This window comes from Cydia amplana, chromosome 1, assembly GCF_948474715.1.
Source record: "Cydia amplana chromosome 1, ilCydAmpl1.1, whole genome shotgun sequence".
In the NCBI taxonomy this organism is placed as follows: domain Eukaryota; kingdom Metazoa; phylum Arthropoda; class Insecta; order Lepidoptera; family Tortricidae; genus Cydia; species Cydia amplana.
The window spans coordinates 27,614,336-27,674,950 of NC_086069.1; the positions used below are offsets into that span (position 1 = coordinate 27,614,336).

At 39.1% G+C, this 60,615-nt stretch overlaps 5 protein-coding genes across 5 annotated transcripts; 2 read left to right on the plus strand and 3 right to left on the minus strand.

The window, feature by feature from the left end:
* Positions 1-8,007: 8,007 nt before the first annotated feature.
* LOC134651971 (uncharacterized) lies at positions 8,008-12,496 on the minus strand. Its single transcript, XM_063507120.1, has 2 exons — positions 12,301-12,496; positions 8,008-8,852 (listed from the first exon to the last, which is right to left on the minus strand). Exons 1-2 carry the CDS (start codon positions 12,426-12,428, stop codon positions 8,117-8,119), a joined length of 864 nt encoding a protein of 287 aa, XP_063363190.1. The 5' UTR covers positions 12,429-12,496; the 3' UTR covers positions 8,008-8,116.
* Positions 12,497-12,903: 407 nt separating this feature from the next.
* Positions 12,904-32,629, plus strand: LOC134651980 (ethanolaminephosphotransferase 1). Its single transcript, XM_063507133.1, has 9 exons — positions 12,904-13,154; positions 13,283-13,351; positions 14,927-15,113; positions 18,974-19,100; positions 19,938-20,067; positions 27,132-27,289; positions 28,279-28,459; positions 31,593-31,775; positions 32,426-32,629. The coding sequence occupies exons 1-9, from the start codon at positions 13,104-13,106 to the stop codon at positions 32,486-32,488; spliced, it is 1,149 nt and encodes a 382-aa protein (XP_063363203.1). The 5' UTR covers positions 12,904-13,103; the 3' UTR covers positions 32,489-32,629.
* Positions 32,630-35,505: 2,876 nt separating this feature from the next.
* On the minus strand, positions 35,506-38,344 carry LOC134654426 (RNA polymerase II transcriptional coactivator). The gene is made up of 2 exons (XM_063509869.1): positions 38,192-38,344; positions 35,506-35,828 (listed from the first exon to the last, which is right to left on the minus strand). Exons 1-2 carry the CDS (start codon positions 38,249-38,251, stop codon positions 35,574-35,576), a joined length of 315 nt encoding a protein of 104 aa, XP_063365939.1. The 5' UTR covers positions 38,252-38,344; the 3' UTR covers positions 35,506-35,573.
* Positions 38,345-38,636: 292 nt separating this feature from the next.
* LOC134652295 (uncharacterized) lies at positions 38,637-40,049 on the plus strand. The gene is made up of 2 exons (XM_063507471.1): positions 38,637-38,751; positions 38,834-40,049. Exons 1-2 carry the CDS (start codon positions 38,679-38,681, stop codon positions 40,030-40,032), a joined length of 1,272 nt encoding a protein of 423 aa, XP_063363541.1. The 5' UTR covers positions 38,637-38,678; the 3' UTR covers positions 40,033-40,049.
* Positions 40,050-43,522: 3,473 nt separating this feature from the next.
* Positions 43,523-60,217, minus strand: LOC134651354 (protein cappuccino-like). Its single transcript, XM_063506474.1, has 10 exons — positions 59,259-60,217; positions 57,176-57,334; positions 54,004-54,179; positions 51,999-53,826; positions 51,297-51,685; positions 49,752-49,961; positions 48,545-48,685; positions 46,337-46,508; positions 44,912-45,236; positions 43,523-43,661 (listed from the first exon to the last, which is right to left on the minus strand). Exons 1-10 carry the CDS (start codon positions 59,977-59,979, stop codon positions 43,544-43,546), a joined length of 4,239 nt encoding a protein of 1,412 aa, XP_063362544.1. The 5' UTR covers positions 59,980-60,217; the 3' UTR covers positions 43,523-43,543.
* Positions 60,218-60,615: the final 398 nt, after the last annotated feature.

The window sequence follows — 60,615 nt, forward strand, 5'->3', positions numbered from 1 at the left end:
AACCCGGCCCACGGAAAATGAGTGAGAGATCCGAAGCCAAGTTATGGCCCATGGCCCGTAGGAGTGTGGCCCTCGAGCAAAACAGTTTAAGAGACCTTTGATTTTAAGAGGGGCATTATAACTCGAGCCTGCATTGCTAATAAAACTCGGCAGGCGTTTATTCAGACTGCATTGAAATTCCTTCCTAAAAAGGGTGGATTATTTTAAATGGCATTTATTTTAAGTCGTAATAAACACATAATATGGGAAATAGTCTCAGGTAAAATTCGTATTAAGGCCCCAGTACACAATGGGCCATCGCCGGCCACTCCAAGGGATGCAGCCATGCGGTAGAATGAGACAGCAATATCACTTGCTCCCTCTAACGCATAAATGCGTCCCTTGGAGTGGCCGGCGATGGCCCATTGTGTACTGGGGTTTTAGATAGGTATAGCCGGGCAAACAAGTTTGTCAGTAGCAAAAGGAGCGAAAATCAAATTTTCTACACGACGATGATGTGAATTTCGCGCGTTTTTAAACATGCCGTTTTTAGGGTTCCGTACCCAAAGGGTAAAAAACGGAACCCTATTATTAAGACTAAGACTTCGCTGTCCGTCCGTCTGTCACCAGGCTGTATCTCATGAACCGCGATAACTAGACAGTTGAAATTTTCACAAATGATGTATCTCTGTTGCCGCTATAACAAATATTTAAGGGGGCTCCCATACAACAAACACGATTTTTTTTGCTCTATTTTTTGTTGATGGTGCGGAACCCTCCGTGCGCGAGTCCAATTCGCACTTGGCCGGTTTTTTTTCTACTGACGGAAATGGCTTGACAGACTTTATATTCAATAAGAATGCTAACAAAGAGTAAAGTAAGTATACAGGGCGTCCCACGGCGATGCCACATGGAGGGAAAGTACCTTAAATATCATAGATAGCATATTTTGCTGAAAGAAGACTTCATTTTATTTTTAAAACTTAGTAAAGTTGCATTCATACTTTTTTAATTTTTTTTGAAAAAAAAATGTATGGAAAAAAAATTATCGCGTCATTGGAGGAAAAGTACCTTAATTATTGTAAATGAACATCCAGAGATGTGAAAAATACTTTATAAAAAGTATTTAAATACAAAATACAAATACTTCCTTGGTATACTATTTCAAATGCAAAATACAAAATAGTTTTTGAATTTGTATTTAAAATACAAAATACGAAATAGGTATTTTCAAAATACTTTTTAAAAATACAAATACTTTGCGATAAAAGGTACTTTGAATAGTGAATACCTAGTCTGAATTAAAAAATATTACTCAGAATATCCGAATTGAAAAGACTCTTTATTCTTTGAAAACAGTGTGTCAATCATCCTCTATCTAAAGTGCAAATTTCTAGTTGTTTGCTCATATTAACCGGAAGGATGGATGGATGATGGTTTATAACGGACAATTTTTAAAAGCATTAATTTAGATTTGTAATGTTTTACAGCTAGTATAATGCCTCTCGTTAGTGTGATGAAAACGTCTCGTTGGTGTTTCATCAGGGCAGAAAAGTTTGTTCTCCTCTTGTACCTTGAAACCCTCGCAAAACTTTCCACTTTTTTAACCACTCGCTACGCTTGTGGTCATGTGCGACGTTACTAAACAGATTCAACAGTTCCATGTTAAAAGAATGAGAGAGTTGCCAGGATTGTAACATCAGAAGAGATTGTAACTCTTACCTACATTACCTACTATAAAGTATTTTGTATTTTGAAAATAGAAAATAGGTCCCAAAAACTATTTCAAATAAAATACAAAATAGTTTTCTTCAAAAGGTATTTAAATACAAAATACAAAATAGGTATTTTGCATTTTGTATTTGCATTTTAAATACAAGTATTTCAAATAAGTCACATCTCTGTGAACATCTTACTGAAAGAAGACATTATTTCGATTAAAAAAACAAGTTGAATTGCATTTTAAATAATTTCATGGTTAAACCGGGAATCGAACCCGCTACACGAGAAAAAAAAATACCTTGTAGCTTTGTCATACCGATCGAAAGGCTTCAATGTGAGAATTACTTTTTTGCTAAATAACGAAATAAAAATAAAGGCCATGCATTTTAATATTTTTAATACAAAATTAAATCAATTTATCAAATGCTCAAAATGTTTTCCATCCTGTTCAATACAAAGTCTCACTCTTTTCATTATTTCACTCCCTGTCGATTTTTAGGGTTCCGTAGCCAAATGGCAAAAAACGGAACCCTTATAGATTCGTCATGTCTGTCTGTCTGTCCGTCTGTCCGTCCGTATGTCACAGCCACTTTTCTCCGAAACTATAAGAACTATACTGTTGAAACTTGGTAAGTAGATGTATTCTGTGAACCGCATTAAGATTTTCACACAAAAATAGAAAAAAAACAATAAATTTTTGGGGTTCCCCATACTTCGAACTGAAACTCAAAAATTTTTTTTTCATCAAACCCATACGTGTGGAGTATCTATGGATAGGTCTTCAAAAATGATATTGAGGTTTCTAATATCATTTTTTTCTAAACTGAATAGTTTGCGCGAGAGACACTTCCAAAGTGGTAAAATGTGTGTCCCCCCCCCCTGTAACTTCTAAAATAAGAGAATGATAAAACTAAAAAAAATATATGATGTACATTACCATGTAAACTTCCACCGAAAATTGGTTTGAACGAGATCTAGTAAGTAGTTTTTTTTTTATACGTCATAAATCGCCTAAATACGGAACCCTTCATGGGCGAGTCCGACTCGCACTTGGCCGCTTTTTTAATTATGGTGTGGTGGATATTTAAAATAATACGCCTAAGTTCTGCTTGTAGCTCGTGGACATTTTCATACTGGTTCTTGTAAACTACATTTTATCATGCACTACAATTATAATAAGGAAATGATGCGTACTTCTCAAGTGGGTACTGATTCATTAGTAATAGGTACTTTAAAATGAAAGATTAGTTGCATGCCCATACGGGAATGTCATTATTCTAATCAAAATTTCACATCAAATGAAAAAAATAATGGTCTTCCTTTTGTTTCCAACACTATGTTATTTGGCAAAAAAATAATTCTCACATTGAAGCCTTTCGATCGGTATGACAAAGCTACAAGGTATTTTTTTTTCTCGTGTAGCGGGTTCGATTCCCGGTTTAACCATGAAATTATTTAAAATGCAATTCAAGTTGTTTTTTAAATCGAAATAATGTGTTCTTTCAGTAAGATGTTCATTTACAATAATTAAGGTACTTTTCCTCCAATGACGCGATAAATTTTGTTCCATACATTTTTTTTTCAAAAAAAATTAAAAAAGTATGAATGCAACTTTACTAAGTTTTAAAAATAAAATGAAGTCTTCTTTCAGCAAAATATGCTATCTATGATATTTAAGGTACTTTCCCTCCATGTGGCATCGCCGTGGGACGCCCTGTAGATGGTCAAGCAGATGTTGTCAGTAGAAAAAGGCGGCAAATTTGAAAAATGGAGGCGCGAAGGGATATCGTCCCATAGAAAATTTGAATTTCGCGCCTTTTTCTACTGACAAGATTTGCTTGATCTATATTATATTTCCGGCAATTAAGTGGTATTAGACGTGTGCGCCGATTAAAAAATGATCGGCGGCGGCGTTTGCCAAAAAATCGGCAGCGGCGGCGTGTTTTCGGCGTGAAATCGGCGTGACCTTGACTTTCAGATTTCTTAAGAAAAATTATTAATTTGTTGTTTTTCTTGAAAATTTGATCAATCCAGGTTGCTGGTCAGTGAACTACGTATAGTTTTGAATAGGCAGTGAGTAAAATAGGGTTTGTAAATGAATATAGGATAGGTATAATAACTTGATTTCCCTAGTAACTGGGCTGCAATAAGGGGTTACCTGGTCCCATTGACCTTCGATCGGTAACCCTCCATTTTTTCATGATTTCCATGGTTTTTCGTATTATTTAAAAATGACGTACTTTAACAAAACAGAAATGCCCTTGAAATTTGGATTTGGCATAGTGACACATGACATAGTGGACTGCTATTTTCACTTTAATCGTTTTTTGTCTTACAAGCATCAGGCTCACTGAGACGTATCTTCTTTATCGTTTTTTCATTGCAGAGGATCGCGACTACATGTAATTTGTTTCCATTTCGTGCGGTCATAAGCCGTGTGACTTCACGGTGCAGACTGTCGCAAGCACGATTGCCATTCATTCGGGCTAAATTCATGTTTTTCTCCACATCTTGCGTTAGATAATATGTCCGAAGAATCTAAGGGCTTACCAGCTCACCCATTGCATGTTGTGAAGAGCTGAGTGGCGATATTGTGCTCTCTGAGAATGGAGGGGTTTGTTTTTCTAGCTGTCCTGGTATAAGCAGTAGTCTTCGTTAACACCACATCTAAAAAGCGCCAACCTTTGCCATTTCACACTTTTTGAGGCTCCATGTTTCAGTACCTTACTGGAATATTGAAAAGAGGGAAGCTCGTACCAAGCGCACATTAGTTGCACGTCGAATACCGCTGTTCTTTCAGATCTTATCGAGGTTAGCCATGCCAGTTCTGCGGTGTATTTCGGCGGTGCAACCACTGACACTAGTTAGTTAGTATATCTTGGCTTTATAACTAATGCCAAGATATACAAACTAGCTCACTTTTTCGTAATCGCCGAGTGCGTCGGTAATTACTACAAAACTGTTTGGTTAATTGAAAGCAACGAGTGATAAGAAAATGTTGCTTCATCCATTTACAGCTTGCAGATTTCCGCGGGGCAAGCATTTGCGCTGTTCGCCAGAGAGACAGTGAATCTACAGTGTTGTCACTTTGTCTCTCTCTTTCTATTTCTCGAAATTTTTGGCACACGACTTTTTTAGGAAACTCAGAGTCTTGAAAGTTTTCGCACATCAATGTTCTCAGATTTTTGCTGGACTCCACTACATGGGCACTGTGTTTTCGTTGTCTAGTTAATTGTAAGTCTTTTCATGAGACGAAGCATTCTGCCTTCGTATGTGAGGCAATGTGAATTTACAATTAACAAGATAAATACTACTTCATATTATCGTTTCCTCATCTTTCTTGACGGTGAATACTTAGGATTACTCAGTTACTTTATTAATTGGTGTGTCTAATAGTTTGTGCAACTGAGTATTCTGTTTCATTTAAATAATAATTGTTGTATATTTGTGAACTGTAAAAAATATAATACATAAAAATCCACATTGTAATTCAAATACCATCTTGGAATAGCTAATTAACAACACTCAAGGTCACGCCGATTTCACGCCGATCATTTATCGGCGGCGGCGGCGTGGCAAAAAAACCCGGCGGCGGCGGCGCGCCGGCGCGGCGCACACGTCTAAGTGGTATCCAGACATGACTGATCAAATCAGGCCCCAATTTCACCACGGTGACAGGTGCGACAATTGTAAAACATCACTGTTGCTGACGTCACAGGCATCCATGGGCTACGGTTACCGCTTACCATCGGGCGGGCCGTATTCCTGTTTGCCACCATCATTGTATTATTTAAAAAAACTTTATTATATCGAAAAAAAAAACAGATATTTCTCTTACCAAGTTTCTGACAATTGTCACAAGATTTAAAAGAATTGTCGGCAGTTCTTGACAGGAAATGAGTTCTGTGTCGGAATTATGTGACAATTGTCGTGTTTCTTGTGACAATTGTCAGAGATTCCTATGCGCGCACGAGCAACTTTGTCGCCGCGACTTTGTGTTTTGTCTCTATCGCACTCAAGTGTCGAAGTCAAGTGCGCATTTTATACCTAATGGCTCCTCTACACGATGGGCCAACGCCGGCCAATCCAAGGGACGCAGCCATGCGGTAGAATGAGATAGCAATATCACTTGCTCCCTCTAACGCATAAATGCGTCCCTTGGAGTGGCCGGCGTTGGCCCATCGTGTAGAGGAGCCATCATATTGTTTCTGGGCAACCAATATTCAATACATTAAGGATGTTTATTTTAACTAAGTATTACTAAGTAAGGCCTTCGGGAATAAAGAAGGAATCCGAACCGATCGGGCGCCGCGCCGCCGCCTTTACGCTTGCTTCCACGACTACGCGTCATAGGTAATCATAGTCTAAGAGCTGGCAACTTATTTAAGTTTGTTTATTGGACCGATCGGCGTTTAACTGGGTATTTGTAACGAAATAAAATACAAATAAGTACAAAAATCAAATGTGTTTATTACAAAATTCTCTTATAATTGTTTTACTTTTAAGTATTGTTTAATTGTTTTTTTCCCCAATTTAAAATTTCGATTATTAAATCTCAGAGTCGAAAATATACGAAGTCTCACGAACACTATTAATAAATAGTCCACAGGGAAACACGAACATGGCAATGTAGGTAATTGAATCTCTTGCAGTAATTTAAACAATTCACTTCCAGGATTTCCGTGTAGTGCTTAAAATTGTGTGTAAATGCAATCTCTAATTTTTGAACGTACATTTCCTGAGAAGGCATCTTTAGATTTCCATAAAACGATATACTTTTATTATAAGCTTTGTAGTGAATAAACCTTGTATAGTTCATATCCAGTGAAGAGTCAAGCATTTTGAACATTTCTTGGCAACTCGGGTGTTTTTTTAGAACATTTGAAAAGTAAAAAACTAGCAACGTAGGTCAGAGCATTACCTTTAGGCAAATCTATATGATAATCAATATCACCATTTAAGACTACCCGCGACGTTCTGGCTTGTTCGGGTGGATTAGAACTGTTTTTGTTAATTATGTCCTCAGCTTTAAGTAGCATATCATAAATGTCAGACTCGCAGTTAGTGTTATCACTTTTCAGCATGTTGACATAAAACAATTTTGAAAATGCTCGAGTAAATTGAATAGGTGTTGGCTCAGAACATGAACCACCTTGTTGTCTAATAGACCCGATTTTTTTTTCTTAACTGTCTTGGTTCAGCCGTCTTGTAAATAGGTACTTAAATACCTCTGATTTTAAATCTTCAAACAGTTGTAATACTGACTGAATGGTTATTTGAAAATTATGGAACGTCTTTATCTGATTAGTATTGTCTTTTTGTGTATTACGCTTTTTAGACTTAATAGTGGCAAACATGTGTTGAGCATCTTGTAAAATTAATTTTTGTTCAGGAGTCATTCTAAAAGCTGTCTGATATTTTTTGGCAGATTTTATTTTTGAGGAATTTAGGACGTCAAATAAGTCATCCATTATTTTGATAAATTTTGCTGTTCCTTGAGCCTCCTCGGAGATTTTACCAAATTCGATATACTTACGTCTCAAGCGCAGCGTATACCGTGTTACTAAATATTTGAGCTGCATATTTCACCCTCATCCTTTGAAAGTTGTTCGGTTCTACGTGATCATTCGTTATTTTAGATATCAATCTTAGATTCTTATCTTGTTGGTGTTCATAGAGTGTTTTAATATGATATATAACGTCCTCTTTGTAGTGAAAATTGTTCGATAATAAATTATTACGCACACATTTTAATAAATGTGGCACATCAAAAATATAGAAAATTTTGTGCTCTTCAACAAAAACGTATGGCTTTTCAACGGTCACTTTTTTTATTACTTTCGCATATTTATCAAAATTTGACCCTTGGTCGGATATAATGGCTTTCACTTCTATACCCAATTACCCACACCAAAAAGTTTTGATATTACTTCATTCATCCACGAATCTAAGTCAGCATAATGTTTAGTACTTCCTAGAAGAGCGTAGGCTTTAGGTTGCTTCCAGTTGAAGTATATACCTTGAAGCATTATAACATAGGCATTGCTTGCTATTTCTGTAGATATCGTACCGTTTATATTATGGAATCCGACCACTTCGTCTTTTTTTGTATCATAATACAAGTGTCGTTTGAGTACCATTTCATCTACACTACACAAATAGTGCAATATTTTGCATTTTCTGGTAATGATTTAATTTTTAAAGAGAGACTATTTAGAACACGGTCATCAAGTTTAGGAGGAATTTTCAACTTTAATCTATTTAATGTACCCTTGCTGGGAAGCTTCAGAACAGTTTGGAGGACTAGCGTAATGTAAATTCAAAGCAAATATTTTTAATTCCGCCGCGTAGCGATTGCCTTTGAATTCGTTTTTTATTTTGTTTTGCCACTCAACCAATTTCATAAATCGTTGAGCTACTTCGTCTTCGGGACTGGACAGTATAAAGATGCATTTTTTGTTTCTAACTCTTTTTCAGTTTTTAAAACTTCTTGCTCCAAACGCTTACGTTGGCATTTAACAGTCACGAGTTCCTTTTTCAGTTTTCTTTTACGTGGGGATTTGTCAGATAAGGCTAATGCTGTCTGTGTCATTTTGTTTGATGTTTCAATTAAATCTGTTTGCATTGAAGAACAAGTAAGCTCAGGTTTTTTTATTTTAATTATTTCATTTGATAATATTCGTACTTTTTTGTGAGATTGTAAGGCAGTTTTAGGTTTAGATAGAACTGTTGATTTGGGCTTCGACTCATTAAATGATTTATTATTATTCGGTTGGGCGATCTCAGATTCTATTTCTTTTTGGGTATCGGTTTGTGATTGACTGTGACTATATGTGGAAACCAATATTTTATCTTTCTTTGTGGGTTTGTGTAAGTGAGACAAAATATCTGTGGAGGATTGTGGAAGAGCTTGAATAGATGTATTTTTAGTTGTTATGATTACATCACGAACGTCTGGTGGAATATGTTTCTGTGATTTATCAGGTAATAATTTCGTGGGTGCTGCATCACTTTTCAGCCGCTTCAAAGTTGAAGTTATGATTGCAGAGTCATCGAAATGTGCAGAACAAATAAAGTTTTTTTTGGCCTTCTTCAACTTTTTTTCGTCCAGTAAATCTTCTCTGTCGATTGCTGTTAGCCATTCTTGTCGTCTGCAACATAACGTAACGTTGTTGTTTAACTTCTTGTGCTTATATTGAGACCCGAGCTAGCGAAACCTTGAGCATTGCGAGGGTCTCAAATCAAAGCACGAGAGGTTGAACAAACTTTGCTGTCGAGTGTAATACAGCTTATACAGCAAGTTTCGCAACTCCACCTTGGAAAGGCGCTCTTTATTATTTAATATGGTACAACCACCGTTTTATGTTTCACAAGTATTAACATACACATATACCTACATTTAATGCGATTTTTTTGAATGATAAATATTGAATATATATTTATTATTTAACAAAATAGTCTTTTTATACCAATAATTTTGAATACATTTGCATTATGTATCAACTTGTATTTTACTTCCATTGTTCCAAAAATTTTGTATTGCACTCGGCGGCAAAGTTTGTTCACCCTCTCGTGCTTTGAGGCCCTCGCATGTTCAAAATTCCACTTTTTAAACCACTCGCTACGTTAGAATCTTTCGCTGCCTCGGGTCTCAATACACGCACGAGAAGTTAAACAACAACTTTGTCCCCATGTATAATAAATAACTATTTCACCACACCTGTGCGAGGAAAATACCATCTGTTTTCATTGCAACTATTCTTGTTATACATGTAATGAATATTAATTCTATTTAATTTTTATTATTCAAAATAATCGTTTAAGTATTATTAGTAGTGTAAGGATAAGTGGTGGCATTTTGAACAGAGGGGGAAATAGAGTCGCCTAGGTGCATTTTATGATTAAATGAATAACGATTAAATGATTTTTTGAAAACATATTTCACATGATATACAGTACACGCTATTGTTATCGTTATATACAAGATTATCGTATGCTTCAATCCACTTCAAAATTGTCGATTCTGGTGGGTCATTCATATTGTTTCATTTATATTTCTGCTGTCGTGCTGTTTTAAATTATTAGCCTAGCGTATTACAACAACAAATATAGCAAACAGTTGTCTAAATTGACAACATCAAATTATTTTGTCGTAAGTATCTACAGTTTATAAAGCTTTTGGCCAGTAATTAATTAAGGTTGTTGTATATGGTTAAAAAGTATATTGATTGAATCTGAGAGAGCAAGAGCAATAGATTTTATAAGTAAAGTAAATATCATATAAAATTTGAATTTATTCATTCAATACTCCATTTCCCGCTATATTCAAAATGCCTCCACTTGTCCGTACACTAATTATTAGTCTACCCAGCAAGCTAACGCGTGAAAAACATGTCAAAATTTGCATCAAAATACTTTGGCTCTCCAGAGGATAAAATGTAACTTTACTCACTGTTTTTAAAGGATAAAATCAGCCTTTATGAGCGGGTGAGGTGAAAAATATTTTTTGTTGTGTGAATGTCGAAATTGTTGACAAGAAAGTACCGATTCACGAGAAAGGTCACTAGCTCTTAGACTTTATCAATCGTCAACCGACTTGACGACGACGTACTAATTATAGTGACAGTTAAGGCTTGCAATCCGGATATCCGGATAACCGTTTTATCCGGATATACGTCCAATTTATTATCCGGATTTAGATTAAGTTGATATCCGGATAAAACGAATAATTCGAATACTACAAATTTTAAGAAAACTATCTTAAAAACGTTGAAATTTATAATAGTAATCACGTTGTCGGTTGATTTTAGGTATTTATTTGGATACATTTTTACGTTATATAAACTGTTTATTGAAATATTACTCCTTGATTGCCGACTCTTCGTCGATATTCTATGCAGATCGACCTAGCTACGTAAAGTAACTTTGAGTGTACCACAGGGATCGGAACCGGTTTTTTTGCAAAAACTTAGAAATAGGTAATCATATTTTTATAATTATTTTATACTGGAAATGTAGAACTCAGTTGTGTTTTTAGGTAGGTAACAGTAACGACTTAGTATTATTAGATTGCCCAATTAGAAATGAAATAATTGGCAAAGAACGAAAAAATATCGTTTTCGTTCCCATTCAAAAAATACCGGTATCCGATCCCTGGAGTGTACTTTGTACCATGTTCTTGTCAAACATGATGCGCTCTCATTATTGTTAGCGTCCGAATACCGTTATTAACAAAGGGCGAACAATACGGTTACCATCAGTTTGTCACTGACATAAACACCGTTGAGAACGTAATTTACTTTCTATACATCCCGTTTGCACGAATATGCGAGTGCGAGCGAGATGTATAGAAAGTAAATTACGTTCTCGACGGCGTTTATGTCAGTGACAAACTGATGGTAACCGTACAGAACTAAAATGAGTCCAACGGAGGAGGACTTCGGTTGATATTGAACTGCCGAACGAAATGCAGTAGGGTTTAGCAGATGATGAACTTCTTCGTCATCTGCTAAACCCACATCAAAACCACTATCAAGAAATGAATTTCGCAGCGCAGACTGTATCGCTATAACCTAGTAAATTATTACAAACTAGCGACCCGCCCTAGCTTCGCACGGGTTAATAAATTATACATAAACCTTCCTCTTGAATCACTCTATCTATTTAAAAAAAACCGCATCAAAACCCGTTGTGTAATTTTAAAGAACTACGCATACATACAGACAGACAGCGGGAAGCGACTTTGTTATACATAGTGTGTAGTGATATACATAGTTTGTGTCACCTGTTCGAAAAACCATATCTAATCTAATCAGGCAATTAAAGGTTGTGTATGAAATTCCTTTTTCGTAATGTATGAAATTCATTACGTGGCAAATCAACACAATAATTCGTAGGTACTAACTTAACTAACCTAACCTCACGCGCAGTTACATCAGCTGTATGTTTGCACTTGCACATCAACTTCAAAGCATCGGCGAAAAGGTAGAACGCCAAAAATAGTTTAATACTTGCTGTTACGTAGCCTTGTGTACGTAAAATTGTATTATATTACACTTTTTATTAAATTCACGTGGGTTTTATGAAATAAAAAGTAAGTATTCGAATTATCCGTTTTATCCGGATATCCGGATACTAAAATAATAAATATTCGAAATATCCGGATACGAAAAATGGGCTGATATTGCAAGCCCTAGTGACAGTACATTTTGTGATACATTGTTGTTGATATATGTGTGTACCTATAAGTTATTTATAAGGAGTAATTTAAAGTCTATTTTTTTATTCGGTAGACTGAAATGACAGTTAATAGTATGAAATGACATTTCATGTTCATACTATTAACTGTCATTTCAGTCTACGGAATTAAAAAATAGACTTTAGTAGGTGTTTAATACACCTTACCCAGACTATTGACAAATTCTTAGAAGTAAGTACTTACCTACTCTAAGCTTAGGAATGCATAATTCATTTTAATTTGGTCTAAAGCGCTTTAGTTTTATGCAAACAAAACGAATCAAACAGTTATCGAATTTGATTACTTAATATTTACCTATGTTATGGTTTAATTAAAGTTAAAACTCACCAATAATGACTTACCTTTCAATTTCGTCCGGAATTTTAAAAAATGATAAATCTGCTTCCATATTCTTCCGTTTATTCAGACATCCGTAAACAGAACAATATGTTTTATACGGATTAGATCGAGATTTAGGTTTCGAAGCCATTATGTCCACAGTCTTTTCAATATTGCGCGAGCGCCACGTGACACAACTATCGTGCGAGCCGAGCGGCAGCCCACTGCCATACGCCCGTGACGCCCGTCCGATGGGCGCGCCGGCCAAGCGCCGGCAATGTACATTAACATTAACCTAAACTGTGGAGTGACACCCCCCTTTCCACACTCGCGTTCGCGGCTTCGCCCGCGATTCACGCACATAGTCTGAAGGGGGCTTAATACAAGCAACTCGCGCATAGAGTCTGTGCGGAAAGAGAAGAGTCGTGGAATGTATGGGGCCTAATACATTCCTCGCCTCTTCTCTTTCCGAACAGACTCTATTGTTTGCGCAAACACTTTTTTATCCAGCAGAGCAAGAGCAGCATTATTTTTTACCGATATTGTTACCTGGCCACCCTAAAGTGACAGCTGTCATTGATGTCAAATGTCAACATCTTATTGCGCGATTTGGTAGCGATGCGAGCGTTTTTGTTCTATAATGTTCAATTTTAATCGCCGCGCCGGTGATTGCCGCTCGCCGGCGTTCTGTGCTTGATACTGTTATCATAGTTTCAGTTAACATAAAAAAAATCAATCTCGAGTGTGAATGGTGATTTTTCGGCTTTAATAAGTATAGCCAGTTAGTACATAGAAAGTACTGGGGAAGACTCCCATCGTAGCAAAAATGGGCCGTTTCCTGTCGAAAGAGAACCTAGAGGGTTTCGATAAATATAAGGTAATTTTCATCATTCAAAATAACCAGTTTTATCATTAAAATGGGCTTGAAATGTACCTGTATTATTAGTGACTGAATTATTTTTTGGTGAAGTGCGAGTGTCTAACAGCGAATTATTTCTTTTTCAGTATAATTCTATTGATACGAGTGTTCTGAGCAACTATGTTATGCACCCATTCTGGAATTGGTGTGTTCAAGTGAGTAATTTTATCTCAAAATAATCATATTATCAAATGCTTTTTGCCTACTATTTAATTTTCGAAATTTACTTCTAATGTTAATAAGTAAAATATTTAGATAACTAAATATTGTAAATGAAATCATTTAGCTCTTTTTGTAAAAAAATGTTTAGTATGAATGGCATATTATTTTAATAAAAATCTTGGACAATTAATTTACCCTTGCTGTAAAAGTGCCTTTTTAAAAAGGGAAATTTAAAAATAACAATGTTTTACAAATTATCCTTCATATCATATGTTTTTAGAAAAATAAAATCATGATAAAATTAATTTGTACCTAAAATTAGTATTCCTAAATGTTGGTGTATTTTTGTTGTAGTATTAAATGATTAAAAATAAAAATAAGTTCCAAGTCCTACTAATAATAATTGTAAAAAGCAAGTCACAAATCCACTGATACAAGTAGATAGTCTCCATCTTACAGTGCTAGACTTTCACTATAGTAACAAGCAATGGCAGCACAAACTATGGGTTGCGACCCCATAGTGGGTCGGAAGCAAATATTATATGCATATATGCCAAATAGAAAAAAAAGTCTCAGGTGGGTCGCAACCCAGTAAACTTTGGGGACCCCTGCCATAATTATGTACTCTTTCTCACTTTATTATGATAGTACATAATAAAGAGAGAGAGAATTGGTTATAGTTACAATTTTAGTAGTACTGACAACCTATCACACAGAATAGGCGCAATTTATGATGTTGAAACCTGTGCAAACCAATAACCTGGTCCTTGACTAACCAGAGCACCCAAGCATCGTGCAGCTTTTTAGAGATTTATGGCGTTATTAATAAACGCCTGCTAACTAAATCAGTTGATGATCGTCGTTTGTCCCTGTCTGTCGTTATGTCATAGAGAGGGAGAAACGATGATCATCAGCTTTAGGGTCATCAGGGTTAATTTTGTCTCTTCACGTAAATGATCACTCGTGAATTCCTACACCACTAATATTAACGTTTGTGGCTCGCTCCAATTCCAAATACTGGCGATATCTAATGTAGATGGTTGTAGTTGTACTCAAAATTTGGCCAACCCCTGACCTATACCTCGCATTTAATGATGGATCCTATGACCAGGGATCGGATACCGGTATTTTTTGTATAGGAACGGAAACGGTATTTTTTCGTTCTTTGCTAATTACTTCATTTCTAATTGAGCAATCTAATAATACGAAGTCGTAACCTAAAAACACAACTGAGTCCTACATTTCGAGTATAAAAAAGTTTTTGCAAAAAAGTTTTTGCAAAAAACCGGTTCCGATCCCTGCCTATGACAGTTCATTTTAATATAAAATGTCTATCATGTAAAATGTTTATATACATTTTTTGGAATTGTAGCACATTATATTATTTAGATGTAACATTTAAGTACTAATGTAATAACATTAGGGTAAAAATATTAATTATTTTTCAAATTAAGTACAACTAAAAGAGTCTTGACTTGACAACAAACTGTCATAGGGACCATCACTCGGTGAGAGAGGTATAGTCATGCTCATGTTAACTCAATGCTAACACAATTAACTCGTTCCAGTTCTGCCCAGTGTGGGTGGCGCCCAACCTGCTAACCTTCACCGGTTTCCTATTGACCGTCCTCAATTTCCTTCTCTTCTCCTACTACGACTACGGGTTCTTCGCGTTAACTGAGGCCGGTGGTGACGGGATCCCGAGGTGGCTGTGGGCTGTGTCCGCAGTCAACCTGTTTGTGGCCTATACCCTGGGTGAGCATGTGGTTCGTTATGTATACGTATTTTTTTTTTTATTAATTTATTGATGCAACTACCCCAGGCATTATCACAAAAAGGGATATAGTAAGTATAGATTTTTTCAAAATTTTAGCGGATCAGAATTCATATCACGTACTTATATGAATGTACGGACAATTGCATTCCCAATAATAAAGCCTTAGATTTTTATAGTTTTCTCTTTTATAAATTGGACACATCGAATGTCAAATTATGACCGTCGATGGTTACCTATAGTTGTCACTGGAAAGAATATAGATGAGAGACTTAGGGCCCATGGGTTCCGGTTCATCTCTCACTCTCCCCAACACTATTGACCAGTATTGACGTAGACCATATTATGTGTTGCAATAAGGTTCACGCACTATAAGAACAAATTAAAATAATTATTTGAAAATATTTTAATTTGTGGTATTTCAAGTAGACACACTACTATTTAAACTATAAACCAAAAAAAAAACATACGAAGGAAAAAATTACCAAAGCCTCCAGTGTCCAGAGCTGACATTTATTTCGGTTTATGGTTCACGTAGTGACAGTTAAGTGTGTGGACGACACATTTGAAAAACTCGTGCTCGGCTAGGCCGCAACCTTTGCACCTAACTTATGATTGTTTTGCTAAAACACGCGGTCTCCGCATCTACGTGTACATGATGTATTTACATACATACATATAATCACGCCTATTTGCAGTTCCCATCACCATGATGTTTTGTGCATCTATAATTATACTTAACCGGTTTTTAGAGATGGTAGTAAACTACTAAAGTACAATGCCTATGGAAACTTTCGAAAATTGCGGAACTTCACACATAGACTTCGGAGAATATCTGAGGTTCTTATGGGGAAAGAAATTTCTTCATTCCAAAGTGGAAACGTTGTTTTTATTATTTATGAAATTTTCGAGAAATTGTAATTAAATGTATTTCAGATTTTTTCCATAATATATTAAAAACTTATTATTATAACTCTTAACCTATGTTATAGTGACAATATCTATGTATGTAGGTACTATGTAATCTATGTACCTACTCCTATGTACGTGCTTTAACTATTATAAGCATGTATTAGGCCATTGCAGTACTTCCAGAAAACACTATTTAAGTTTTTGGAAAATTCTGCATAGTTTTTGGACTAACACTTTAAATCCGACTTTATAATACAGTTTAGAATTCAATCAATTTTATTGAAGGAGCCAGCGCGAAACGGCCTTGTCTCAGCTTGGGAAAAATGCTTTCGTATGTATGTCCAACTGTCCGGCTGATCTCCTCTACGGCTCGCATTTCTCGACCAATGCTAATGAAATATTGTAAGCAGTTTCGATGACCATATAGATTTTTGGAAGCCATGGAGATCGCAATAATTTAATATTAGATTAATAAGTAATAAGTGTACATACAATTAGACCCCTTATTCTTAAAAGAACATTGGCATATAAATATACATTCAAATGACCCTAATCGTGCATCGTGTAGTATAGCGGCAGAAATAACTCCCTTCCGCTACTTAGCCATTAGCCGTCTACACGATTCTGACGTCACGGATCACATTGCGTACCTACTTACCTGCAATGAAATTACTAGAACAATAATGGACTAGGTATAACTCAAGTCTTATAAGTGTATGCAAACAGTTATTGATTGTACCTGTTAGATGAGCATTAACTCTGGTCAATGGATTTCTGTTTTTATTTACCTACCCCTGACGCAACAAAAGGGGTATTATATGTTTGACGCCAATGACTGGCTGTCTGTCTGTCTGTTGCGTCGTAGCTTTCAAACGGATGGGCCGAATTCCATGGTTTTTTTTACGTGAAATCGAGTTTTCTTGCGGTGGTTTTTAGCTATGTTTCATAGAAATCAATCTAGCAGTTTAAAGAGTATCAGAACTTTTCCAAAGGATGTGCGTGTGGTGTCAGTAACGGACCGGTTTTAAATTTAGATATTGTTAATATTGTATAGACAATGTAACAATTAACATATCGTTTGCTCCAATCCCGATGCCACGCTTTAGTGACCTCCTTATCTCGCGCAGATAACGGAGAGTCGGACCACATCCTCAAACGATTCTAGACCACAGACATCTTTGTAGACCACGCAAAACTTTTGCTAACTATTAAGTTCTGTGGGGTCCATTTTTGCACATATTGGTGGTCAAATTCGATGAGTTTTACAAGCTTTTATTTAACTTGCAATGTACTATCTATGTATGTTTGTAAGGGTCAAATCTTGCAAGTTAAGTTCGACCCACTTCCAGACTTCTAATGAAGCTGAAAATTTGCATACATATGTAAATTGGGTGACAATGCAATATTCCGTGATCTCCGTGATAAAACAACGAAACCTAATTGTGTTTGGGGTTTTTAGAATTGTCTTGATGGGTGTTAGTTTCCTATGGAAAGAAAACTACAGTCAGCGATAAAAGTTTGTACCAAAAATGATTTTTTTGCCAAAAACTTATTAAGTTTCCGTATCCTAAGTGTCGATCATCCAGCGGACTGTGTCTTATGAACAGTAACATGTAGGTAGTAGACAGTTATTACATTATTTTCGTACTTAGTTCCTACTTAAACGCAAGGTCCGACGTCGAAAATGTACCTACTACATAGGTCGGTCATTCCTAAGATCCCATGTTACGCAGACATGCGGGCGCTTGTTCTAATGCAAATTACGGTACATGTAACGTCTATTGAGATATATCTCTGGACTAGACACAAATAAACAAATATACATTATTTCTCTATGTACATTGTTTTAATACATTGGTTCAATGCATGCAATCGAGATAGTCATGTGTAGACACTAGACAAACATATTGTAGTAATGCCTCATTAATAATGAGTTAGGAATACCTAATCTCTCTATTATCTTTGATAATAAGTTATTATCTATTAATTCTACTCACGTGATACAAGTAGTCAATCGGGCATCGATTCCTAATTATTAATTAAAATTTAACCCTTTACCAGGCTAAGGGATATATATTTCCCACATACGGCACTTCAAACATGTGTTCTATTTTCAATGAGCAAGACTGAGATTCGATTGTACGTTTTTGAAATGTCAGCCTGGTACTTAAAAATAAATAAGACTGGGAAATTCCTAACTTTTTAAATTAGTTTTTTTTAAATTTATATTTAATAATAGATCATTTTCTTCATTATGGAGTAGGTACCTAACAAACAATGCCTCAAGATTTGCTTTTATAAAAATCTTAAAAAAAAGATGAACACCTTAACACAGGTAGTGGAAAACAGAAATCGTACCTACAATAAATATATTGAAATCTATTTCATGCGCCCTTAGCGCCCTCTGTATTGAGCAATAGGCTACATGACTAATTTTTTTTTATGGTATCAATCGATCGGGTTTGTTTTTAGGATCAAATGTCTATATGGGACCCATTGCATTAAAGTAACACAAAAGTCAGAAATTGTAGTCAAAGTCCGACAGTCGCACTTCACTCGCGAAACGCCCTATACAAAACGGCCAGAGGCCGTGACGTCATCGCCCATCTTGTAGTATGGACAAAACAAGAAAATTGCGTTTTTGTCGGTGAAATATTGCGTTTATGTATATAGTTGCTATACAATATTTTTTTGGATGAAATGTAAGGAATCGAATGGTACCTATTATCGTTTTTGGAAGTTAAAAAAAAACTTAAATTTTGAAACTTTCAGGTCCTGTAATTTTGTAATTTTTCAATATTTTATTTTAATGTCCACATTATTGTGATAAATTGCTCGTTTGCTATCTATTTTACTAGATTTTGTTATAAAATTCAACATGTGTCATCATCCCTATTGGCAGTTTAACCTCATTGTGATATTTTTGCAGATGGGATCGACGGCAAGCAAGCGCGGCGCACTGGCACCAGCGGTCCTCTGGGGGAACTCTTCGACCATGGTCTGGACTCCTATTCTGCTGTATTCATTCCCGCCTGCCTCTACAGCATATTCGGAAGGTACGTGACTTACAGGTTTACCATACGCTCAATCATGCAGGTTTAGTAGTGTAACGCTCTTACGGTAGATGTCGCTAGGGTCCCCTAGACTCATAATATGGTGGAAATATTTGCTGGCTATGGATGAGGTCTTGATGGCTCAGATGGCAAAGCACTGGAGTATCGATCCAGAGGCCGTGAGTTCAAGTCTCACCCAAGACAATATTTTTTCCACTTTTAAATTTATTCTTAGCTTAATAGCATCGGTCGCAAACGTTTCTGCTTGTTAAAAATGAAATTAGGTTTTTACCGTAGTACCGTTAACCATAGTTTTTAACCGACTTCAATTCTAAGGGGGTTCTGTATTCGGTTGTGGCAATTTTTTAGGGTTCCGTAGTCCACTAGGAATCCTTATAATTTCGCCATGTCCGTCGGTCTGTCCATCCGCGGCTTCGATCCGTAATCTTTAGTGCTAGAAAGCTGCAATTTGGCATGGATACATAAATCATGCATGGCGACAGAACGCTAAGTGTAAGGCCTGAGTGGACGCTCGAAGCGGAGCGTTCGGCGGGGCGTGCAGCGTGGCGTCGGGGTCCCAAGTGGTTTGAGCAGCGTGTACTAAGGCCGCTCCTATACGTTTGCATTTGTTTAACATGCACGCCGCACGCCCCGCCCCGCTGCACGCCCAACTCGAGCGTCCACTCAGGCCTTACACTAAAAAAAACTACAATAAAATTGTTTTATACGGTACCTCCCATACAAAATCTCTTCTCTCCTTGTATTGTTAGAGTAGTTGCATTTGCCCCATGGTCGCAATTGCCCTGAACCTCACATTGAACGAGCATTGTCTTGTTCTAGGGACGAGCTGAGCCCGCTTCGCATGTTCTTCGTAATCTGGAACATCTTCATCAACTTCTACCTGACCCACTGGGAGAAGTACAACACTGGCGTCATGTTCCTGCCGTGGGGCTACGACTTTACCATGATCGTGAGTCCTGATTCTATTATAGCAGTAGATACGAGCTGTCCTGTGGTACTTCGTGATTTGGAACATCTTCATCAACTTCTACCTGACCCACTGGGAGAAGTACAACACTGGCGTCATGTTCCTGCCGTGGGGCTACGACTTTACCATGATCGTGAGTCCTGGATCTATTATAGTAGTAGATACGAGCTGTCCTGTGAACTCCTATGATACTTCGTGATTTGGAACATCTTCATCAACTTCTACCTGACCCACTGGGAGAAGTAGAACACTGGCGTCATGTTCCTGTCGTGGGGCTACGACTTTACCATGATCGTGAGTCCTGGATCTATTATAGTAGTAGATACGAGCTGTCCTGTGAACTCCTATGATACTTCGTGATTTGGAACATCTTCATCAACTTCTACCTGACCCACTGGGAGAAGTACAACACTGGCGTCATGTTCCTGCCGTGGGGCTACGACTTTACCATGATCGTGAGTCCTGATTCTATTATAGCAGTAGATACGAGCTGTCCTGTGGTACTTCGTGATTTGGAACATCTTCATCAACTTCTACCTGACCCACTGGGAGAAGTACAACACTGGCGTCATGTTCCTGCCGTGGGGCTACGACTTTACCATGATCGTGAGTCCTGGATCTATTATAGTAGTAGATACGAGCTGTCCTGTGAACTCCTATGATACTTCGTGATTTGGAACATCTTCATCAACTTCTACCTGACCCACTGGGAGAAGTAGAACACTGGCGTCATGTTCCTGTCGTGGGGCTACGACTTTACCATGATCGTGAGTCCTGGATCTATTATAGTAGTAGATACGAGCTGTCCTGTGAACTCCTATGATACTTCGTGATTTGGAACATCTTCATCAACTTCTACCTGACCCACTGGGAGAAGTACAACACTGGCGTCATGTTCCTGCCGTGGGGCTACGACTTTACCATGATCGTGAGTCCTGATTCTATTATAGCAGTAGATACGAGCTGTCCTGTGGTACTTCGTGATTTGGAACATCTTCATCAACTTCTACCTGACCCACTGGGAGAAGTACAACACTGGCGTCATGTTCCTGCCGTGGGGCTACGACTTTACCATGATCGTGAGTCCTGGATCTATTATAGTAGTAGATACGAGCTGTCCTGTGAACTCCTATGATACTTCGTGATTTGGAACATCTTCATCAACTTCTACCTGACCCACTGGGAGAAGTACAATACTGGCGTCATGTTCCTGCCGTGGGGCTACGACTTTACCATGATCGTGAGTCCTGATTCTTTTATAGATTAAACTAGCGACCCGCCCCGGCTTCGCACGGGTTACCAAATTATACATAAACCTTCCTCTTGAATCACTCTATCTATTAAAAAAGCGGCCAAGTGCGAGTCGGACTCGCCCATGAAGGGTTCCGTATTTAGGCGATTTATGACGTATAAAAAAAAAACTACTTACTAGATCTCGTTCAAACCAATTTTCGGTGGAAGTTTACATGGTAATGTACATCATATATTTTTTTTTTGTTTTATCATTCTCTTATTTTAGAAGTTACAGGGGGGGAGGGGACACACATTTTACCACTTTGGAAGTGTCTCTCGCGCAAACTATTCAGTTTAGAAAAAAATGATATTAGAAACCTCAATATCATTTTTGAAGACCTATCCATAGATACCCCCATAGAATACCGCCTATAGAAACCTAATATTGGTCATTTTGTTCGCGACGCAACTCACCAAACTGTGAGGTGCGGGAGGGGTACTCACGGCGTTGCGATTGGTCGTTTCAAATATGGCGCGATGTCACGTGTCAGCGTAGGGATGGGACACGTTCATTACGGACAGTGGTACAGTGGTACAGTAATTTATTGTGGTAAAATTGTTATCATTTAGTTTAGGTACTTAAAGTAAACTTATTTAAGAATATTATTGACTAATAATATTTTAGCAATGTAAAAATGTAGGTAAAACCTAAAAATTTTACTTAACATAATGGCATTTATATTTAAAGTTGTTCCCGCATCTTGCATTTTAAACTTTAGATCTTTATATTATTTCCACTTAAAATCGCGATCTCTTTCAATCCTAATACGAGCAAAAATTGTCACCGAAAGTTCATACAATTTACTTTCCGTTTTGTTACGGTCATTATAGAGTGTTCTATTAAAAACATAATGAAATAGGCCAAAAAAATTGGGTGCATTGTTTTTTTCTCAGTAAAAATGGAAATGGTTTGTTATTCTGAGTAGTGTCGCGGGTTCGAAACCCGGCTCGTACCAATGAGTTTTTTGGAACTTAGGTACGAAATATCATTAGATATTTACTAGTCGCTTTTCGGTAAAGGAAACATCGTGAGGAAACCGGACTAATCCCAATAAGGGCTAGTGTACCCTCTGGGTTGGAAGGTCAGATAGCAGAAGCTTTCGTAAAAACTAGAGCCTACGCCAATTCTACCCATGAGCCGTGGCAAAAGCCGAAACAACGCGGGGAAGATGATGACGTATGTCTATCACAAACCAAAACCGAGTTCCCTCGCACTTCTTTGAAGTTCATTATCGGGTCCATCTCGTGACATGAGACCTAACTTCTCTCCTAGAGGATTCTAAAAAACCCACACAACATATGCCTATCACAAACCAACACCGAGTTCCCTCGCGCTTCATTGAAGTTCATCATCAGGCCCATCTCGTGACATGAGACCTAACTGCTCCCCTAGAGGATTCTAAAAAATCCACACAAAATATGCCTATAACAACCCAACACCGAGTTCCCTCGCACTTCTTTGAAGTTCATCATCAGGCCCATCTCGTGACATGAGACCTAGCTGCTCCCCTAGAGGATTCTAAAACACCCACATAACATATACCTATCACAAACCAACACCGAGTTCCCTCGCACTTCTTTGAAGTTCATCATCAGGCCCATCTCGTGACATGAGACCTAACTGCTCCCCTAGAGGATTCTAAAAAACCCACACAACATATGCCTATCACAAACCAACACCTAGTTCCCTCGCACTTCTTTGAAGTTCATCATGAGGCCCATCTGGTGACATCAGACCTAACTGCGCACCTACGCGATTCTAAAAAAACTCACCCATTTCTTATTTTAAAACTAGAACTCTATAATGATTATACTACTAGCAAAAAACGAAAATACGTATACCTACTTAATATTTAAGATAAACTACCATTATATTAAAACTACAGATTAAGTACATTATTATATTCAATTAAAAGTAAAAGAGAATCACAGTTTTGTTTTATATTTCTTAAAATGGTACAATACGGTACGAACGAAGGCACGAAGTTCGCGCAACTGACGAAACCATCATCGTCGCATCCCTAGTCGTAATGTGAAAGGGATAGCACATTGCATTTTCAAGTTGACGAAAAGGGACGGACATACTTCGCCCTGAGCTTATTGACCACTATAAAATGAACCCCGCGGACAAGAAACAATTTTCAACGAAATAATGAATTTGACTTTCCCGTCGAAGGTAATTCCATCTGTTTTGTAAGTAGAAGTCTAAGATGACTTGCCACACCATATTACGCTGCAATATCCCATGATTTCCTCAAGAATTCAATAGTTTACGATTTATTTTCTTAGACTCGTGCACACTGCTAACAGGTCGTAAGCTTGGTCGCTACTGATCGGAGCGGCGCGCGTGCGATATTATATTTGACCTATGCACCATACGGGTGATGACCGCGAATTGTCCTATAAGCTCTGTCTATAGGGGTTGGTCTGTGGATACCCCACACGTATGGGTTTGATGAAAAAAAAATTTTGAGTTTTAGTTCAAAGTATGGGGAACCCCTAAAATTTATTGTTTTCTTTCTATTTTTGTGTGAAAATCTTAATGCGGTTTACAGAATACATCTACTTACCAAGTTTCAACAGTATAGTTCTTATAGTTTCGGAGAAAAGTGGCTGTGACATACGGACGGACAGACAGACGGACAGACGGACAGACAGACAGACATGACGAATCTATAAGGGTTCCGTTTTTTGCCATTTGGCTACGGAACCCTAAAAACCCGCATCCAAATCCGTTGCGTACTTTTAAAGATGTAAGCATACATAGGGACAGACAGACCGCGGGAAGCGAATTTGTTTTATACTATGTAGTGATTTTGTATGGGTTGACTAGTTGAGAATGCCTTTATTTACTTACCCAATTGTTACTAATTAATAGTAGATAGTAGAATATCTGGGTGACCGAGCTTCGCTCGGAAAACATATAAAAACTCGAAAATGCGCGTTTTCCCAGAGATAAGACCTAGCTAGATCGATTTTTCGCCCCCGAAAACCCCCATATAGCAAATTTCATCGAAATCGTTAGAGCCGTTTCCGAGATCCCCCTGAAATATATATATATATATATGTCGGCGACGGATGGTCCTAATGGCGGGTGGGCGCGTGGGGGTAGTACCTAGATGTAGGGGAAACTGGGGAGGGTTGATCACCCCTTTTGTTTTTAGCATACATTTTCTTAACTATTTGTAATATTGAAAAACTTTATAGACCATACGATTCAGAATTTATCTCTTCATTAATAGTTTCAATTAGAACAGATTTGTGCAATAAATTAGACCATTATTTAATGAAAACCCATACTGTTGACTTTTACCATGTGTCCCCTATGTAAGGGAGACTTGTTTACCCCTGGTCGGGAGCCTTGATCCTAGGGGGATCAAGTGACCCTGGTTCTTGGGACACATGGTAAACAGATTTTTACCATGTCTCCCCATACCAGATTCTCATTGATTATATAACTCGGATCGCTATTAGCAATGCATCTATAATTTGTAAAATACACAGCAAACATATATATATTGCATCTTCCATGCTTTGAAGTTGTATTTCCGGTAATCAGATGTCTAAGCCGAAGGGATCAAGTCTTCCAGATTTGGGGACACTTGGTAAAAAGATTTTAAGCGGCAATGTCATATTTCGAGGGTAGTATCTACATTAATTTATTCACTTTATCTACAGAAAATTAATATATGAAGATATCAAACACATATTAATCCATAATCTTATACTTTTAAAAAACAATGTAATCGTATTATCCATAAAACAACATAAAATAGGGAATCAATTTTTGAACCAAAAAAAAATTAAAAAAAAAACAAAAATCTAAGTTATTAACATAAAATTTCTTGTAACAAGCTAAATTTTTTAAAGTTATTATGAAGGTATTTTTAGCGTCAGATACCTACAGCAATTTTAAATTTTTTACCCATCTCTGGTCGTTATTGTTTACTATATAATAAATAAGTTTAGAAACTTACTGCTCACGTTTCGAGGACGGTGTTTGAGCTGCATAATCCTAATATCCTTTCTATGGACCGTCGGTTCTATAGTACATAAGGTCGGAAAGCCATTGAAATAGCATTTCATCCATAAAAACAAATATCGCCGGTTGAAAACCAAATATCGTTGTAAGTGTTGTTTGTCGACCGAGTAACATCCCCTGTGTGTAAAACGTTTAACTTAATAAACAAGACCAAGTGCGGGTAGTTCGTAAAATGTTGATGTCAACTTTAGTTAGTTTTTTCAAAGGCCACGGGGATAATTCCGTTTTCGGAGTTCGGAGTCGGTTGTATAATTAAAAACTGAATTATACGCCATTAAATCCCGTTTTAATAAACAATAATGAGTCAAAAACCTTGAAAGTTTAAATCAGTGTTTCTCTGGTCGTACTTTTGCGGCATGATTTACTAAAGAAAAGAAAATATTTATGATAGCTCTATGAATCATTTTGTAAGTAAATTTATTACAATGTATACTTGGTCGCTTTGGGGGTGACATGATCCCGGAATCATATCTCCCCTGAAGAAAAAGACAAAGTCTCCCCATACATAGTAAGATTATAAAACGTGCCGTACTCGAAACGTGTGTTCGCGTATATCAATGTAATCCAAGTTAATCATCACTTCAATAAACAACAAATAAAATAAGCACACTCACTAACATCATTTCCATCTCATATTATACAATAAATCCAGTTAAAGCTTACCGAAAATTGAATATAGTACGCAGAAAATCTTTCACCGTCCGCCATTTTTGAACCACTGACTTTTCCGATACAGTGACATGACAGAACGTGAAGTTAGGAACGAATAAATGAGTGTTACCAGTGCAAAAAAATGTATCTCGTTTGGTTTGATTAAAAATGAAGTTTACCAAGTGTCCCCTAGGGATCGACCCTCCCCACCCTCACCTATTACTTCACAGCCAAAATAGTAGGTATGCTACCAACGCATGAAATAAACATTCAGACTCGTTACCCATACTAGTGCCTACTATATTTTAGTACTAAATAATCAAAACGACCAATCACTATTTGGATCAAAAAAAATGATTTGATTTAAAAATAAAAAGATCACATGAAATCGTTTAAATCTTTATTTTACAAAAGTAAGCTTCTAATGGCACATAAGAAATCAAAATAACACTTGGAATAAAACACTTAGCTAAACGGTTAAAGAACGTGAGAATCTATAAGCTTTCAGAATAATCCTTCAGGTGTGCTTCAGGAACGTAGCGAATTAGGCACGAGGTATGGCTAACGATAACGTCCGATCTCTAGCGCGGTCCGATCAAGAAGAAGGAAGCCAGTCCCAGCGGCGGAGCCAACCGCTCCCGCCTCCAATTCAAGTTGGTAAACCTGCCTGACCAGTCTACCAACATAACGACAAAAATGCCTGCTCGTGCCTACGTTCACTCAAGATACGCCTCTTGACGTTCCAAAGCCTTCTACCTGTCATTTTCGTTCAACAATACACCAATAGATGGCGTTATACTCTCTGCGCAACTTTATTATTTAGTTACAAGTATTACGTAGCCAAACATTGCTAATCGATTTTATACAGGCGTCTAACTATGAACTGTAATGCTGCAATACGTCTTTCTGGTGTCTCGCTCCGACATATATATATATAAATATATAAATAGACAAGAATTGCTCGTTTAAAGGTATTAGATAGATTAACAGGTCTCAAAGTTATCGCCATTTTTCAAGTGCGTCTACGTTCCAATTGCATCAAAATCACTATTGTTTTTAGGGCTCCTGTTTCCTGCTACTAATAACGTCAGCTATCGGCCCGACGGCGTGGCGCGTGGCGCTGCCCGGCGGCCTAACCCCAGGCGTGGTGTTCGAGCTGGTGCTGTACCTGTCCGCCATGTTGACGTCGCAGACCACCATCTTGTTCAACATATACAAGTAAATACAAAATGGTCGCAGGTTTGAGACAACTTGTAAGCTCCACAGAAGTTGTGTTGAATTGTTTTGTCATGTTTTTGAACCCTCGTGTTTTTTTATTTGCGAAATTATATTTAAGTTTACTTAGTGGATCCATAGGTAGACAGATTATATTTATCCGCCGTTAACTATATTGTTATGGCAAAACATAAAGAAATGAAAAAAAAAACTTGTTTTTTTCTTCTCTTTTTAGTGTATGGTGGTTTTAATAGTACATTATTGTCGAGGTTCGGAAGTAGCTACTTGCAGGCTGAGGATTCGTTTTAAACGGACGACCTTGGGAGTAGCCCCATAGAGTAAAAGAGTTTACAGTACATATGGCCCTATTTTCCCGCACTAGTGCGTAAAATAGCACTTTTGGTGTGTATGTCAAAAGTTTAAAGGTATGTACTGTAAAACGTTGTACGATACACGTGCGAATAGGTAATTCGCAACTCCCTTCGGTGGTGTTTTAATTTATCGCCACTCGTTTCGAATTTACTCTTTTCCGCACTTGTATCGTAAATAGCTATTGTGATTACGAGTTGAAATCTAGAAAAAGCCGGCCAAGTGCGAGTCGGACTCGCGCACGGAGGGTTCCGCACCATCAACAAAAGATAGAGCAAAACAAGCAAAAAAACGGTCACCCATCCAAGTACTGACCCCGCCCGACGTTGCTTAACTTCGGTCAAAAATCACGTTTGTTGTATGGGAGCCCCACTTAAATCTTTATTTTATTCTGTTTTTAGTATTTGTTGTAATAGCGGCAACAGAAATACATCATCTGTGAAAATTTCAACTGTCTAGCTATCACGGTTCGTGAGATACAGCCTGGTGACAGACGGACGGACAGCGGAGTCTTAGTAATAGGGTCCCGTTTTTATCCTTTGGGTACGGAACCCTAAAAACATAAAATGAATAAAATTACGGTTTAAAAAGAATCTGCGCTAAGATTCTTCAATTCCGAACAGGTCGTACCGCGACGGCACGGGCAAGATGCGCTCGCTCAACGAAGCGCTGCGCCCCCTCTACCCCGTCGCCGTGTTCTTCGCCGTCAGCTCGCTGTGGGCGCTGCGCTCGCCGAGCGACATCGTAGACCGCGCCCCGAGACTGTTCTATATATTGACGGGGACCATATTCTCCAATATTAACGTGAGTGTAGCTCTCTCTCTCTCTCTCTCTCTCTCTCTCTCTCTCTCTCTCTCTCTCTCTCTCTCTCTCTCTCTCTCTCTCTCTACCCCGTCGCCGCGTTCTTCGCCGTCAGCCCGCTGTGGGCGCTGCGCTCGCCGAGCGACATCGTAGACCGCGCCCCGAGACTGTTCTATATATTGACGGGGACCATATTCTCCAATATTAACGTGAGTGTAGCTCTCTCTCTCTCTCTCTACCCCGTCGCCGCGTTCTTCGCCGTCAGCTCGCTGTGGGCGCTGCGCTCGCCGAGCGACATCGTAGACCGCGCCCCGAGACTGTTCTATATATTGACGGGGACCATATTCTCCAATATTAACGTGAGTGTAGCTCTCTCTCTCTCTCTCTACCCCGTCGCCGCGTTCTTCGCCGTCAGCTCGCTGTGGGCGCTGCGCTCGCCGAGCGACATCGTAGACCGCGCCCCGAGACTGTTCTATATATTGACGGGGACCATATTCTCCAATATTAACGTGAGTGTAGCTCTCTCTCTCTACCCCGTCGCCGTGTTCTTCGCCGTCAGCTCGCTGTGGGCGCTGCGCTCGCCGAGCGACATCGTAGACCGCGCCCCGAGACTGTTCTATATATTGACGGGGACCATATTCTCCAATATTAACGTGAGTGTAGCTCTCTCTCTCTCTCTCTACCCCGTCGCCGCGTTCTTCGCCGTCAGCTCGCTGTGGGCGCTGCGCTCGCCGAGCGACATCGTAGACCGCGCCCCGAGACTGTTCTATATATTGACGGGGACCATATTCTCCAATATTAACGTGAGTGTAGCTCTCTCTCTCTCTACCCCGTCGCCGTGTTCTTCGCCGTCAGCTCGCTGTGGGCGCTGCGCTCGCCGAGCGACATCGTAGACCGCGCCCCGAGACTGTTCTATATATTGACGGGGACCATATTCTCCAATATTAACGTGAGTGTAGCTCTCTCTCTCTCTCTCTACCCCGTCGCCGCGTTCTTCGCCGTCAGCTCGCTGTGGGCGCTGCGCTCGCCGAGCGACATCGTAGACCGCGCCCCGAGACTGTTCTATATATTGACGGGGACCATATTCTCCAATATTAACGTGAGTGTAGCTCTCTCTCTCTACCCCGTCGCCGTGTTCTTCGCCGTCAGCTCGCTGTGGGCGCTGCGCTCGCCGAGCGACATCGTAGACCGCGCCCCGAGACTGTTCTATATATTGACGGGGACCATATTCTCCAATATTAACGTGAGTGTAGCTCTCTCTCTCTACCCCGTCGCCGTGTTCTTCGCCGTCAGCTCGCTGTGGGCGCTGCGCTCGCCGAGCGACATCGTAGACCGCGCCCCGAGACTGTTCTATATATTGACGGGGACCATATTCTCCAATATTAACGTGAGTGTAGCTCTCTCTCTCTCTCTCTACCCCGTCGCCGCGTTCTTCGCCGTCAGCTCGCTGTGGGCGCTGCGCTCGCCGAGCGACATCGTAGACCGCGCCCCGAGACTGTTCTATATATTGACGGGGACCATATTCTCCAATATTAACGTGAGTGTAGCTCTCTCTCTCTCTCTCTACCCCGTCGCCGCGTTCTTCGCCGTCAGCTCGCTGTGGGCGCTGCGCTCGCCGAGCGACATCGTAGACCGCGCCCCGAGACTGTTCTATATATTGACGGGGACCATATTCTCCAATATTAACGTGAGTGTAGCTCTCTCTCTTCTTTTTATTCCCCGTCTCCATCTTTTTACGAGACTTGACGCTTAAACCACTTCCGAGTCTTAAGTCCCGAGTCAAGTTTATTCTCTTTTTAAGAGCAACTCAAAAGGACTCGAGCATCCGAATGAAGACTCCGTCAGTAATTTTACAGGTATGCTAAATAACAGTAAAGAAATTAGGCGTTATTGTATGATTGGTGTAGGTACCTAAACCACAAATTTTACATAAAGAAAATGCATTTTGAAATTGTTTGTAAATAAGTTTTTGGCAAAAATTTAATTTTTGGTACAAGCTTTTATCGCTGACTGTACTTTTCTTACGACAGACAACATTACTCATCGAGACAATTCTAAAAACCCCTAACACAATTAAGCTTCGTTGTTTCATCACAGAGTTCCTATGGCCACCTGTCTCCATTATCAGCAGGCATCGGAGTTTTTGTCGCATGGTAAGACTAATAGCAAGCTATGGAGTCGACATTTGCCATAAATGTAAACTCTTATTCATACTCATACTCATGATTAATTTTATTTAATATGAGAACAGATTACTAAATAGTTACTACGTATATCAGTTTAATTTATTAAACCTCATTTGTTGCAATAAATGTATATTACATTTGGGTGAGTTGTACTTCACAACTCAAGCACACTATAGCAGATTTTTCATAGTCATATTGTAAATCGTTGTATGGCTCTATCCATGCCAAAATTGCAGCTATTTCTGGGTTAGGCATAATAATTAATTATGGAATATTCCTCAACGTATTTACCACATACAGATATAAATAACTACTACGTTTGCAATCACCAGTGATTGACACATGACAAATACTAATCAATTTTATCAGCGGTTAGTACCTACATGACATTAGGTCTTTCGCAGCGATGTAGTTTGTATAGTTGTATGTTAAAATAGTTGAAGTTATGAATTCATAATGTAATAGAAAAATGTTTTTTTATATAATTCGACTAAGATAATATACACGACCGACCGCTCTAAAGGCATTTTAAGATAAATTAAATAAATGAGTATGAATAAGAGTTTACATTTATGGCAAATGTCGACTCCATAGCTTGCTATTAGTCTTACCATGCGACAAAAACTCCGATGCCTGATTATCAGATCAGCTCGATAGTACCATAATATTGCATTGTCACCCGACTTACATGTGTATGCAAAATTTCAGCTCAATCGGAAACTGGGAAGTGGATCAAATTTAATTTGCAAGATTTGATTACAGACCGACAACGGGACAGGTGAAAGTAAATAATAAAAGCTTGTAAAAATCGAGTTGCTACAAAGGACTCGAGCCTCTAACAAGTGGAGTTTAGTCTCTAAAAAGGCTCAATTATAAGAATCTGAAGCTGAGTAGCAGAGGACTCAAAGGACTCTTAACCAACAATATTACAGATGTTTGTTTGTTCGCAGTGCCGTCTAATCGTCGCCCAGATGAGCGGCACCCGATGCTCAGCCTGGAACGCATTACTACTGCCATACACTGTGTGCTGCGTCGCCTCGCTCACTATCCTATCTCCAGCCGCGGAGCTGTACGTACTGATCGCGCTCACGGCGGCGTGTACTGTGGCGCATGTCTACTACGGCACTAGAGTGGTATGTTATTTAACATACTTAAGATCTTAATCTTAACACATTCAGTGCCGAAACCACGACTATCGGGTATTTTATGATTTCGTTTCCAGGTCGGACGACCCGGGGCCCGTTTCTCAAAAGCTTGTCACTTGTAAGTGGAAGTCCCTTTCTTACAAAAGCTGTCAAAAAGTGACATCCACTTGTATTACAAAGCTTACAAGCTCTTGAGAAACGGGCTAATAAAATACTTCTATTTTATCAATAAAAGTTTGATTGATTGATTGATTGATTGGGCCCCCGATAGTCGGGATCGTGGTACTACAGCTTTATATGATGAAATTGTAGTGGCCTGGTGCGGATGTCTTGTTTGGCTGGGTGGCAATGAATGTGTTATTTAATTTTCGCTCGAATATGCAAGAGTGATAGAGGTTAGATAACAAAATTTCGACTCTCGTTTGCGGTAGACCCTCAGATTGTAATGGACTGTGGCGCCCTCTACGCAGAGTTTCACGTAATATTCCCTATTCGTGAGTGGCACCAATGAACTAGCACCATTCTTAGTGCCCGTAAGGCCCGTCTTTAGATATATGTCAATGACTTTACGCATCTTAGGCTCCTTTATGGGCAAAACCAGCAAAACTATGAAATATTTACAATACTTTCTTTTCCAGGTGCAGGAAATGTGCGAACACTTCAAAATCAACTGCTTCCATATCAAGCCAAAAATTAAATAAGTAAATAGTCTAGTCGAAATGTTTATTATAATTAATTAAAGGTTGCGGTAGAAATATCTGGTCAAGGTAATTGTTAAGGACATAGTGAAATTTTGCCATAAATGGCGTCTAATGCAGAGGCATGTATATCTAACATTATGGTGGAAATGTGTATGTATACAGATATATGAACTTTATAATTCGCGTACCATCGCCCACACTGTTAACTGTACATCGGTGAACCTTATGCCTTTTGTAATAAGAGTGTTGCTGCTTTCACGAGATCCGAAGAAGCGTAAAGTACCCACACCATACCCGGGCTGTTTTATTCAAAGTTGTACACTACATTTTAGTATTTTGAGCTAAAACGCCGGACTAATATTAACGTGACGGCATATTGTGTATTCATAATAGGGAATGCAAACCGGTTTTTATTTGTATGAAATTTCAGTTAATAACCGATTTTTCCATACAATTAAAAAACCGGTTTGCACTGATAATAATTCTAATAGGTAAAACGAATCTCATCGCGAGCAACCGATTTCCATTTTTTTTATAAACTAATTTAAGTCTTGCCAAATATGGTCTTCATTTACTTATTGATTATAAAGCTAGAATCTAACCAAATGTTACTAGAAACACTAGTCAATATTAACGCCACATATTAAAAATGGCAGTTTTACATTAATAGTAGTATAACATTTTCTCGTGAACTTTTTTCGTCTTTATTATTCACAACTTAATCGCGTAAAACTAAGTTTAATAATAAAGATGAATAATAATGAGTAATAATTGTGAAAGTTTAAATCAGTATCTTTAATCTTTATCAAACCATTCAATATACTCAAATATTTTTCGATCATTCTTGTTGTAATGATTTCGATACTTATACAAATCTTAGTATGCAGTGTATCTGACCAATTGAAATATTATTAAGTCTAAAGCCAAATAAAACACTTTTAGATAGCTAGGAATTGAATAGGTACCTTAAAACCACCCAACTATGGACAAAAAGCTCGCAATTGTTGTTCAAAAATTCCAAAATTAACACTAATAATATCTTTATTAAGCGGATCCTCACAGAACGATCTGCCTCGCGGGGAAATTGCCGCGCGAAGCAGCTTGATCGGTGGAGACGCCTCGCCCGAGGCAAACCTGACCGACCGAGCTGTCCGCGCGGCAAGTTCCTCGCGGCAAGTTCCTCGCGAGGCGGCCCGTTCTGTGCGGACCTGTCTATTCATTTGTGTGTGACTATTGTTTGGATGCCATAGTTGTGCCTACCTACAAAAAAAAACTCAGACATAACTAATAACATTGGTACAATTCTTGGGTGGTTTACGGTAATGTTTTTTTTTTCTTTTCAATTCATCACAATTAAAATCGAAATTAGGAACTGATATTATAGAAAGTCGATGGTATGCATCGTGCGTGTGCGTACAATTTGTACGATTTTTGAAGCATTTATTGAGACAGAAAATAAGTTTAGAAAAGAATCCTAGTGAATCTCTAGAAATACGTAGCTGTTTGGAAAGGGTAACATCAGGAGAATTGGCCAGGGACAGACAAAGATTTATACCATTGTTACTAGTTACCTTGAAACCTCATTAACATGACCAAGTTTAAATTAAACACATTTTTTTTCGCTGTGTTGAAAAGAACCACTGAATGATGAATTGAATGAAAGTTGTTTCGGAAAGGGACATTGCCCAGGGACAGAGAACAAAGACTTGTACGTGGTTATAATAAAACCTCACCTCATTGGCATTGTCATTTTTATGTCTGACCCGTGGCAATTATCCCAGACTGTCAAAGATGGGAATTTCTTTTTTGTACCATGGCAAGGGCGAACAAGAGATAGAAAGCGGTTAATGTAGGCTGTGGACACCTTCATCCCAGTATAGTCATATAAACAAACATGGACTGTATGGATATGCATTTTTATAGGTAATAGGTACTAAGGATATATATTTGGGATCTAGTAATTTGTGTAAATAGGTGGAATTCTTGTTGTTCTAGGGTAAAGGTATGAAATGTCATTGGAATCTGATGCAATTTTAATCCAATTATTTTATGTACATAACAATACAGTGAGACATCACCAGTTTATATGCATAGATATGTAATGTTATGATGAATGTACATTTTAGTCTGGTTCTGTCAAAAGAATAATAGCAAACAGATAGTTAAATTGCAAAAAACAATGCTTAATACAAAATGTGCAGTCAAGTGTAGAAATATGGGTGCAATCATTTACTCAAAAAATATATCCCAACGCTCTTAATGGGACATATTTTTGAGTAAGTTGTATGCACCCATATTTTTACACTTTACTGTACATAGTTGTAACCGGAAATTATTAAAATTAAAATTTAATTTTTCTAAACAAATTCTGGTACTGGGCGCCTAGCCAAATTGACAATCACTAACAGAAAACGCTATTCGAAACATAATCACTGGAAACAGTCACGTGATTTTTCGTAGCATTGGTCATCTTGATACATTTTTTCTTTTCGTTTGGCGTTTGTCGATCGATATACGGCCTTGGCTAGGCGCCCTGGTACAATCAGCATCAAATAGATAGTTATTGGTGCTTTGAAAAAAAAAGAACGATTCTGAGCCTTGAAACCAATATACTTGGTCATTTTGCACTATTTGACGCTGACTGTACTATTGAATTACATTAATTAGAGTTAAAGGTTTTGCTCTAAACACAAAGTGCTATCATTCTTTTGACATTATTTCAAAATTGTGAACAACAAATCTCTATTAGTTAATACCAAAATGATTATACTCAATGAATTTTTCTTCCGTAATTTTAACATAACAAAGACAGCTCAATATTGTACCTGTTTAATTTATTTCTACTGTTATACAATTATGTTTTAGTTCCTGGCGGTCACTGTAAAGATAAAAATATATCTTTTAAATAAAAAATGTTTTAGTCTGATTTGTCTTTTATTATACTTTCAACGCAAATATATGCAAAAATAGGACTTCCCCTATTCCTTACACTTTTCCATATTAATCAAAACATCAAATATAATTTGCTCAACAAAACTTTAATCTTACAGATAGTAACACAATCATACAGTATATTTGTTCCAAACTAACAGTTACTGAGTTCCTCGTTCACTTCCTCCGCCAACGCCAGCAGTTTCCGCCACTGCTCCGGGGTCAGGCTGATGCCTTTCTTCCCTGGTAACAAGTCCCCGTTCTTCTCGTAAAACTCGCGAATATCCACATAACTCTTCCCCTTGAACTCCCTCACTTTGACAAGCTTCTTACCCTCTAGTACCCATGTTGGCTCTTTATCGGTAGTCCTCGAGCCCATTTTGGCTTTCTTTTCTGGAGGTACATTTCTCTGAAAATATTATGCAAGTGCAAGTTAAGTTTTGCTTTACTTCCTATGGAGTGTGGAGTGGCATGACATTGAACTGGCATCTTAAGCCCCGTCTGCATATCGCGCGGCAAACCATCGAACATTGGCTCGCGCGGCAGCCGCGCGCAACGGATACCGGGGTGCCGCGCGAGCCTACTCGGTGCGCCCGGTATCCATTGCGCGCGGCTGCCGCGCGAGCCAATGTTCGATGGTTTGCCGCGCGATATGGTGACGGGGCTTTAGCTTTGAAAACTTTATCCTCGTGCTGCCCAATGTACATTAGGATGTACCTACACTCAGTTTCGATGGAATGCCAACCTTAACTAAAAACAAAGTAGGTAGCATTTCAATTGTCTCGTAAAATTTTCGAACAAATGAAATTCAACCTAATTGAAAATACATCAAGATTCTAACTTCCTTGGCTATAATTTTGTATTGTGGGCGGCACGAGGATAATAGAGATGGATCAAACTAACTTTGCATGGCATTTGCAATGACCAAGTGTGGCAATGTCATCATAAATGTCAAATTTCTATGAATATAAATACCTATTTATGGACAAAGGGTGTAGCAGGATAAGCCTTCAAAAATTGCCCCCAAAGCTTTGAGTTCAAAACTACTACCAGTTGATGCCCCGTCAAATGAAAATAATCCACACCAATTTTTAACCCTCTACTGCCGCCTGGAACCCCGTGACATTCATTTAACCCTAAAAAGTTTTTATTTTTTTTCTCAAAAAGTATAAAACGGACAATTATGAAATTTTTCATAAATGTTGATGTCATCTATACAAACTATCAAAAAAAAAACTAACTCTCTACTTACTTATTTTCCTAGAAAAAAACCTAAATAAAAAAATAAAACACCCTGTATATCAGTTCAAGCTCGTCGTACTATCACCATTTTTGTACTAATTATTAACCAACTACCTATCTACATAATATATAAGTTTCATGTAAATAACAAAGGTGGAACAGTGTGAAAATATAAGTATTGTTCAGTACGTACCATGTATGTAACACGCTTACCAAACGTTGACGACACTAGTAAAAGATATCGGCCCGCCAACCGGGAAGCCATCCGTAATCATTTTTTTTTTTGTTAATTTGAAATGGAGGGCAAATGAAACTCATTAATACTTATTCGAACAAGTGTTTCTGTTTATTTTACTTTATTGTTTTGTAAAAAGGTACTACGTAATTGAGTTACTTAGCATTTTATGTAAGTTCTTGAGTCCTGCAAGCGAAATAAATTAAAAAAAATGGCCCTCGGCCGTGATGCTGGCCGTGTTCGATTTTCAAATATTTTTTTCGTAATTAACAAAAAAAAATGATTACGGATGGCTTCCCGGTTGGCGGGCCGATATCTTTTACTAGTGTCGTCAACGTTTGGTAAGCGTGTTACATACATGGTACGTACTGAACAATACTTATATTTTCACACTGTTCCACCTTTGTTATTTACATGAAACTTATATATTATGTAGATAGGTAGTTGGTTAATAATTAGTACAAAAATGGTGATAGTACGACGAGCTTGAACTGATATACAGGGTGTTTTATTTTTTTATTTAGGTTTTTTTCTAGGAAAATAAGTAAGTAGAGAGTTAGTTTTTTTTTTTGATAGTTTGTATAGATGACATCAACATTTATGAAAAATTTCATAATTGTCCGTTTTATACTTTTTGAGAAAAAAAATAAAAACTTTTTAGGGTTAAATGAATGTCACGGGGTTCCAGGCGGCAGTAGAGGGTTAAAAATTGGTGTGGATTATTTTCATTTGACGGGGCATCAACTGGTAGTAGTTTTGAACTCAAAGCTTTGGGGGCAATTTTTGAAGGCTTATCCTGCTACACCCTTTAGAGGAACGCAAAAAAAAGGTTTTATTACTGGATTACAGCGCCTAAAGTAATTTCAAAATTAGTAATTAAACTTTCGTAACGTAAAAAATCGGTGCAAGATTAAGATTAGGTATCTTAAAATAAATTGACTCTAGTTCTCATATAGAAGAAAAGAAATTATTCCATATCAATTATTACTTTGTCTCCGTTTTATTTACACTTATCTTTATAGATAACTGTTGAGCATGCTTGTATACATCACTGATAAGATTTTTAATTATTGACTGGTATTTAAATATTAAAGTATGCTCAGCAAAACTATTCACTTATAGCAGAAAATATGTATGCTGGGGTGCTAAGCTAATAGGTAGTTTTGATGAGACTGTACACGATAAAGTAATTGGAAAGTATCAGTTAAGAGCTAAGTATCAATGAAAATAGCAGAATAGAATAGTACAAAAATGTGAAACATGTGTTTTCTACGATTTATTTATGATTTACTTACATCAACAGGTCCCTCGTCGCTGTCGCTAGAACTTTCAGCTTTCTTCTTGTTTTTGGGCATATTGTTTTGTTTAATGATTTGCTTATCACGAAATCTGTAAACAATTGTAAAAATTAACCTTCAAATATTTTTAAACAGTGGACTGTATGTTCATTCAAACAGAGTTATGTTATGTTAACATGGGATTAGTACAATTTCTTCTAGAACTTTTAATTAGTCCAAAATAAAGCTTACTGATTGCAATTAAACCTTAATTCTAATTTAACTTGCCGCTGTCGATTGACGTTGCCACCTAGCCGGTATCTCAACTCAATCAGCTGTTTGACCTTATCGACTGTGGTGTGGTTGCATGTGTAACTTCGGCGTTTTTTTATGATTGCAGAATAGCATACAACGTCACATTGACAGTGACAGGTGTTAAACATAACCTAAAAAAGACCTTGTAGAATTTTATCAGAAACAGGTATTGAATTATATTTAAAGCACGATGTTAGAACCCTGGAACGATGCCTCACTGCTACCACCACCTGTTCATACATTTCTATGTCATCGTAAAGTTGGTAAGTTCATCGTTGACTTTAAAACACGCCTGCTTGCCGAATAACTTTTGAACTGTTCATTTTTAATTCCTTTTAATTACAGGCATTCAGGATCTAAAAGCCACTTGTACGAATATGATCAAAGTACTGTCTAATCAATCTCCTTTGCACAAAGAGAGCGCAATACTCTCTAGATTTGCTTATAAATACGACAAGAAGTTTCGCAACGATATCGGCTACAGGCATTTTAAGAAGGTTAACGTAGCCTTGCGGCGTTATTTGGGGCTGAATGTATTGAAGGACATAGAAAACTTCAGCGACACATTGCCGGCGGATGACGAGGATTATTTACCAACAAGACAGATGCTCCAATATATAATGATCAGATTGATTACGTTTGCTAAGATAATGGTGAGGGTTTGCGTATGTTCGAAGCAAGCGTCGGTATTTTATTTGGACCGTATAAAGTGCGGGGAGGGTCACTGGATGTCTCTGATGCCATATGCGCTGCTGAGCCGAGTGTGGTCGCTGTGCACGGTGCTACTGCGCAGTGCCTGCGTCTGGTACGCGCGCCTGCGGCCCTGGCTCGACAAACTACAACTAAAGGGAGTAGACTTCCTACCAGACAACTATAGCTTGCCAGCCGACTTAGAGGTGTGGCTGGACCTTAAAAACATTGACTCTTTTGGAAGGTTTCAATGGGCTCCGGACAAATGCTTGACATTGCACCAGAGCTTAATAGTTGACGATGATGATGATAATACTGACAGCTTCATGGATTATGTAAATCGGCTAAATGAAGAAGATGACTCTGAGGAGCCATCATGTCATCTTGAGGTAAACAGGCTTTCAAAAGAAAGTCCGTCTGAGATACAAGTAAATCCATTGCTAAATAAAGATAAAGGAGAAAGCATTTCTAGAGAAAGTTTTAATGCCCCTTTGCGCTCCAAATTGAAATCAACTGAAATATTAAATACTGATAAAGGAGAGACAATATCCAGGGAAAGTTTTAAAGCGCCACTACACACTCAATCAAAACCAGTTGAATTAAAGAGCAATAATACATACATTCATTCTCCAGCAAATGTGACTGATACAGAATCTTTAAAAAAGTTTATGTTGATGGAAGAAGGCTTTAGAAATGAGCAAAATGGGTCATCCTTAACAAACCATCTGAGTTTCATGCAGTGGACAGCTCTAAAGAACTCATTAGACACATTAGCAAATTCCTTGTCCTACAAAAGAAAAATAGAGAAAAAATTCAAAAAAATATGGAAAGAAAAGTGCATTGATTATAGTTAATAAATGTATTTTCCATTTTTTCTTGTATTATTCACAAATTATTTACAGTTTAATCATAACAGCACCAATTTAATCACTATGAAAAAATATAGATGTTTAATACAATCAAAGACATACTCAGGTACAATATAAAACAAATACAATATTACAAAATCCTTGCTAATTAAGCTGTCTTGCTATGAAATTATGGCCAATGTCAATAAGAAATTGTAGTTTTTCCTTTATCACTTTAGATGCCATAAATAGCTTCCAGTATAAAGTAAAATTATGATAATTCAGTGTAAGAATTAGATTACATATGAAAGGTCTTCATATTACTTTGAATATAATCATGTATTAGATGTATTATGATAATTTGACAATGTTATAGCAAAGTTTCCACATTCTTCAGTAATCAATCAAAAATATTGCTGGTAAAAAAAAATAAGACCAGAGAAATGAATGGATAATCTCATAAACTTTGGAACAACCTATAAAGGTATGTCTACTCAAAACTGTAACAAACATGTTTGTATGGATAATTATAATGCTTTATAATGGTTTCGCTTTTCATTGTAGACATAACAAGTATAGACATCGCTAGGAGAGTTTGTCATGCACACAACAACAACAAGGTTATTAATTATTGACTGTGAGATTTTGAAATGTTCTTTTTAGGGTTCCGTAGCCAAATGGCAAAAAACGGAACCCTTATGGATTCGTCATGTCTGTCTGTCACAGCCACTTTTTTCCGAAACTATAAGAACTATACTGTTGAAACTTGGTAAGTATGTAGATGTATTCTGTGAACCACATTAAGATTTTCATACAAAAATAGAAAACAAAAACAATAAATTTTGGGGGTCTCCATACTTAGAACTGAAACTCAAAATTTTTTTTTCATCAAACCCATACGTGTGGGTTATCTATGGATAGGTCTTCAAAAATGATATTGAGGTTTCTAATATATATATTTTTTAAACTGAATAGTTTGCGCGAGAGACACTTCCAAAGTGGTAAAATGTGCCCCCCCCCCCCCTGTAACTTCTAAAATAAGAGAATGATAAACCTAAAAAAAAATATGATTTACATTACCATGCAAATTTCAACCGAAAATTGGTTTGAACGAGATCTAGTAAGTAGTTTTTTTTAATACGTCATAAATCCCCTAAATACGGAACCCTTCATGGGCGAGTCCGACTCGCACTTGGCCGCTTTTTTTAGTACCGATAGCAAGTTGAAATGCCAACGTCAAGTTGAACCAAAAAGCTTCTTCTAGGATTTTTATAGCTTACTGTTTTTGCGATTAGTACTCTGTGTAGCTGTGTGTGTAATCATTTAATCAACTAATCTTTAATCATTTACCTCAACTCTCCTGGCGATACCTATACTCGACAAACAAAATATTCTAAAATGACAACACCTAGATGAAAAGCTTTACCATCTTATCTGCTCGTTTTCAATGAAGTACATCAAATTAGAATAACAAGAATTTGAAATCTCAACATCACTCACACTCACTTAGCATACAAACAGTATGGAATTATAATAATGCAGTCATATTTGTATACCTTAATTTGTATATATTTGCGCTTTGTTTATATTTACATAAGTCATACGACTTTCACTATTTACATAATGCTTCGCAACACCCCATATTAGTTTACAATATGAAAACAATTCACAATACATTATTTACTTCACATGTACACTTCACGGAATGTATAATTAATAATTATTATACGTCTACTACTCTTTAAGTATAAAAAAAACTGTCTAAATGTCTAAATAATTTGTTTAATGACTGGTTTAATGTTATAATAACGGCGATTGATAAATAGTAAGTGAGATTGTCATTCCAGTATTTTACAATTTAAAAAAGTGGCTGTGACATACGGACGGACGGACGGACAGACAGACAGACAGACATGACGAATCCATAAGGGTTCCGTTTTTTGCCATTTGGCTACGGAACCCTAAAAAAGAGAATAATCGCAATTAATACTCATGGGGTTTTAATGCCAGAATATTCTGGTAGTATAAAATTATTTGTACATACAAGATAGATAAGTTTCTATAGTACCTATACATATCTTAAGACTCCTTATTCCTACAAGCGAGCGTTTTTTGCAATCTGCTACCTTTTTCATTCAAGATTACGACGTAACTATTAGTATTCATTAAAAAACTGATACCGTACTTAAATAATCATTTATATAATCGCCTTTTATTCGCAGGCCATTAACCCCTTAACTCCCAGGGGTCAAAATTTGCCAGCTAAATAACAACCTTGGCATATTACATTTAGAGTAGAATTTTTACTCTTTACCGACCGAATATAGCATCGGTGGGGAGCGAGGGTTTACGCATATGTTTAAATACAAGAACCATTAGTAGCTTATATTAATGAGATTGTTAAAAAGGCAAATGCATTTACCTACACATTGGCTAGGCTTCAAGACTTTTAGGAATGGATGTAGGTATAATGATTCTTTTCACAGCCCTTATGCGCGAAGCTGAGTAAATCGTGTTTAATAAATATAGGCAAGAATGGCAAACATTTTTTTAATCTCATACCATGATTTGTTAGAAGCCGTCTAAGCTAACAATGCACCGATTTGGATAGAACAAAGTGAGGTAGTGTCATTTTATACGTCATATTTTAATAGAAATTTGACATTAATGATTACTTATGCAAATGCCATGCAGAGTTACTTACTCTTTCCTAACCTCCTAAGGACCAGCCATACAAACAAAAATCCAAAATTTTCCACTGAAATTTGAACCTATAGTGTAGGAAATAGAGTTGATTTTGCGTTGTTGGAAAACTAAACGAAACAAAGCAAAAGCGACTCTGTTCCAATTGAATAGGATTTAAATTTCATCGCACTTGACGACCTTGGGCCTTGGAGGCTAAATATGTCAAACGAAAGTGGCGCGTAGCGACGTAACTAATAAATAAATTATCATGAATCTAGTATTTTAACTGGATCAGGCATGAGGGGTGGGGGGAAATGACCGAACGGGATAGTCTTATGTATCTTTCAGTATGAGTAGCAGCAAAAGCGCTATTATTGCAGTTTGTTCTTGTGACCGTCACACTTTTTTTTATTCCCCACAGTAAATTAGTATGGATTATGGTGGGAAACATATAAATTCGACCAATCATAGTGTCGCATTGCGTATGTTTTGTCTCTCACGGACGCACGCGTATACCACATCTACATTGACGTATAATATCTAAGGACGGGCTAATGGGGCACTAAACATCGTACTAGTTCAGCGGTGCTACCCAGTCTAACGCGACTAGTTGCGACCAATAGCGCGCGTAATGCGAACTCGTCAACCAATCGCGCGCGTGATGCGAACTCATCAACCAATCGCGTTGTAGCGATTTCACACCGCTGTACTGGCCCCTGTCATGCCTCATTATTATTGCCCGTAAAGCCAGTCTCTAGATATCTATGTCAATGCACATCTATTAGGATTTTACCATCTATGTAAATAATAAATGCCACTTCTGACAATTTGTTTACTTCTTAGCGGTGCTAGAAATCTTCTGTAGCCGCGCTTTCAACCCGCCTTCTTTCTTCGGTTGCACGATGGCTTGAGATTTACGTTCTTCTTGATGCTTCTTGGCTTCTTTTAGTCTGAAAACAAAATTTTATCACTATCACCAGGGGGGTGTCACTCCGCAGTTTAGGTACATTTGGCCGGCGCGCCCATCGGACAGGCGTATGGCAGTGGGCTGCCGCTCGGCGTGCACGATAGTCGTGTCACGCGGCGCTCGCGCAAAATTGAAAATACACAATGGCTTCGAAACTTACTCCGCGAGAATCAGACATGCTATTTTCGGATAAAACATGTATATTTACATAATCAACGTTTGTAATTCCTACATATTTATCTTAAAAACAATAAATCAGTGGGTATAGGTATAAAAACTTGTCAAGTGATAACCCCGTGCCGACACTCACAGCTTGGTCATAAAACTGCGGCGCGCAAAGGAGATTCACGGTTCGTGCGCGATTATAAGTTTCAATTTTGCTTGCAGGCGGCGATATAGGTGTAATTTTATACCTAAACCTGACTTTTGTGAAGGGGTGAATTTTCTGTACGGTAGTACTATTAGTTATTCTGTGCTATCACTACATAGTATAAAACAAAGTCGCTTCCCTGTCTGTCTGTCTGTATCTTTAAAACTACGCAAAGGATTTTGATGCGGTTTTTTTTTAATACATAGAGTGATTTAAGAGGAAGGTTTATATATAATTTGTTAACCCGTCCGAAGCCGGGGCGGGTCGCTAGTAGTTAAACAAACTCTCCGTCCGCGTCTGTATGTCTGTATGTTCGCGATGAACTCAAAAACTACTAAAAAAATTCATTTATCAATAGAGTGATTCTCGAGGAAGGTTTAGGTGTACACCGGTGCGGGTCGCTAGTTCTTTAGTAAATACTCAACGAGCAATACGAGTATAGTGGAGGTTTAACTCTGGAACACTTAACCTTTTAACCGCCGGCAATTTTTGATCGAGCGTGCTCGTGTCGCCACCGACAGTAATTGTACCACGCAGAGTAAAGTTTAAGGCTGGCATAGTTACGGGAGTTGTAAATGTGCTGTAAAAACCAAATCAGATCTTTGTCTTATTTATCAGACTGTGGCGAAATGAGCTGGATATGTAATGTCTTATATATATATATCAGACTCTGGCGGTTAAAGGGTTAAATTACATTAGTAATTACTTACGTAAATTAGGTAATTTCCAATATTTTACAGAATTGTCTCCCACAAAACTTATAAAAAAAATTAACACTTTTGAAAGGCGCTCAAAACACCATCTACGCAAAAACTATCTACTGGTAGTGTTTTAAAACTACTTTTATAAATGTCAAAACTTACTTCTCTTTAATAGCGATCTGCTCCTCCTTCTTATAAATATCCTTAAAATCGCTGCAGAAACTCGTCCACAGCGAAAAGAATTCCTTCGGCTCACAGTCCTCTAACTTGCCAACTTTGGGGGTATACTGGTAAAACTTGACAGTTGCAAAGAATTTGCTTCGGCATTCTTCTAGATTCTCGTGTTCGGTCTTCAACTTCTCCTCGGCAGCGGTGAGGAAGGTGCCCATCTTGTCTTCGAATACGTCTATACGTTTAGTGTCGTTTTCTTCGGGGCTCCGTTGTGCGTCGGTTTTTTCTAGAACTTTCTTGGTTTTCTCTTTGCATGCTGAAATATAAAACTTGTTAGTATTTTTGATATTTGCTATTGTGCTAGTTTCCGTCCATGCTAGCGTTTTCGTCTTGACGGAATAGCAAATAATTAATTTCATTCTCAATTTGGTACTTGTGAAATATAATTTTTATGTAGAAACATATATTGTTTAGACATTAAGGATTGCAATAAGTCTGAATTTGAGCAGCAATGTAGGTTTATATTCAAATTTGTGTTTAGGAAGTGAGCGAAGGAACTAAAAGTCACAACAATTAGACTCTGAAAGATTCTTTTGCAGACGAAATATAGGGTTATATATCTATTTTGAAGAGTATTCCAGCGGTGGCAGCGTTCAATTTTTATCGCATGTCACTATGCCCGTCACTTTCGCACTTACATACTTGTTTGAACGTGAGAGGCATGGTGACAAATGATAAAGAGTCGACCATCTTAGCCCTACAGGGTGGCAAATACTTTTGGAGCGTAGATTCATCAATTACTATAGATGCTACTGTATTACGACATATTGTTGTAGCGGCACTATCCACTAATGGCGTTATTAAAAAACACATTACAAGCCTGAATTTGCTATGAATCGTTTATCTTTATTTGTCATTTTGATTTATGTATTTGTAAAAAAGGGACAAAAAAATCTTTATTTCCAAGAACAGAATTCATAGTTAATAACAAATGAAAACAAAACAAATTTAACTTAAAGCTAAAGGTTATTAGTGTTTATAGGTACATTAGATTTAACTAATTCAGACCAGCTATCATGGTCGCATTTTTATCACCTGTCATGCCATGCGTCACTTTCGCACTTACATATTTGTTAGAACGTGACAGCCATGGTGACAAATGATAATGAGCCGGCCATTTTAGCCCTACAGGCTCGTAAAGTGTTATCAATAAGTGTAAGGCCTGAGTAGACGCTCGAAGCGGAGCGTTCGGCGGGGCGTGCAGCGTGGCGTCGAGCTTCCAAGTAGTTTGAGCAGCGTGCACTAAGGCCGCTACTATACGTTTGCATTTGTTTAACATGCACGCCGCACGCCCCGCCCCGCTGCACGCCCAACTCGAGCGTCCACTCAGGCCTTACACTAAGGGTGTCTACTCACCGGCTAGCTGTTGCGTGAGTTCGGCCAGCGACTTGGCGACGTCTGCGAAGTCTATAGCCGCGGCGCGCGCCACGTCGCCCGGCTCGGGCACGGGCAGGGGAGTCCCCACGCCGGCCGCGCGCATGTACGTGCGCACGATGAAGTGCAGCAGAGTCACGGTTGAGCGCTTCGACTGGAACAAACAAAGGATTTAGGTGAGCGTTTCTTTTATTTTATGCCGTTTTATGAATGAATGAATAACATTTATTTCAGGACAAGTCCCATAGTATGTTAGTAACAAGATGAATACTTAAAATTAGTGTTAGTGCACAGCATAAATAAAAATTTAATACAAATAAAAACTTAAAAACCTATAACCTGCCTACGTGGAGCGCGAGACATGGAGCTGCGTCCATCGACGCATCAGCGCGGAGTCCCAGCGGTCCGCGAACGCGCTCAGGATCCCGTTGGTGCTGCAGCGAACTCGGGCTAACAGGGAGGCGCACCGCTTGCGCATTATGGCAGCAAAATCGTCGGTGCGCGCCTCCGCAAACATGCCCGACGCACTACAGTGCCGCGGCAACCCCAACAGAACCCTAAACGCGTTGTTATATTGGACTCGCAAGTCGCTATATGCCCGCTGCGTAAAGTTGACCCACAGACCGCAAGTATAAAACGATTGGCAATATGCCTTGAACAAAATAATTTTCACAGGCTGTGAGCACCTTGCGAACCTGCGAGCCAACATATTACATCTGACAGCTAGCGACCTGCGCTCCCTCTCCACGTCACAATTATCTTTTAAGTCCTCCGTGACCCAGTGACCCAAATATTTGACTTTTTGCACCCTATTGAGAGTTGTGCCACAAAGCGAGATACCAGGAGCGTCTGTGTAGGTCTTTGACCCTGCCTTAAATATAATCATCTCGCTCTTTTTGGCATTATATTTGAGTCCGTGGGTCACAGCGTACGACTCACAGATTGCGACCAGTTTTCTTAATGCGCCAATCGATGGACTCAGAAGCACCATATCGTCTGCGTAACTAATGTTATTCAAACAGATATCTCCAACGTGACATCCGATATTAGTGCTGCTGAGCTCACCGATTAGCCGGTTCATATAAAGATTGAAGAGCCGGGGCCGGGGGTTTATATATTGTGACCTTTTTTGACACTTTTTGTTGCCGCTATAACAACAAATACTAAAAAGTACGTAACCCTCGATGGGCGAGTCCGACTCGCATTTGTCCGGTTTTCATTACCTATTTTCTATTAAACCACACTCACATGGCGACCCCGACAGTACCTTGACTCGCCGTCTTTGGGTTTGGAAAGTATGTTCAAGCCGAAACCGTCATCTCGTCATCAAATACAAATACAAATTATTTATTTGCCAGAATACAGTGAATATGTAGACTGTGACTGTGACTTAAAATTAGAAGTACAGTGTACTCACAATTGAGCATGCAAAACTTCACAATCTTACGGTGTCATATATATATAGCCCAGCGTGTCACTAAACATCACATAACAAACGCGCCAGTCTTCTTACGCGTCATGTCCTTGAGTTTGAAGCATCCAAATCATTAGAGTCTCAAGTCTCAAGACACACACACACACACACACGTGTGATGAAAAAGTAATGAATTAAATGCATTTGTATATGTACTTTTTTTGTAAGACCAAAGCTGTTGCCCTTTGCCGCCGTTCAAATAGCTACGCCCATCACTGCCGCTTCACATGGCGACCCTGCCAGTACTTTGACATCCTTAAGTTCAGACAATATCTCTAAGGCCCACTTGCACCATTCCACTAACCCGGGATAACCTGGATGGTTACCAGTACAATTTGACACTAGGTTAACGGTTTAACCGCTTAACCCCGGGTTAGTGGGATGGTGCAAGTGGGCCTAACTCTAAATGTCACTAAACATCTACAGATCTACACCACATGGCGACCCTGCTAAAGATGGTATCAACACAGACAAGACATCCTCTAGACTGAGCATAGTAACGCTACCCCCTCTGCCACAAATATACGGTAGTTTTACTCCATCTTCGAATCAAAGTTTCTTTGTGTGACGTCCGTGTCTTTGAACGGACCAATCACGGCACGGGACTCGCTCACCTCGTCCCCCGCACCCCAGTATTTTTGGCAGCATCGGTTTCATGAAATAATTGCTCTAAACTCCGTCTAGAGGATTCCTAATCTATGGGTATCAATATGTACCTTGACGTCCTTGAGTTTGGAGAGTATCTCGAGGCCGAAGCCGTCGGCCTGGCCACGTTGGCCGTTGCCGCCATTCATGTAGTTGCCTAGCGTCAGGATGATCGCGAACACCCGCTTTAGCGCCTCGCTTGTCATCAAGAACTGAAAATAAGATTTTTGACTTAAAATAAACACTTAATCTTAATAAACATCTCTATACTCCCTGCGACAGGAAGGTACGGTTCCACAATTGATTTTCGAAGGGTTTTCTCGCGATGTTTTGAAAACCTCCGGTTTGAAAGTTTAATTTAATAAAATTATAACGTTTTATATCAACCTGTAGGACTAGCACATGATTGGCGCGACAGTATCTCGCGGCGAGATAGATTACCCGTCTTTTTCTAACTATAATAATAAAAGAGAGACGGGTATCTCGCCGCGAGATACTGTCGCGCCAATCATGTGCTATCCCGGCTGGTTAATGTACAGGACAACTTTCATATGGCACCAAACTCAGAATCAGGAAAAACACTTTGGCAACAAGAATATCGATATCTGATTAGGTGATAAGTCAAAATTAAGAAGTTGCGGAAAGTTTCTAAAAAGTTGTGAAAGTTCTCGGAAATTTTCACAGAAAACAAAGTAAACTTTCGTTTTGGAAATTAAAAATTTCAATTCCTATACAAAACTATGAGAATTATTTCAAGTGAAAATGTCGCAATTTTTGAAACTTTTCGCTAGTCAAAATTTATAAAACAGCCAATTTTCCTTTCGCAATCTCGTATTTGTCCTCATAATAGAAAGGTTGTTTAATACCTCGCATAGCTAAATGTTGAAAACACCCCGTAGGTACAGTCAGCAGCAGAAGTTGCTAAGCGGGCGAGGTGTTCAAAATTACCTTGACACGCTCTTATTATCTTAACAATAAAGTCGCGTCAAGGTCATTTTGAACACCTCGCCCGCTTAGTAACTTCTGCCTGCTGACTGTACGTTTAAGAATCAAGTTACAAAATGTACCTCACAAGTATGCTTCAAGTTATCCAGCTTATGCATGGTGGTAGTGACGGCATCCTCAAACTCAGCTTGAAACATGAAGCATGAGATCCTCTCTGCGAAGTTGGGTATGCCGCTGAGGTCGTGCAGGAACGCCTCGGGCTTGTCCAGTGGCACGTCTGGCCTCGTTCGCAGGTGGTGCTTAATTATCTAAGAATCAAGTTACAAAATGTACCTCACAAGTATGCTTCAAGTTATCCAGCTTATGCATGGTGGTGGTGACGGCATCCTCAAACTCAGCTTGAAACATGAAGCAGGATATCCTCTCCGCGAAGTTGGGTATCCCGCTGAGGTCGTGCAGGAACGCCTCGGGCTTGTCCAGTGGCGTGTCTGGCCTCGTTCGCAGGTGGTGTTTAATCTGGGATAGCTCTTCGTCGGTCGCTCTCTGAAATAGAGACAATTTCTTAGTTATACTACCTATAGTTCGTTTTTTTAGCATTAGAAAGAAGGTAAACAACCTTGACGTGTCTTTTTATTAAAAAATATTGAAAAACGCTTAACAAAATTAGTTTATAATTACTTGTGAAAGCCGAAGAATGTAAAAGATCGTATATGATTTATTCGTAATTCTAACATATTCGCTGTGACTTATTTTACAAGGTGATTTTTAATAAAAAGACATGTTAAGATGGCTTACCTTCTTTCTAATGCTAGGTCGAAAATGTATCACGTCTAATCCCACTGAGGATCAGTCCGCCGTACGATATCGGCCTGTCAGTTGTACACTCACCTTTTGCGTATAACTGACCAGGCCGATATCGTACGGCGGACTGTTCATCAGTGGACCCTTTTTAGTTAGAATTTAACTTTTTAAGAAAATTTATGGAGACATGTACTAAAGATACAGAGCTGGTTCTAGTCTCAAATTAGCGCTTTTAGTCTACTTTAATATCTTTGAAGTTTTTTTTTCTAAAAAAAACGATAGCTTTTAAGATAAATTGCGAACATCAAAAAAAGTACGAAAATTTCGAGGTTATTCGAATGCTACAACGGCAGCACAGGTCTTACGATGCTGCAAACTTGGATATACGGTACTGGCCGAACTAGCCGTTAATTTGCGATTTCTAGTGTTAAATACGACTGGCCTAGTACTAGGACAGCATTGCTTAAACATGTATGGTTTTTTAACCGACGAAAAAAACGGAGGAGGTTCTCAAGTCGACGCGTATATATATATATTTTTATGTATGACCACGCATAACTTTTTACAGAGTAGTTCGATTTTGATAATATTTTTTTTATTGAAAAGGGTATACCCCGAAGTTGGTCCCATATAAATTTGGAAAAAAAAATCCAACCTTAAGGGTAGGAAAATAGGAAACTAAAAATGGAAAAATAAAAACTTTTTACAAAAAAAATAAAACCGACTTCAAAAAGGATGAAATAAAATATTAGGTATCCCCTTTTTGAAGTCTATGCGTTACCAACTGATATGTTTGAAGTCGGTGCCAAGCCAAGTAGTAACAATACCAGTCAATTAAAAATAATCAGCTTTATGGCTATAAATCTCATTTTTGACTGGTATTGTTACTGCTTGGCTTGGCACCGACTTCAAACATATCAGTTGGTAACGCATAGACTTCAAAAAGGATACCTAATATTTTATTTCATCCTTTTTGAAGTCGGTTTTATTTTTTTTGTAAAAAGTTTTTAATTTTCCATTTTTTTTAATCAAAAATTTCAATTTGAAGTGTAAAGTAACAAAGATGCATGTCCTCACCATTTCATAGATCTGCTGCAACGCCTCCAAACTCACAACGGACGTATCAAAATTATATATGGCATTCTCTATCTCAGAAAACTCAACATGCAAACTCTGCGCCAAAATCCCCACATTCTGTGACCTTTTACTTTCTAATATCTTAACCGGCTGAATTTTCGTTTTCACTTCAACTTTTTTTTTGACAGGCGCTTTGACAACTTGTCTTGAGAACAGATCAGTGAATTCATCTATGTTATCCAGATTGGTTTCTTCAATTTCGAGCCAGAGGGGCTTCAGAGCGGCCTGGGGGGCTTCGCCGGAGGCCTGGGGCGCGGGGGGGGCGAGGATGCGCGTCCAATATAGTGGCCTCATTGGCGCTGCGGGCTTTACGGGAATCTTTCTTAAGGCTGAAAATAACAGAACATTTTATTGTCTTCGGTTACCGCGATAGTTACTCATGAAATAAAACATCACAAACTCATAATATAATGGGGATGTAGTATAAATTCAATATACGCGATATAATCCGTTTTAATAGTTTAATTTCATAGAACATTTTGAGTTACAACTTTATTAATTGATGCAACTCTTATTAAAACTAAACCTTATTGCAATGACTTAAGGTTAAAGTGGTTGTAGGATGTGTTTTATTACTTAGTATAATCAGTTCCAGATGGGCAAATGGCAGAGTGAATAATAAATGGATAATGTAATACATACTCGCTCTTTGCATAGTCCAGCCTCCTACAGGAGGGGCAGGGAACGGCGCAGGCCCCAAGCTCGGGGGCGGCGGCGGCGCGCCCGCGCCGGGCGGCGGTGGAGCCGGTGCTGGAGGCCCCATTCCAGGCATCGGTGGGGGTGGGAGCCCCATTCCAGGCATCGGTGGGGGTGGAGGCCCCATACCAGGCATCGGTGGGGGTGGCGGCCCCATGCCGGGCATAGGAGGTGGTGGAGGCCCCATTCCAGGCATCGGTGGGGGTGGGGGCCCCATACCAGGCATTGGAGGTGGTGGAGGCCCCATTCCAGGCATCGGTGGGGGTTGGGGCCCCATTCCAGGCATTGGGGGCGGTGGCGGCCCCATACCGGGCATTGGAGGTGGTGGAGGAAACATGTCAGGCATTGGTGGGGGTGGGGGCCCCATTCCAGGCATCGGTGGGGGTGGGGGCCACATACCAGGCATTGGTGGGGGTGGCGGCCCCATTCCAGGCATAGGAGGTGGTGGAGGCCCCATTCCAGGCATAGGAGGTGGTGGAGGCCCCATTCCAGGCATCGGTGGGGGCGGGGGACCCATACTAGGCATTGGGGGTGGAGGAGGCCCCATTCCAGGCATTGGTGGCGGAGGTGGCCCCATATCGGGCATTGGTGGGGGTAATGGACATGTTGCTGGCATTGGGGGAGGCATGGGAACCAAATCAGGCATTGGTGGAGGTGGTGGTCCCATCCCGGGTGAAGGAATACTTGGAGGAGTACTAGGAGCTGTTGGTTCTTTAGAGGTGGAAAGATCCATTGTAGGAGATACATTTGATGGCACCGGAGACCTTGGTTTCGAAGCTTGTGATTCAGGCGAGGCTTTTTGAGTTTCGTCAGGAGATGTAAGGGGGGGTGGGTCTGTTGTGGGCTCCAAAGACTCTGGTAGAGGAGGTGCGGGTGGCACTGCCTTTAGGGTACTCGGTTCTGATGTCGTAGTGACACTGTCTGATGAAATGCACGTGCTTTCTGATGACAACTTGCTAGTTTCCGTTGATGCCATTGTATCAACTTGAATATCATTATTTCTATATAATACTTCTGTAATTGGAATGTTTATTGCAGCCTTTAATTCACTGTCTTTACTAAGTATATCGGAGGAACATTCGTGTGTACTAGTAATTAAATCGGCGTTATTAATACTAAAGAATGAAGCTTCCGAGCTTCCTATACTGTGTAGGGATTCTGTCAAAGCTTTTTCAGGGGTCTCTTTAACATCTTTCTCTTCAATTTGATCCAGTCTTTCGTTGTCAGGTTCTTTAAGTGCTTCATGATCTCGTAGTTTATTTAGCTTACAATAATTTTCTATACTATCAGATCTTCCTTCACTTTGAATATTGTTAATAGGTTCAGTATTACAAGCTACAGTACTTACATCTAAATCTCTTCTTACACACTGATTAGCGGGTAAAGATATCACAGGTTCGGGAAGCGTTTCGATGGAAGTTTGTATCTCTTTGTCCACTGATTTGCTTAGTTTATCCGGTAACTCGAAACATTTCTCCAAATTTTTGTTGATTGTTTCAATTTGAGCGCTTAACTTTAATTTCTCAATTTGTAATTCTAAATCTATTAGTCTATTTCTGAGCTGCGCTATGACCGCTTTCGCTTCGCTGATATCCGCTATTTCATCGTTGTTATTTTGGTTGCTGAATCTGTGATTTTCATTGCGCAGGTTTGTGATGTGATCTTGGGTGATGCTGTAGACATCCTTGTCTGGCCAGGAGACGTGCAGCCGGCCAGGGGTGATCGGCTGAGAGACGGGGGTTTCCATGTGGGCCCAGTAGTACATCAAATTAGGCTAAAACAATAAAAAAGGATTAAAGCTACAAATTAATGGCGGTACTAACAATCAACATAATGTGCCGTCGGAAACGTTCCAAAATTGTGAAATTTCCATGGAAACTTATCATATTCTTATAATGGAATCAACATTTTTCATTTCCATGATTAATAATATGGCATAAAACCTGAATACCTTAAAAATATTTTCAGTGGGCGCATCCTTATCTGGAATCTGGCGGAGCACCCCGGCGGCCACCAGGTGCGTGCAGTATTGAACTCCAAGGTTCTTCAAATCTTGTGCGGTCAGGAGGTTTTTCAAGGAACTGTTCTCCGCGACGGATGATATGAACCAGTTGAGGAGCATAAGCCCTGAAGTATAAATATAACAAATTGATATCCACAAAGGGTAATTTGGAAACCAAACATTAATAACAAGTTAATTTACTAATTTATAACAGTAGTTTTAGTTTACTCATTAATCGACTGACATTGACAGAACGATAATGTCACAATGACAATATTGACAATTGTGGGGCGTATTTTGCTTAATTTCTTGCAGCTTACTGCGTAAACAACACAGACGAGCGTTTTCTAAAGTGACTGGTGCTGTTTCATGGCCGTTTGTTTAAAAGCCATAACAGACTACCGCACCTGACCGCACCGCACCGCGACCTTGGTGCGCCACACCCATAAGTAAAAGCGAGAATGACGAAGTCCCTTTTAATTAACACATTCACTGCCAGTCTGCCACCGACGCACATGTGCGTCGACCGTCATACAAGTTTGTTCCTAGGCCACGCCCCCTGGCAGTGAATGCATTAATTGTATATTAAATTAAAATCGAAAAGAGACTAGCGTCGGACCAAACCGGCATTTTCAATTACAAGTGTGGCATGTCATCATTAATGTCAAATTTCTATGAAATTATGTTATGACGTTTATAGTGACATTGGCACTCCCTCACATGGACCTATAGGTTCATGCTCCCTCACTTTGTTCTACCCAAGCCGGTGCAAAGTTAGCTTTAGCACTTCACACACCTTTCTTAAAGCTGTAACATATTACCGCACCGTACAAAATGAAAATGAAAAGAAATTTAATAAAATGGAATGAAATGGAAATGGCCGTAGCCAAAATGACAAAACAACCCTTTTAGTTTTGTCATTCTGGGGACTTCAGCGATATTGAAAATGAAATTCGTCGGTTCTTACAGAAATTATAGCGTTCTCTAGGATTTAAGTAGGGTTGCCAGATGGTCGGGATTCGGCGGGATTCTCCCGATTTTTTGCATGTATTCCCGATTCCCGACAAAGTGAAAATTGTCCCGAAAAACAGCATCACGTTATAAAACAATAATATCAAGTTCTGAACTGTCGTCGAGCAAACCAGCGACCCGCGTCGATTCCGTCAGCGCGCGCGCGGGGCGCGCGTGGCGAGATTGGGCAGAGCAGCTGACGTAGTGCCAATAATGTAAAATATCGTTGTTTTTAATACAATTAATTTAATTTGAATGGTTCATTTTCCCGACTTAAGGCCCAAAATCCCGACAAATTGATATTTTTTCCCGATATTAGCGCCTTTCGATCTGGCAACCCTAGATTTAAGTTAGTGTAAGGCCTGAATGGACGCTCGAGTTGGGCGTGCGCCGGAGCGGGACGTGCGGCGTGCATGTTAAACAAATGCAAGCGTATAGGAGCGGCTTTAGTGCACGCTGCTCAGATTACTTGTGAGCCCGACACCACGCTGCACGCCCCACTGAACGCTCCGCTTCGAGCGTCCACTCAGGCCTTACACTTATAAGTTTTTCGTCTCCTATTCACTTGTTGAGTGACTAAAAACCCAGTTTTGAACTGTACGTATAAAAATCCCTACTTCATACCTACAGTTCGTGCATGAAGTCTGAAGACTTAAAAGCTGAACCGTGCCGGTGGCGAGGGAGATAAGCGGTACTCCCATAAGATTTGTCAAAATTCGTGTGTGGATTGTTGCATAATATGATACCTAAGTACTCGATCTTAGACACTGTTAGATGACCGTTTTACTCATCTAGAAACTTACTTTGAAGATGTTCTTCTGGAACACGAATTACGTACATCACTGGACACTTTTTAACATACTCCACTATCAACACCACTCTCTTAATGTCGCACACCACTCTTAATTTACCACGGTTCATTTTCACTACAAAGACAGTATACTGAGAGTATACAGGTATAACAAATGTCAAAATTGGTAGTTCTCTTGGCGCATACAGCACCAGCGCCCGACTAAATCTTTTGACTCTAGCATTTTTGGGGACAAACTTGTATTCAAACGCAGTGTATTCTTCATTGTGTAACCCAAGTATGGTGACGATATCCTGGATTCCCTCTTGTGCATCTCTGTACTTGCTTAGAAGTTTCACATAATTGAAATGCGCTCTTGATGTACTAGTGAAGTTCACGCGATTCGTAGCTAGTTGCATCACGTAATTTAGGATTTAGAGAATAGTTTTGGCTAATTCGTGCGGTAATTAGGCGTTCTTAGTCACGTATGCACTGTTATACTGGCGTTATCTGTATCGCATGTAATCGTTTTAATGGAGATATGACGTGGACATCTTGTCTTATGCGTGTGCGTCAATATACAGAATGACGTAGTTTAGTTAGGCAGCGTTTCTGAGGCCCACCGCGAAAAACGAAAATCTAAATTTCTTTATCTGCCTCTATCGCTCGAATATTATGCAAGAGCGATAGAGAGGCAGATTTCGCTCATTCGTTCATCACCTTCCCGGTACCTATAACCAGGTTGTATTTACTTAGAGGTCATATTGCGGTTGCTATGACTTCCAGTTGCCGGTGTATATTACGTATTATGCGGTATTACATAAGAATTATGATATAATAGGTATTTACCTGAATCATAATTATCATATAATAGCCTGGTTCTATTAAATATATTTTAAAAACACTATTATAGTATAAACCCATGAACCGTAATTATATTTTAACTAGAAATGAACTACATAGCACATTAAAACGTCATTATAAGAGCAATCTTGTCATAGAGGTGCAAGTTCACGCGCGTGGCTAGGATTGCATCTCTAGCGTGAGCGAGGCCACCTTCCGAAACACGTTGGACTCCGGTAGCGCGTCGCTCACGCGCGTTCTTCTGAAACTGTTAATGTTTAAGGCCTTACCTTCAAACTTTTCATACAGCTGGAAGTTGAGCTTCTCCGGCACGAAGTTGGGGCGCTGCACGCGCGGCTCGGAGTGCTTGTCTAGCGTGAGCGAGGCCACCTTCCGAAGCACGTTGGACTCCGGTAGCGCGTCGCTCACGCTGACGGCTCGGCGTTCTTCTGAAACTGTTAATGTTTTAGGCCTTACCTTCAAACTTCTCATAGAGCTGGAAGTTGAGCTTCTCCGGCACGAAGTTGGGACGCTGCACGCGCGGCTCGGAGTGCTTGTCTAGCGTGAGCGAGGCCACCTTCCGAAGCACGTTGGACTCCGGTAGCGCGTCGCTCACGCTGGCGGCTCGGCGTTCTTCTGAAACTGTTAATGAAATGTCAGCATTTGATCCAGTGGAATAATTGCGATACCAGTGTGGGCACTGCAAAATGTCAGACATTACTGGTAAACTCAGTAACTGACCCAAGGAGCATATTTCCTACGGACAGATAGATTAAGGTTGGCCACTTTTAACAACAAGACTTCAATTGCCTTGTTACTTTCTGCTCTGTTAAGAGCTAGTGGACAATTACTATGGAGGGGCCAATAACTAGGTATAGCAGTCACCGTACTTATCTTATTTTGAGAAAAGATAAAGGTTTTTTTTGCGAACATTGTGGTCATATATGTAAATGTGTAAAAAAGTTTGATAACCTACCTAAAAAATTTGGACAGGACTTTGAAACTGATACACACATTTGTAGGATATTTTTACTTTTTAAATATACATAGTTCTTTTCTTGTTTGGTTTTTAACTCACTTATTTTGAATAGACAACATACAGTATGCAATGGCATGCTACATAATTTTACGAACGCATAATCAAAATAAAAAATTGGTAAAGCAATTAATAACCGAATATTATTTTCGTTAATAATGAAATACACTTTACTATCTTCGTCTCATGAGGCCAAATGGCTTAATGCGATGTGGAGTAAATAATTTCTTCGGACTTAATCCACTTTAAGGAAGTCCTCAATAGGATTAGTTACTACCAGATGGATAGATAGCTGATCACGCATGTAATATGCCGACTGGCACGTCTAGCCGCAGGTTTTGCTAGAAGCGGCCGGGGTACCTACTCAAAAATATCTGAACACGCATTCTAAGGCGTTCAGATGTTTGTGAGCACCTTGGCCGCCTCGATATATATATATATGATGGCTACTGACCTACTAGTATAACTTGTAGGTATTATTTAAATATTATGCTTGCCTACTTCATATTTAAAATGTATATTTACTTATTTAGACACTAAAATCAATTCGAATCTATAACGTATGTATATCTATCTCTACAATAGAGGCTTTGCGATCTATTTCTCGTAGTAGAGAAATCTGTAAGAGCAAAATGGCTTTTCATTTCGGTAAGTATAAAAAACAAACATGGCTAATGCATTCACTGACTTGCACATTACGATTTAATGGAATCAAGCGCGTAATTGTAAAAAAACTGCTTTATTGTAATCGTGAACAAGAACGTAGGTATAAGTTTCCAGTAAGAAAAGAGCGGTAAAGGAAACAATATAGGTAGGTAGGTACCTAACAGTTAGTGTATTGTGTTGTGGGCAACATCAACAAACTGGTTTAGCCGCTTACAAGCAAGTTCTCTCTTTGTTTATTTACATTTAACGCACACTGTTAAAGGTCTGAAGGAGCTCTAAGTATTTAAACGAAGAATAGTGGTTATGATAATTTGATAAGCGAAAATCTCGATAATGTTTGTTGTTAATCTGAGGTTGAAGTGCTGATAAGAGCCATTCATAGCTAAACGGAAAGATTTAGTCGAAATTCACTCGCTGGAAATATTTCACAGGTTATGAAGGCCACAATACGAATTGAAAAGGTTTTGCTTACTTTATCAGTGTAGACATTTTGTGTGTTAGCAATTTGAAAAGCGAGTAGATACCTATATTTTAGCTGTATTTGATCATTGAATGTGGGAATTTTAACTGATATAATTGATGGTTATCATTAGCTGTAATTTACCGACAAAATCGCTCGCGGAAATTTACTTCAGACTCAGAGGCTTAAATGGCCACAAAACGATGAATGCAAAAGGATTTGTTTACAATTTACATTATCACTGTTTACATCCGCAAATGTAACCAATTTGAAAAGTACACTTTTGATCTTTAGGATGTGTTTATTCATTGAATATGTGCTTTAAAACCGTCTATTCTTACCTGTCTGTGTATTCTGTACAATGTGATTATACAGTGTGATTGTTGTCATGAACTAACCATTATCAAGCACGGCCAGCGCGGGGTCGGGCTCAGCGTCGGGCACGGGCGGCGCGGGCTGCAGCTCCACTTTCCGGTGCCGCGATACCGTGAACGAGGACTGCGCCGGCGTCGCCTTCAGCCGGAACTCGCGGAACTCGTGCCCGCACTCGTGCGTGAGCCTCTCCAGCCGCTCCCCGCGGCTGCCGGACAACCCCATAACATTGTCACTCTTGTCACTGTCATCGAACACGTCAGATTTGTCTTCTTTGTCTAAGTCGAGCAAGGAGGTCGCGTCGTCGTGCGGCATGGGTGTGAGCGTGTGCGCGTCGTCGTGCGCGCTGCTCTCGGCCGAGTAGTAGCACTGGTTGAGCTCGACGGCGGCGAGCGGCGCCAGCGGGTCCGTGAGCACTGAGTCGGGCGTGGAGGGCGAGCGCGCGCGGGTCGCTGACCGCTCCTCGCACCTGGACACCGTTACCTCCGACTGACTCGCCGATTCCGCGCTCCCTCCTGTTTTCGACGCGCACTCGAGCGTGTCGTTATCTGACGCTTCCACTTCAATATTATCGGAATCGGGCGTTTTATCGAACGTATCGGCGGCCCCTCGCTTCCCGCCGCTCTTTTTCCTTCCATGTTTCTTGCTGTCCCTACCTGGAGATTTTCTGTTTTTCAAAAAATTCCGCCCTTTTGCTGGTGACTTGCCCGTCTTACTTTGTTTTTCGTTTCCCTGAATATTACCCATTTCTGTGACACTGTTTACTAACTTATGATTTCTACTTAACGTAATGTGTCGGAGGATTTTCGTTGTTTTTGTAAAAATATTGGGTTTATCATTTGGCTACTATTTACATGAAATATAAAAACTAAGTAGATTTGAGATTCACAGCCCTCTGGTACCCTTTTGTGCGAGCATGCGCAATGGGGACGCCGAAATGTTTTTTCGTAAATCAATACTTTGGGAGCGTGTAGAAAGAGCGTTACGAGACTATTGTGTAAAAAAACAAAACTTATTAAAAAAATACATCGTTTGCAGGCTAATGGCACCATTTGCAGCATAATTATGTAGTCACATGTAATTTAAAGTTGAATTTAATATATTTGCATTGATTGTTACACTCACTGCTGCCCTCTGCATTCTTGTTTACAAAGTTGTATTAATCATGTCAATAGATGGCGTGCAGAGTCTCGATTTATTTCGTGCAAAGTTTCGTAACAAAGTTTTCCAACTAAATCATGCGAATAGTTAAATTATACATGTGCGCTGAAAACATGAAAACTTTGCCTACATAGCCGATATGATGGAAGATAAGTGTGTGTAGATTTCTGTTTCATGAACTCTGTTTGGCTTTGGTTCCGCTGCCAAACGACTATTGTAAAT

Excerpts from the sequence above, each read along its gene's own strand:
- LOC134651971 (XM_063507120.1), bottom strand. The coding sequence starts at position 12,428 with ATGGCTTCGAAACCTAAATCTCGATCTAATCCGTATAAAACATATTGT. Across the intron at positions 8,853-12,300 it reads ATTCCGGACGAAATTGAAAG|ACGACAAGAATGGCTAACAG; the intron begins GTAAGTCATTAT and ends GTTATGTTGCAG.
- LOC134651980 (XM_063507133.1), top strand. The coding sequence starts at position 13,104 with ATGGGCCGTTTCCTGTCGAAAGAGAACCTAGAGGGTTTCGATAAATAT. Across the intron at positions 13,352-14,926 it reads TCTGGAATTGGTGTGTTCAA|TTCTGCCCAGTGTGGGTGGC; the intron begins GTGAGTAATTTT and ends AACTCGTTCCAG. Across the intron at positions 27,290-28,278 it reads ATCTTGTTCAACATATACAA|GTCGTACCGCGACGGCACGG; the intron begins GTAAATACAAAA and ends AATTCCGAACAG.
- LOC134654426 (XM_063509869.1), bottom strand. The coding sequence starts at position 38,251 with ATGCCCAAAAACAAGAAGAAAGCTGAAAGTTCTAGCGACAGCGACGAG. Across the intron at positions 35,829-38,191 it reads GCGACGAGGGACCTGTTGAT|AGAAATGTACCTCCAGAAAA; the intron begins GTAAGTAAATCA and ends TAATATTTTCAG.
- LOC134652295 (XM_063507471.1), top strand. The coding sequence starts at position 38,679 with ATGTTAGAACCCTGGAACGATGCCTCACTGCTACCACCACCTGTTCAT. Across the intron at positions 38,752-38,833 it reads TCTATGTCATCGTAAAGTTG|GCATTCAGGATCTAAAAGCC; the intron begins GTAAGTTCATCG and ends TTTTAATTACAG.
- LOC134651354 (XM_063506474.1), bottom strand. The coding sequence starts at position 59,979 with ATGGGTAATATTCAGGGAAACGAAAAACAAAGTAAGACGGGCAAGTCA. Across the intron at positions 49,962-51,296 it reads TGCAGCAGATCTATGAAATG|AGAGCGACCGACGAAGAGCT; the intron begins GTGAGGACATGC and ends TCTCTATTTCAG. Across the intron at positions 43,662-44,911 it reads CAGATCGCTATTAAAGAGAA|ACTAAAAGAAGCCAAGAAGC; the intron begins GTAAGTTTTGAC and ends TTTTGTTTTCAG.